A 72,089-nucleotide genomic window follows, 5' to 3' on the forward strand; every position below is an offset into this window, starting at 1 on the left:
CTCTCTTCTGTCTCATGGGTTAATGTTATTTAGTCCACCATGCATGCCGTTACCATTGTGTATTAATAACCTGAGTGTAGTTAGGATACATGTTTTATGCTCAAAAATGTTAAGTTCCCCATGAGGTTGCATGGGTTATAGACACATCTAGAGGTAATTTAGTCTGAGTTTGCCATAAGGCTTCCTGTGATGGTTAAAGCTAGGCCATGATTCTCAGTGGTTTGGAAAATATTATATAAATACCCTCTACTTTGTGATCTGATGTGAGCAGTCAATCAGTTGGATGGGGGGGGCTCCTTGTGGGTGTGGCCTACATCCAAAACATATGCATATTCCAGCAAAGCTTGCTCTCTCTGGACTCTGCATCCTACTCATCATCCTCTGATCAAGAGTTCCAGGAATGTGAGCCAGCACCTCCTATCTGACCTTCAGATTTTGAGATTCACAAGCTACTGCAGCCCTGTGAACCAGCAGCTTGCTGCCTAATCTGCAGATTTTGGGTTCGTCAGCTCCTGCAACCGTATGAGCCAGGAGAAACCTCCAGCCGGCTCCCTGACCCAAAGATTTGGGACTTGCTAGCCTCTAGAGTTGTGTGAGCCATTTCCTTGAAGAAAATCTCTTTCTATATATTTATACGAACACTTCACTGGTTTTGCTCCTCTAGAGAGCCATTTCCTTTCTCATTTCACACGTGGGGTTGATTCATGAGGAGATTTGAACATACCACGTTATGCCTCCTGCTTTATTCTTATTGAGAAACCCTTGTTCTTTTCCATTGTATTTAATAGCTTTCCACCCACAAAAAAAAAAAAAAAAAGGAATGATATGTATTTATATATAACACATTATGGTATGTCAGGCATGCATCTACTGTATTTTGTCCATTATAACCAGGGTTATAATGACACAGGGCTGACACAGTGCAAAAGGCAAGACGGAACGCAGGCAGTCCAGGGTCCCCTCTGTCCACACCTGTACCTCCTGCTTGCCACCACATGGAGATGCTGCTCACCATGGTCATGCTTGGCCTGAGTGCAGATGCCAGGCCTCAGAGGCAGCAGGGACTGCAGCAGCTCCTCCCCTGCCTTGGGATGGATGACAAGGCATCTCTGTACCAATGCCTCTGACTAGGATGGCTCCAGGGCTGGTCCCAGCACTTGCCACTCCACAGTTTCCCGGCCCTCTCCAGGGCACGCACACCACCCAGAGGCCTGGCCGATTTTCACACGAGATCTGAACACCCCTTGTCCTGGTCAGGGGGGCTTCCTGCCCACCTTGTGAGGTTCAGTGATTCCAGAGGGCCTGCACCTACGTTTCTTAGGATGATTCACTCACTTTCTGTAACACAAAGATGGTTCAAGGACTCCCCTTAAGTGATTCTGGCCAGAAAGGAGCCAAGGATTTGATCTCTGTGGAGACATTCTAGTTCTGGCAGAAGTGCCCTCAGCACCTTTCCCACCGTCCCAGGACCTCCTGGGTTGAGAAGACAAGGTGGCCCATTCCCAGCCTGGGAGCACAGGGGTTGCGGACAGCTCCCGGCGAGGCCACATTCCCACCTCTGAAAACAGCAACAGCAGACGGACAGACATGTGGACACTGCGCCCTGAGACAGGGAGAGGTCACACGTGTAACATATAGTCTAAAAGGGAGAGCTCCAGCAACCAATAGGGGCTACAAACTTCATCAGCACCACCATCGATGGACACAGAGAACATCTTCCTTCTGTTGCTGAAATCGGGCCATCGTAGAGCACCAGACATCAGGCATCCAGTTTGAGGAGGGGTCTTGGGGAAGCCACAAGGGCAAGTGGGCTTCCAGAAGACGTGGCACAGGCCAGAGGGTGCTGGAAAAGAGACAATTACCCCAAATGCCTTTGCAACCTGGGGCTTTTCCAAGAATTCAAGGGATGTCCTTGGCCTTTGTAATCCAGTGAGGGTGGATTCTGCCCAGTGCGGCCCATTGAGTCAATTGAGAGGCCCAGACCTTTGAGAAAGAGAAAGTGGACCTTATTGCACACCGGTCAAGCAAGGAGCTTGGAGACTAAGATTCAAATCAAGCTCACCAAAGCTGGGGATTCTAGGTCAGTTACAGGGTTTAGGATAGGGAATTTATGCTTAATTCACAAAGTTTCTGGGAATAAGCGGGCAATTTCGGGAGCTAATTAACATCCATGGGGTGCAGTGGGGGTGCATGTATGACGAGTGAAGTTTATCTAAGCACAGCTTTGCAGCTTATTGCTCCTGTCAGAATGGAGGGGGCGGGGGCAGTTGGTGAGTAGTGAAGCAGCCTTGAGCAAAGAAGCAGTAAGGCGACCTCGGGCTGTAACACGGAAATGCCTTCTCAGGAACTCAGAGAGCCTGGCTGTGATGGGGGGAGCTCGGGGGATAATTTAACCCTGTGGTTACCTTTCAGGAGTGGGGATAGTTTAAGCCTGTGCTTACACCTTGAACCACTTCCTGCTTGTCCTATTCTTCCTCCCTCTTCTTTTCCTTCCCCTTCTTCTTGGTAATTAAGCCTTTTTATTTTGAGTAATTGTAGGTTCATATTTTTTATGCAGTTCTAGGAAACAATATATAGAGATTCCGTGCACCCTTCACCCATTTTCCCCAATGATAACTTGCAAAAGTACAATAGAATATCATAGCCTGGGTACTGACGTTGTCACAGTCAAGCAGAGAAGGGCTCCATCACTGCAAGGATCCCTGTTGTTGCCCTTTTACAGGGGTGCTCACCTCTCTCCCTCACCCCAGGCAAGGACTAAGCCTTTAACTGTATATACTCTCTCTGGTCGTTTCGAGCTTGTTGTGTCAATGGGCTCACACAAGTACATAACCTGTGTCTTTTTTCCACTTATAATTCTCTGGAGATTCATGCAGGTTGTGCGTCCCATTTTATTGCTGAGTGGTTTCCATACACTTACATTCTGCTTGGGGGCGGGGTGGGCAGGGTTCAAAGCTCCCGGCGCCAGGGAGGGAGGGCAGCGTTCAAGGCTGTAGGCTCGGGGCGGGTCGAGGGCGCGGAGCCGGGCGAGGGCGCGGGGCGGGGCGGGGCGGGGCGCGGGGCGGGGCGGGGCGCGGGGCGTGGGGCGGGGCGGGGCGAGGGCGCGGGGCGGGGCGAGGGCGCGGGGCGGGGCGAGGGCGCGGGGCGGGGGCGAGGGCGAGGGCGAGGGCGCGGGGCGGCGGGTTGCGCAGCACCACCCCAGGAACGCGCAGCCTAGGGCGCTCCCGCCAGCGTGCGTCCAGGCTGTGCATTGACCCCTTGCGGCTCCCATTTTCACTTCCCGGCCGGCGGGTTCGCTTCCGTAGGGTGAGTTCTCCCCGCATCCGGGGGGAGGTTGGAGGGGACGGGGCTGGGCGCGGGGACTGAACGCACGGTCCCTGTGGTGCGTGCGGCACGGGACGTGGACCATTTGGAACATTCCGGTTCTTGGCTCTCTGCCCATCATCTGCCCCGACCCTGGGAAGTCGGGGCTGTAGTGTCCGCAGGTCACCAATGAGGAGACGGGGCAGCGCCGCGACATGGGTTGCCCGAGATCTTCTTGGGAATGGGGTGTCCCTGTCAGACCTGGGCGGACCCCCAGGGACTACGTCCTTCCTACACGTAGAACAGGCCGCCGTGGTTCAGACCAGTCTTCCTCAAGGTTTTGTGGCAATCTGTAACAAAACCTAAAAAATACCACCTCTAACCTTTAATCTCTCTGATATTAAATATTGATATTTCAGCTAAAGAAATCCAAGAAAGAGAAAACGTATTTAATAATTTGTGCTTCCACATACACCCGTTTCCGTCGAGTCGATTCTGACTTATAACCACCCCAAAGGACAGAGTAGAGCTGCCCCATAGGGTTTCCAGGGAGAGCCTGGTGGATTCGGACTACCGACCTTTTGGTGAGCAGCCGTGGCTCTTAACCTCTGCGCCACCGGGGTTTCCATATGCTTCCAGAAGTGCAATTTATAGTGTTTAAAAAATGGAAATCCCCTGCGTGTCCAGGAACAGGAAGGGAAAGGGCCCGCGGGCTTGCAAACAGCAGTGCATCCCGGGGAGCTATCCTGCCCTTAGAGCAATGAGCAGGGCGTCCCCTGGGAGGGGGCCTCAGCGCTGGAGGCTGAAAGGATGAACTAGCTATGCATCAGAAATATCAGCAGATTTGAGGTGGTAGATGTAGCTTAATAACTATGCGGTTTTTTTTTCTCCTATAACAGTGTCTAAGTGCCTTGTTTCTAGCAAAGGAGGAAAACTGTCAGCCTTGGAGAATGGCGCTAAGGGAGTCAGGACACCTGGGCTTGAGTCTTTTCTGATATTTTGGGTGTCTCACGTCCTGGACCTCAGTTTCTTACTCTGTGCAGCTAGAGGACTTGACCTAGATGGGTACTCCCCAACTGGAATGCCTCGTGCGGTCAGGCTGGTGATGTGGACATGTAAGCTGGGCTCGAGGGACCGTGGGGGCTGGGGGCGTGGGGAGGCTAAAGAATGCACGCCGTGCCTGAGGCATATGCACTGAAAGCATTTGGTCCAAACTAAGATGGTCTTGGGCCCTCACTTTAGGCCACAGGATAAGGTGCTCCCCAGTCTGCCCTGACACCAGTGCTCTTTTAAAGATAAACGGACCATGCCACTCCTCCTGAAGATGCCCCGATGGCTTTCTGGGAGGCTAGGATGAATCCCCTGCCCCTGACCTGCGAGCCCAGCTTAGTGGACCCCAGCTCCTCCCTGACTGCATCTCCCACCACCAAATTCCTTTTTTTAAAAAAATCACAGTCCAGCCATGCACTTGCTGTTTCTTGACCTCCCCAGGCCAGCTCCCACCTGAGGGCCCTCCCACTGCCTGGGCCTCTGTGCCCCCAGGTCTTTGGCCAGCTCCATATGGTCATTCACTTCCCTGCTCAGAGACACCTGGGGCAAGCCTACTACCATAGCAGTCCTAGCCCTGTGGTTTTATCCACCCACGCACTGTTTTCTTGATATTGCTCACCACCTTCCAAGATTCTGTGGTGGCTTTCATTGCCTGCTTGTTTATTGTTACAACCACGCTCCCCCAAGAGTATGGCGCTTCCCTCTTCTCTGTTACAGTCACTTCTGTCCTGTGCACTTGGTGCAGTACTAGCAGAAAGCTGCCAATCAGTAATTAGGAATTGAGTTTCTCTCACTACTAGTAATAGAGTCAACTCCACCAGGTGAAATAAAATGAGGGGCTTGATCTCATGTAAAAGAAATCTGGAGGCTGGCAATCCAGAATCATCTCACAGCTCTCAGAAGCCATCAGGAATCCAGGTGCCCACCATCCTTAGACCATAGCCTCTATCCTAGGACAACAAGATGTCTGGCTGGGCCTGGGTCACTGTTCCACACTCCATGGAAAAAGGAGAGTGGCAGGGGCCAGAACGGTACTCGCAGCTGAGCCCTGGTGAATGACTTCTGCTTACTCCTCATTGACCCCCCTATCTCAAGGGAAGCTGGGCACATTGACACCCTGAATGAATCAGGGTTCTGTTTATGTTGGGTAGCCAAGAGGTGGGTTGGCAGAGACTATGATCCAATCCCTAACTTCTCAGTCACTGTTGTTGTTAGGTGCCGTCGAGTCGGTTCCGACTCATAGCAGTCCTATGCACAATAGAACAAAACACTGCCCAGTCCTGAGCCATCCTCACAATCATTGTTATGCTTGAGCTCATTGTTGCAGCCACTGTGTCAATCCACCTCGTTGAGGGTCTTCCTCTTTTCTGCTGGCCCTCTATGCTGCCAAGCATGATGTCCTTCTCCAGGGACTGATCCCTCCTGACAACATGTCCAAAGTAGGTAAGACGCAGTCTCACCATCCTTGCTTCCAAGGAGCATTCTGGTTGTACTTCTTCTAAGACAGATTTGTTCATTCTTTTGGCAGTCCATGGTATATTCAATATTCTTCACCAATACCACAATTCAAAGACATTAATTCTTCTTTTGTCTTCCTTATTCATTGTCCAGCTTTCACATGCATATAATGCAATTGGAAACACCATGGCTTGGGTCAGGCGCACCTTAGTCTTCAATATGACATCTTTGCTCTTCAGCACTTCACAGAGGTCCTTTGCAGCAGATGTACCCAATGCAATGCATCTTTTGATTTCTTGACTGCTGCTTCCATGGCTGTTGATTGTGGATCCAAGTAAAATGAAATCCTTGACAACTTCAGTGTTTTCTCCGTTTATCATGATATTGCTCATTGGTCCAGTTGTGAGGATTTTTGTTTTCTTTATGTTGAGGTGCAATCCGTACTGAAGGCTGTGGTCTTTGATCTTCATTAGTAAGTGCTTCAAGTCCTCCTCACTTTCAGCAAGCAAGGTTGTGTCATCTGCATAACGCAGGTTGTTAATGAAGCTTCCTCCAATCCTGATGCCTCGTTCTTCTTCATATAGTCCAGCTTCTCAGATTATTTGCTCAGCATACAGATTCAATAGGTATGGTGAAAGAATACAACCCTGACACACACCTTTCCTGACTTTAAGCCAATCGGTATCCCCTCGTTCTGTCTGAACAGCTGCCTCTTGATCTATGTAAAGGTTCCTCATGAGCACAATTAAGTGTTCTGAAATTCCCATTCTTCGCAACGTTATCCGTAATTTGTTATGATCCACACAGTTCAATGCCTTTGCATAGTCAATACAACACAGGTAAACATCCTTCTGGTATTCTCTGCTTTCACCCAGGATCCATCTGACATCAGCAATGATATCCCTGGTTCCACGTCCTCTTCTGAAACCAGCCTGAATTTCTGGCAGCTGCCTGTCGATGTACTGCTGCAGCCGTTTTTGAATGATCTTCAGCGAAATTTTCCTTGTGTGTGATAATAATGATATTGTTCTATAATTTCCACATTCGGTTGGATCACCTTACTTGGGAATAGGCATAAATATGGATCTCTTCCAGTCAGTTGGCCAGGAAGCTGTCTTCCATATTTCTTAGCATAGACGAGTGAACATATCCAGCACTGCATCTGTTTGTTGAAATGTGTAAATTGATATTCCATCAATTCCTGGAGCCTTGTTTTTTGCCAGTGCCTTCAGAGAAGCTTGGACTTCTTCCTTCAGTACCATCGGTTCCTGATCATATGCTGTCTCTTGAAATGATTGAACATCGAGTTAATTCTTTTTGGTATAGTGACTCTGTGTATTCCTTTCATCTTCTTTTGATGTTCCCTTCATTGTTTAATACTTTCCCCATAGAATGCTTCACTGTTGCAACTCGAGGCTTGAATTTTTTCTTCACTTCTTTCAGCTTGAGAAACGCCGAGCGTCTTCTTCCCTTTTGGTTTTCCATCTCCAGCTCTTTGCACATGTCATTATAATACTTGACTTTCTCTTCCTGAGACGCCCTTTGAAATCTTCTGTTCAGTTCTTTTAGTTCATCAATTCTTCCTTTTGCTTTAGCTGCTCGACACTCAAGAGCAAGTTTCAGTCTCCTCTGATATCTATCTTGGTCTTTTCTTTCTTTCCTGTCTTTTCAGTGACCTCTTGCTTTCTTTACGGATGATGTCCTTGATGTCATTCCACAACTCATCTGATCTTCGGTCACTAGTGTTCAATGCGTCAATCTGTTCTTCAGATGGTCTCTAAATTCAGGTGGGATGTACTCAAGGTCATATTTTGGCTGTCATGGACTTGCTCTGATTTTCTTCAGTTTCAGATTGAATTTCCTTATGAGCAATTGATGGTCTGTTCCACAGTCGGCCCCTTGCCTTCTTCTGACTGATGATATTGAGCTTTGCTATCGTCTTTTTCCACCAGTGTAGTCAATTTGATTTCGGTATGTTCCATCTGGCGAGGTCCATGTGTATAGTCACCGTTTATATTGGTGAAAGAAGGTGTTTGCAATGAAGAAGTCATTGCTCTTGCAAAATTCTATCATTCGATCTCTGGCATTGTTTCTGTCACCAAGGCCATACTTTCCAGCTACTGATCCTTCTTCTTTATTTCCACCTTTCGCATTCTAATCACCAGTAATTATCAATGCATCTTGATTGCATGTTCGATCAATTTCAGACTGCAGCAGCTGAGAAAAATCTTTTACTTCTTCATCTTTGGCCCTAGTGTTTGGTGCGTAAATTTCAATAATAATCGTATTAACTGGTCTTCCTTGTAGGCGTATGGATATTATCCTATCACTGACAGCGTTGTACTTCATGATTCATCTTGAAACGTTCTTTTGGACAATGAATGCAACACCATTCCTCTTCAAGTTGTCATTCCCAGCATAGTAGACTATATGATTGTCCAATTCAAAATGGCTGATACCAGTCCATTTCAGCTCACTAATGCCTAGGATATTGATGTTTATGCGTTCCATTTCTTTTTTTTTTTTAATAATTTTTATTGAGCTTTAAGTGAATGTTTACAAATCAAGTCAGTCTGTCGCATATAAGCTTATATACACCTTACTGCCTACTCCCACTTACTCTCCCCCGATGAGTCAGCCCTTCCAGTCTCTCCTTTCGTGACAATTTTGCCAGTTTCTAACCCTCTCTACCCTCCAATCTCCCCTCCAGACAGGAGATGCCAACACAGTCTCAAGTGTCCACCTGATACTAGTAGCTCACTCTTCATTAGCATCTCTCTCCAACCCATTGTCCAGTCCCTTCCATGTCTGATGAGTTGTCTTCGGGAATGGTTCCTGTCCTGGGCCAACAGAAGGTTTGGGGACCATGACCGCCGGGATTCCTCTAGTCTCAGTTAGACCATTAAGTCTGGTCTTTTTATGAGAATTTGGGGTCTGCATGCCACTGATCTCCTGCTCCCTCGGGGGTTCTCTGTTGTGCTCCCTGTCAGGGCAGTCATTGGTTGTGGCCGGGCACCAACTAGTTCTTCTGGTCTCAGGATGATGTAAGTCTCTGGTTCATGTGGCCCTTTCTGTCTCTTGGACTCATAGTCATCGTGTGACCTTGGTGTTCTTCATTCTCCTTTGATCCAGGTGGGTTGAGACTAATTGATGCATCTTAGATGGCCGCTTGTTACCATTTAAGATCCCAGACGTCACATTTCAAAGTGGGATGCAGAATGTTTTCATAATAGAATTATTTTGCCAATTGACTTAGATGTCCCCTTAAGCCATAGTCCCCAACCCCCCGCCCTTGCTCTGCTGACCTTTGAGGCATTCAGTTTATCCCGGAAACTTCTTTGCTTTTGGTCCAGCCCAGTTGAGCTGACCTTCCGTGTATTGAGTATTCTCCTTCCCTTCACCTAAAGTAGTTCTTATATACTAACTAATCAGTAAATAACCCTCTCCCACCCTCCCTCCCTCCCCCCCTCGTAACCACAAAAGTATGTGTTCTTCTCAGTTTATACTATTTCTCAAGATCTTGTAATAGTGGTCTTATACAATATTTGTCCTTTTGCCTCTGACTAATTTCACTCAGTATAATGCCTTCCAGGTTCCTCCATGTTATGAAATGTTTCACAGATTCGTCACTGTTCTTTATCGATGCGTAGTATTCCATTGTGTGAATATACCACAATTTATTTAACCATTCATCCGTTGATGGGCACCTTGTTTGCTTCCAGCTTTTTGCTATTGTAAACAGAGCTGCAATAAACATGGGTATGCATATATCTGTTCGTGTAAAGGCTCTTATTTCTCTAGGGTATATTCAGAGGAGTGGGTTTTCTGGGTCGTATGGTAGTTCTATTTCTAACTTTGTAAGAAAATGCCAGATAGATTTCCAAAGTGGTTGTACCATTTTACATTGCCACCAGCAGTGTATAAGAGTTCCGATCTCTCCGCAGCCTCTCCAACATTTATTATTTTGTATTTTTTGGATTAATGCCAGCCTTGTTGGAGTGAGATGGAATCTCATCGTAGTTTTAATTTGCATTTCTCTAATGGCTAATGATCGAGAGCATTTTCTCATGTATCTGTGAGCTGCCTAAATATCTCCTTTAGTGAAGTGCATGTTCATATCCTTTGCCCACTTCTTGATTGGGTTGTTTGTCTTTTTATGGTTGAGTTTTAACAGAATCATATAGAGTTTAGAGATCAGGCGCTGGTCGGAGATGTCATAGCTGAAAATTCTTTCCCAATCTGTAGGTGGTCTTTTTACTCTTTGGGCGAAGTCTTTAGATGAGCATAGGTGTTTGATTTTTAGAAGCTCCCAGTTATCTGGTTTCTCTTCGTCATTTTTGGTAATGTTTTGTATTCTGTGTATGCCTTGCATTAGGGCTCCTAGGGTTGTCCCTATTTTTTCTTCCATGATCTTTATCGTTTTAGTCTTTATGTTTAGGTCTTTGATCCACTTGGAGTTAGTTTTTGTGCATGGTGTGAGGTATGGGTCCTGTTTCATTTTTTTGCAAATGGATATCCAGTTATGCCAGCACCATTTGTTAAAAAGGCTATCTTCTCCCCAATTAACTGACACTGGGCCTTTGTCAAATATCAGCTGCTCATATGTGGATGGATTTATATCTGGGTTCTCAATTCTGTTCCATTGGTCTATGTGTCTGTTGTTGTAGCAGTACCAGGCTGTTTTGACTACTGTGGCTGTACAATAGGTTCTAAAATCAGGTAGAGTGAGGCCTCCCACTTTCTTCTTCTTTTTCAGTAATGCTTTGCTTATCCGAGGCTTCTTTCCCTTCCATATGAAGTTGGTGATTTGTTTCTCCATCACATTAAAAAATGACATTGGAATTTGGGTCGGAAGTGCATTGTATGTATAGATGGCTTTTGGTAGAATAGACATTTTTACTATGTTAAGTCTTCCTATCCATGAGCAAGGTATGTTTTTCCATTTAAGTAGGTCCTTTTTAATTCTTGCACTAGTACTTTGTAGTTTTCTTTGTATAGGTCTTTTACATCTTTGGTAAGATTTATTCCTGAGTATTTTATCTTCTTGGGGGTTACTGTGAATGGTATTGATTTGGTGATTTCCTCTTCGATGTTCTTTTTGTTGGTGTAGAGGAATCCAAGTGATTTTTGTGTGTTTATCTTATAACCTGAGACTCTGCCAAACTCTTCTATTAGTTTCAGTAGTTTTCTGGAGGATCCTTAGGGTTTTCTGTGTATAAGATCATGTCATCTGCAAATAGAGATAATTTTACTTCTTCCTTGCCAATCCGGATGCCATTTATTTCTTTGTCTAGCCTAATTGCTCTGGCTAGGACCTCTAGCACAATGTTGAATAAGAGCAGTGATAAAGGGCATCCTTGTCTGGTTCCCATTCTCAAGGGAAATGCGTTCAGGCTGTCTCCATTTAGAGTGATGTTGGCCGTTGGCTTTGTATAGATGCCCTTTATTATGTTGAGGAATTTTCCTTCAATTCCTATTTTCCTGAGAGTTTTTATCATAAATGGGTGTTGGACTTTGTCAAATGCCTTTCCTGCATCAATTGATAAGATCATGTGGTTTTTGTCTTTTGTTTTATTTATATGGTGGATTACATTAATGGTTTTTCTAATATTAAACCAGCCTTGCATACCTGGTATAAATCCCACTTAGTCGTGGTGGATTATTTTTTTGATACGTTGTTGAATTCCATTTGCTAGAATTTTGTTGAGGATTTTTGCATCTGTGTTCATGAGGGATATAGGTCTGTAATTTTCCTTTTTTGTGATGTCTTTACCTGGTTTTGGTATCAGGGAAATGGTGGCTTCATAGAATGAGTTAGGTAGTATTCCGTCATTTTCTATGCTTTCAAATACCTTTAGTAGTAGTGGTGTTAACTCCTCTCTGAAAGTTTGGTAGAACTCTGCAGTGAAGCCGTCTGGGCCAGGGCTTTTTTTTGTTGGGAGTTTTTTGATTACCATTTCAATCTCTTTTTTTGTTATGGGTCTATTTAGTTGTTCTACTTCTGGTTGTGTTAGTTTAGGTAGGTAGTGTTTTTCTAGGAATTCCTCCATTTCTTCTAGGTTTGCAGATTTGTTAGAGTACAATTTTTCATAATAATCTGATATGATTCTTTTAAATACAGTTGGGTCTGTTGTGATGTGGCCCATCTCGTTTCTTATTCGGGTTATTTGTTTCCTATCCTGTATTTCTTTAGTCAGTCTGGCCAATGGTTTATCAATTTTGTCAATTTTTTCAAAGAACCAGCTTTTGGCTTTGTTAATTCTTTCAATTGTTTTTCTGTTCTCTAATTCATTTAGTTCAGCTCTAATTTTTATTATTTGTTTTCTTCTGGTGCCTGATGGATTCTTTTGTTGCTCACTTTCTTTTTGTTCAAATTGTAGGGACAATTCTCTGATTTTGGCTCTTTCTTCTTTACGTATGTGTGCATTTATCGATATAAATTGACCTCTGAGCACTGCTTTTGGTGTGTCCCAGAGGTTTTGATAGGAAGTGTTTTCATTCTTGTTGCATTCTATGAATTTCTTTATTCCCTCCTTAATGTCTTCTATAACCCAGTCTTTTTTGAGCAGGGTATTGTTCAGTTTCCAAGTATTTGATTTCTTTTCCCTAATTTTTCTGTTATTGTTTTCCACTTTTATGGCCTTATGGTCTGAGAAGATGCTTTGTAATGTTTCGATGTTTTGGACTCTGCGAAGGTTTGTTTTATGACCTAATATGTGGTCTATTGTAGAGGATGTTTCATGTGCACTAGAAGCAAAAGTATACTTTGCAGCATTGGGTGAAGTGTTCTGTATAAGTCAATGAGGTCAAGTTGGTAGATTGTAGCAATTAGGTCTTCCATGTCTCTATTGAGCTTCCTACTGGATGTCCTGTCCTTCTCCGAAAGTAGTGTGTTGAAGTCTCCTAGTATAATTGTGGAGGTGTCCATCTCACTATTCAGTTCTGTTAAAGTTTGTTTTATGTATCTTGCAGCCCTGTCATTGGGTGCATAAATATTTAATATGGTTATATCTTCCCGGTCAATTGTCCATTTAATCATTATGTAGTGTCCTTCTGTATCCTTTATGGTGGATTGAACTGTAAAGTCTATTTTGTCAGAAATTAATATTGCTACTCCTGCTCTTTTTTGCTTATTGTTTGCTTGATATATTTTTTCCATCCTTTGAGTTTTAGTTTCTTTGTGTCTCTAAGTCTAAGGTGTGTCTCTTGTAAGCAGCATATAGACGGATCGTGTTTCTTTGTCTGAGACTCTCTGTCTCTTTATTGGTGCATTTAGTCCATTTACGTTCAGCATAATTATAGATAAGTATGTGTTTAGTGCTGTCATTTTGATGCTTTTTTATGTGTGTTGTTGACAATTTCATTTTTCCACTTACTTTTTTGTGCTGAGACGTTTTTCTTTGTAAATTGTGTGTTCCTCATTTTCATAGTATTTGACTTTATGTTTGCTGAGTCATTATGTTTTTCTCGGTTTTTATTTTGAGTTATGGAGTTGTTATATCTCTTTGTGGTTACCTTAATATTTACCCCTATTTTTCTAAGTAAAAACCTAACTTGTATTGTCCTATATTGCCTTGTATCCCTCTCCATATGGCAGTTCTATGCCTCCTGTATTTAGTCCCTCTTTTTGATTATTGTGATCTTTTACATCATGACATCAATGTTTCCCTGTTTTAAGTGGTTTTTTTCTTTTTAAAATTAATCTTAGTTTGTCTTGTGATTTCCCTATTTGAGTTGATATCAGGATGTTCTATTCTGTGACCTTGTCTTGTGCTGGTATCTGATATTATTGGTTTTCTGACCAATTTCCTTTAGTATTTCTTGTAGCTTTGATTTGGTTTTTGCAAATTCTCTAAGCTTGTGTTTAGCTGTAAATGTTTTAATTTCGCCTTCATATTTGAGAGAGATTTTTGCTGGATATATGATCCTTGGCTGGCAGTTTTTCTCCCTCAGTGCTCTATATATGTCATCCCATTGCCTTCTTGACTGCATGGTTTTTGCTGAGTAGTCTAAACTTATTCTTATTGATTCTCTTTTGTAGGAGACCTTTCTTTTATCCCTGGCTGCTTTTAAAATTTTCTCTTTATCTTTGGTTTTGGCAAGTTTGATGATAATATGTCTTGGTGATTTTCTTTTTGGATCAATCTTAAATGGGGTTCGATGAGCATCTTGGATAGATATCCTTTCGTCTTTCATGATGTCAGGAAAGTTTTCTGCGAACAGATCTTCAACTATTCTCTCTTTGTTTTCTGTTATCCCTCCCTGTTCTGGGACTCCAATCACATGCTAGTTATTCTTCTTGATAGAGTCCCACATGATTCTTAGGGTTTCTTCATTTTTTTAAATTCTTTTATCTGATTTTTTTTCAGCTATATTGGTGTCAATTCCCTGGTCCTCCAGATCTCCCACCCTGCATTCCAATTGCTCGAGTCTGCTCCTCTGACTTCCTATTGAGTTGTCTAATTCTGTCATTTTATTGTTAATCTTTTGGATTTCTGAATGCTGTCTCTATGGATTCTTGCAACTTATTAATTTTTCCACTATGTTCTTGAATAATCTTTTTGAGTTCTTCAACTGCTTTATCAGAGTGTTCCTTGGCTTTTTCTGTAGATTGCCTTATTTCATTTCTGAGGTCATCCCTGATGTCTTGAAGCATTCTGTAAATTAGTTTTTTACATTCTGCATCTAGCAATTCCAGGATTGTATCTTCATTTGGGAAAGATTTTGATTCTTTAGTTTGGGGATTTGTACAAGCAATCATGGTCTGCTTCTTTATGTGGTTTGATATCGACTGCTGTCTCCGAGCCATCACTAAGATATTGTAGTGATTTATTCTATATTTGCTCACTGAGTCTTATTTTGTTTTGTTTTCTTTCAATATACATAGATGAGCTACTAGATTGCGCTGTCTTGATTGTTGTAGCCCTTGACTCACTTATGTCCTATTACCAGGTGGTCTGGGCTGTTACCAGATATATAAGCCTAAGAGTCCATTCACTATTCTTGAGTCGAATCTGCATTTGGGTCATCAAGTGTGTGGTGCAGACTGTCACCTATCCACCTAGAGAAGTAGTGGTGATAGTTGTGTGCACCAGATTCTAGTAGCAGCGGGGGGGGCAGGATGCTGACAGGCTTCCCCCAAGTGCCAGTGAGGTAGGTGTGTCTCTATTCCTAAAGCACTTTGGTGGGTGGGCTCTGCAGCTGAACCTTAGGCCCCCAGTGCAAGTACCTCTACAGATTGGTAGGTGTCACCTTCCTTAGACCCCTAAGGCAGGAGGCTAGGTGGCCTGGGGGGAGTTTCAGCCCCCAGTTCCCTGTTGTGGGTCACTGAGGGCTCTGTTGAATACGCAGAGATATCAGACCTGGGAAACTTTTCTTTCCAGTAATCCGCTAAAACGATTACAATCAGATCCCTATCAGAATTGCCTTTGCATTATAATAGCCACCTTGTTCCCTGTAGGGATGAAACCCCAAGACTGTGGGTCACATATGCTTGGCTGGAGCTGGCTCTGTGTTTTTGGTCCAATTATGGAAGGGTTTTTGGTCCCTGGGTTTTTTGTAGCTGGTTCTCTGAGGCCAGGAGAATGGGTTAGGAAAAGACCAAAAAAAAAGAAAAAACGCAGCGCACTTCACTCTCTGGCTCAGGAAATTCCGATGTTAATGAAGCCGCCTAGGAAGGGGAGGGGAGGGGAGGGTTCAGATAAATAGGAGAGAGTAGCACCCCGGAATATAGACAAAGTTACTTATCTAGCTTGGGATGATCGTTTTATCTGAGATTCCCAAGGGGCGTGTTGACTGTGTGCGCTGGCTGGGTAGGGATTGCCCCTGAGGGTCAGGCCCGCGTCTTGTGCTTGCGCTGTCTCAGAAGCTGTGGTTAGTTCCTCCGCACCCAGTCCAAAGCCCAGCGCCAAGGTTCCCCGGCTGGGACGCCGCACTTCCGGCTCCAAAACCAGTTGCTACCTCCCGGTGACTTCTCCTCCTGTCAGCCGCGTTGCTGCGCTGTCTGCGTGCACTGGCTGGGCTTCCCCCAAGGTCACTTCTGGGGGCTAGGGCTGCATCCCATGTTTACGCCGTCTCAGGATGCCGTGCTCAGCTCCCCTGCGCCCAGTCCAAAGTGCGGCGCCAAGGTTTCCTGCCTGGGACACTGGCTCCAGGCTCTGAAAACAGTCGCTGCTCTCCCGTGGTTGTTTGTTCTCAGTCTCTGTCACTCAGGTCAACACTTTAGATCTGTGTTTGATGGTCAGGGTTCGTAGATTGTCATGTACGTGATCGATTCACTTGTTTTTCCGAGTCTTTGTTGCAGGAGGGATCCGAGGTAGCTTCTACCTAGTCAGCCATCTTCCCATTTCATTTTTGATGATTTCCAATTTTCCTAGATTCATACTTTATACATCCCACGTTCCGATTATTAATGGATGTTTACAGGTGTTTCATCTCATTTTGAGTTGTGCCACATCAGTGAATGAAGGTCCCGAAAGCTTTACTCCATTCACGTCATTAAGGTCGACTGTGCTTTCAAGAGGCAGCTCTTCCCCAGTCATCTTTTGAGTGCCTTCCAACCTGGGGGGCTCATCTTCCAGCACTTTATCAGACAGTGTTCCACTGGTATTATAATGTTTTCACTGGCTAATGCTTTTCTGAAGTAGACTGCCAGGTCCTTCTTCCTAGTCTGTCTTAGTCTGGAAGCTCAGCTGAAACCTGTCCTCCATGGGAGACCCTGCTGATATCTGAATACCGGTGGCATAGCTTCCAGCATCATAGCAACATGCAAGCCCCCACAGTACGACAAACTGACAGACATTTATGGCCGGTCAGTAGTCAACTTAAATGAGTGGCAAGTGTTTAGTGTATTAGCCCCCTGTCTTAATTACGTAGTGCTGCTACAACAGAAATACCACAACTGGATGGCTTTAAGTAGGAGAAATTTATTCGCTCACAGTCTGGTGGCTAGAAGCCAAATTCTGGGCATCATCTCTAGGGGAAGGCTTTCTCTCTCTGTTGGCTCTGGAGGAAGGCCCTTGTCATCAATCGTACCCAGTCAAGGAGCTTCTCAGCGCAGGGACCCCAAGTCCGAAAGACGCGCTCTACTGCCAGTACTGCTTTCATGGTGGTAGGAGGTCCCCATGTCTCTCTGCTTACTTCTCTTTTATATCTCAAAAGAGATTGGCTCAAGACACAGTCCAATCCCGTAGATCGAGTCCTGCCTCATGAACATAACTGTCGCTATTCCATCTCATCAATATCATAGAGACAGGATTTGTAACAAATAGGAAAATCACACCAGAGTACAAAATGGTGGACAGCCATACAATACTGCAAATCATGGCCTAGCCAAATTGATGCACATATTTTGGGGGGACACAACTCAGTCCATGACTACCCCGTTCCAATCAGAGCTATTAGCTCCCTCTTGGCTTATGGCCACGTCCCACTCTCTAACTCCTAGGACTCCCTCAACTCAGCTCCAGTGACTATTTTCTACTCCTCTCTGTCCCCAGGGCACCTACCTTCTGGTCCAGACATTCCCCACCACCCCCTCACACAGCAATGCTCTATATATCTCAGCCCTGCTGCCCCTGGGGTATTTGGAGGTGTTGAACAGAACCCTGAAAGGTGCTGATCCAGGCCCTGCCGTAGATAAGCCTGATTTCTCTTTGTCTCTGTGTTCTTTTTGTTATCCTGTAAAGATGTACAGATAACATGGGAAAATCACCATGCAGACATAACATGTGTCACCACCTTACCACTGAGGAACGCTCATCCATTTTATCTGGTGGCGAGTGCAGGTACCTTGTGTCTCCCAGAATGAGGCAGTTGTTTCAGAGATGGCTGGACAAGGTGAGGCTATAGTCCTCCCTCCTGCATTTGAGGTCCCGTAGGGAGAACTAACATTCCTCTAGAGCCTTAATCTCAGCCATGCCATGAGGTGGGATTTTGTCCCTGACTTTGTGGATAAGGAGATGAAGGCCCAGAGAGGTAAAGTCATAATAACAGAGCTGGAATTTGACCAAGTGCCTCTGACTGGGAAGTCCCTGCTGTCTTCATTGGCCTAGGCTCCCAGTCAGGAACTTTTGAGACCTCTCGATGAGAACCAGATCTAAACCAGTTCCTGCATTTTCAGGTAAGGAAAAAGGCCCAACAACACCTAGTAGCATCACCTCAGCTCCATTAACCTGACTGAGGAGCCCAGGCTGCAGACTGTGACTGGGAGGTTCACTAATACCCCTGCTGTGTGATCATCTAGAGGGCAGAACTTGGGGAGAGGGAAGGAGGGCAAGGGTGAGGCTCCTACTTCCTATCTGTTGTCTCCTTTCCCAGCACGTCTCTCAGTGGCTGCTTTTACAGAAGGATCTGAGTCCTTTCAGAACGAAAAGTATTGGTTTTGACTCCTGCATGATTTCTCTTCTGCAGCCTACATTTCCAGAGGACCCCTTGCCTCTTTTGAGAAGCATTCTTCTGACATGTTTGCATGTCATCCAGGAGGCCATCATCCAGAAGCGGTGGTGAGGCCTGGAGGCAGCACGTCTGACCTTGCCACCTGGGTCTCCTCTTCTGCCAGTGTTTATTTTCTCTTCTAGATTGTTGGGCTCACCCAGGAGAGGGCTGCCTCTGAAAGCCACAGGCCTCCACACCGAATCCCTCTCTCCTCAGGATCAGCAGCAGACCCTCCTTTTTGCAGTATACTGCATAGAAAGCATCCATCTTTCTAGAAGATGGCAGGTAACTATTAGCTATGGGCGAGTTAAACTTTTTTTAATTAAAATTTAATTAGAAATTGAATACATTGCTTATTATAAAAAATTCAAACAGCATTGAGATTTTGCGTATAACATGGATCACTATCTGGAAATTATCTCCTTTGTAGTTTTATTCCCCATTTTGACCCTGCCAGAATTTAAGTTCCTTGAAAGTAGGGACCATGCCCACTTTGCTCCAGCCCCTAGAATCATGCCTGGGGCATAGTAGGTGCTCAGTTGAGGGAATGATCCCCAGGAGTAACCACAGTAAAAGATTTGGTATCATTCCATGTTTACTTTTGGCTCCACTCATGGTAAACACACACACACACACATACAATTCTGCAGTTTCTTTTTTTTTTTCATTCAGCAGTCTAACATGGAAACCCTTCCATTTCAGAGCATACGAATATACCTTGTTGTAAACATTATAGTGTTGATTAGGGTTTTTCAACCTGGGCGCTATTGTCTTTTTGGGTGGTGGATGCGCTCCTGTGCATTGTAGGATATCAAGCAGCATCCCTGGCCTCTACTCACTAGATTCCAGTAGCATCCCCAAAAAGTCTCCAGACATTGTCACATGTCCCCTGGGTGGCAAAATTGCCTCCATTTGAGAAGTACCAGTGTTGAGGTTTCATTTTCTCCATTCTCCTGTTAAACACTCATGTACCTGTCCCCATTGCCATCGAGTTGATTCTAACTTATAGCGATCCTATAGGGCAGAGTAGAACTGCCCCATAGGGTTTCTGAGGAGCGGCTGGTGGATTCAAACTGCTGACCTTTTGGTTAGCAGCCAAGCTCTTAACCACTACACCACCAGGGTTCCAAACACTCAGGTAGAGTTCCTTTATAACGAATGAGTCTGAGGAGTTAAAATAAAAATGTTAATCATCAATCTAACTCATGGAAGTCAACCTTTACACTCACCTGAGTGCTGTGAAACCATTTGCTTCATACTAGTATGTATTTCTCCTCAAGGGCCTACACTAACAAATTTAATCAAGACTTAACATTTTAGTCTTAGATGTACCATGGCAAATTTAAGCAAATCCCAAGCTGCGTCCAAAAGAAATAAGTACGTGATATAGAGTCTTTTGAAAGAGGAAAATCCAGTCTATTGATTAGTGATACAACCATACCTGTAAGACCTAATTCTTCTCGGAGTCCTTTATCATGAACGCATCACCAAAACCTGTAACGGAAGCCCTGCCTTCCCTAGGATGTCCAATTGGTGATAACTGTCATATTTATGTGGACCAAGAGGAGAAGCTAAGCTTGACAGAATAACTACAATTCCTTTTTTTTTTTTTTTTATCATACTTGAGATGAAGGTTTACAGAACAAACTAGTTTCTCATTAAACAGTTAGTACACATATTGTTTTATGACATTGGTTAACAACCCCACAACATGTCAACACTCTCCCTTCTTAACCTAAGGTTTACTATCAGCTTTCCTGTCCCCTTCTGCCCTCTAGTCCTTGCCCCAGGGCTGATATGTCCCATTAGTCTCGTTTTGTTTTATGGGCCTGTCCAATCTTTGACTGAAAGGTGAACCTCACGAGTGACTTCATTACTGAGCTGATAGGGTGGTGTCTGGGGGCCATACTCTCATGGTTTCTCCAGTCTCTGTCAGGCCAGCAAGTCTGATCTTTCTTTTTGAGTTAGAATTTTGTTCTACATTTTTCTCTAGCTCTGTCCAGGACCCTCTATTGTGATCCCTGTCAGAGCAGTCAGTGGTGGCAGCCTGGCACCATCTAGTTGTACTGGACTCAGCCTGGTGGAAAGTATGTTAGATGTGATCCATTAGTCCTTTGGACTAATCTTTCCCTTGTATTTTTAGTTTTCTTCATCGTTCCTTGCTTCCAAAGGGGTGAGACCAGTGGAGTATCCTAGATGGCCGCTTATAGGGTTTCAAGACCCTAGACGATACTTACCAAAATAGAATGTAGAGCATTTTCTTTCTAAACTCTGTTATGCCAGTTGAGCTATATGTTCCCCAAGACCACAGTCCCCACAACCCTCAGCCCAGCAGTTCAGTTCCTCAGGGAGTTTGGATGTATCTATAGAGCTTCCATGACCTTGTCTTGTAAAAGTTATGTTAGCTTTCCCAGTATTGTGTACTGTCTTACCCGTCCCCAAAGTTACCGCTTATCTATGGTCTATTTAGTGTTTTTCCATCCCCACACCTCCCCTCCCTCGTAACCACCAAAGATTGTTTCTTTTTCTGTGTAAACCTTTTCGTGAGTTTTTACAGTCATGGTCTCATACAATATTTGTCCTTTTGTGATTGACTTACTTCACTCAGCATAATGCCCTCCAGATTCATCCATGTTATGAGATTCTTCACAGATTCATTGTTTTTTATCGTTGCATAATACTTCGTTGTGTGTGGTACATCCATTCATCTGTTGATAGGTTGTTTCCATCTTTTTGCTGTTGTGAACAGTGCTGCAGTGAACATGAGTGTGCATTTGTCTATTGGTGTGACAGCTCTTATTTCTCTAGGATATATTCTTAGCAGTGGAATTGCTGGGTCATATTTTTTTTTTTATGGTGTTTCTATTTCTAACTTTCTAAGGAAGCACCATTTTGTTTTCCAAAATGGTTGTATCATTTTGCTTTCCCACCAGCAGTGCATAAGATTTCCAATCTCCCTGCCTGCAGCCTCTCCAACATTTGTTATTTCTTGTTTTTTTGATTTGTGCCAGTAATGCTGGGGGTGAGATGGTATGTCATCGTGGTTTTGATTTGCATTTCTCTGATAGCTAGTGATTTATGCCATTTCCTCATGTGTCTTTTGGCCACTTGAATGTCTTCTTTGGTGAATTGTTCATTTCTTGTGCCCATTTTTCATTTGGATTCTTTGTCTTTTCGTTGTAGAGGTGTTGGATGTTCTTGTAGATTTTAGAGATTTAGACCTTTGCCTGATTTGTAATAGTCAAAAATTTTCTCCCAGTCTGTAGGTTCTCCTTTTACTCTTTTGGTGAAGTCTTTTGATGAGCACAAGTGTTTAATTTTTAGAAGATCCCAGTTATCTAGCTTATCTTCTGGAGTTTCTGTGTTATTGGTTGTGGTTTGTATCCTGTTAAGGCCATGTATTAGGGTCTCTAGTGTTGATCCTATTTTTTCTTCTATGAACTTCATAGTTTTTGCCTTTATATTTAGGTCTTTGATACATTTTGAATTAGTTTTTGTTTATGGTGTGAATTATGGGTCCTGTTTCATTTTTTTGCAGATGGACATCCCGTTTTACCAGTAGCGTTTGTTAAAAAGACTGCCCTTTCCCCATTTGATGGTCTTTGAGCTCTTGTTGAAGATCAGGTGGCCGTAGGTGGATGGATTTACATCTGTGTTCTCAATTCTGTTCCATTGGTCAATGTCGTTGTACCAGTACCAGGCTGTTTTGACAACTGTAGCTGTGTAGTAGGTTCTGAGGTCAGGTAGTGTGAGTCCTCCTTCTTTATTCTTCTTCTATACTGCTTTACTTATCGGGGCTTCTTCTCTTTCCGTATAAAGTTAATGATAAATTTTTCTGGTTCTTTAAAGAATGTTGTTGGTATTTGCACCGTAATTGCATTGTATTTGTAAATCGCTTTTGGTAGAATTGTCATTTTCACAATGTTGAGTCTACCTGTCCATGAGCATGGTATGTTTTTCCATTTATGTAGATCTCTTTTGGTTTCTTGCAGTAGTGTTTTGTAGTTTTGTTTTTATAGGTGTTTTACATCCCTGGTTAGATTTATTCCTAAGTAGTTTGTTTTTTTAGGAGCTGTTATAAATGGTATTATTTTCCTGATTTCCTTTTCATCATTCTCTCTATTGGTGTATAGGAATCCAAGTGACGTTTGTATGTTTATTTTCTATCCTGCCATTGTGCTGAATCTTTCTATTAGTTCTGGTAGTTTTCTCATGGAGTTTTTTGGGTTTTCTATGTATATTCTGTCAGTAAATAGGTACAGTTTAACTTCTTCATTACCAATTTGGATGCCTTTTATTTCTTTTTCTTGCCTTACTGCTCGAGCTAGGACTTTCAGCACAGTGTTAAATAGGAATGGTGATAAATGGCATCCTTGTCTTGCTCCTGTTCTCAAGGGGAATGTTTTCAACCTCTCTCCTTCAAGTATGATGTTGGTCATTGGTTTTACATATGGTGTTGAGAAATTCCCCTTCTGTACCTATTTTATTGAGAGTTTTTATCAGGAACGGGTGTTGGACTTTGTCAAAAGCCATTTCTTTGTTGATTGAGATGATTATGTGATTCTTTTCTTTCCTTTTATTCATGTGGTGGGTTATATGGATTGCTTTTCCAATGTTGAAGCATCCTTGCATACCTGGTAGGAATCCTAGTTGGTCATGGTGTATTCTTTTTTTATATAATGCTGAATTCTATTGGCTAGAATTTTGTTGTGAATTTTTACATCTATATTCATGAGAGATATTGGTCTGTAGTTTTCTTTTTTTTGTGGTATATTTGCCCGGTTTTGGTATCAGGGTTATGCTGGCTTCATAGAATGAATATGGAAGTATGGCTCCCTTTTTTATGTTCTAAAATAGTTTGAGTAGTTTGAGTAGTCTTGGTGTAAGCTCTCCTCTGAATGTTTGGTAGAATTCTCCAGTGAAGCCATGTGGGCCAGGGCTTTTTTTGTTGTTGGGAGTTTTTTTTATTGCCTTTTCATTCTCTTCTCTTGTATGAGCGTGTTCAGATTTTCGACATCATTTTATGTTAGTTTGGGTAAGTAGTGTGTTCCTAGAAATTTGTCCATTTCCTCTAGGTTTTCAAATTTGTTGGAGTATAGTTTTTCATAATACTCTCTTGTGATTCTTTTTATTTCAGCAGGTCTGTTGTAATGTTCCCCGTTTCATTTCTTATTTGGGTTATTTGCATCCACTCCTGTTTTTCTTTTGTCAGTTTGGCCAGTGGTTTGTTGAATTTGTTAATCCTTTCAGAGAACCAAGTTTTGGTTTTGTTGATTCTGTTGTTTTTCTATTCTCTAATTTACTTCTGTTCTGGTCTTTATTATTTCCTTTCTTCTGTTGCCTATGGGCTTCTTTTGCTGTTCTCTTTCTATTTGTTCAAATTGTGGAGCTAAACCTTTGATTTTGTCCCTTTCTTCTTTTTTTGATATGTGCATCTGTTGCTATAAATTGACCTCTGAGGACTGCCTTTACTGTGTCCCAGAAGTTTTGGTGTGATGTGTTTTCATTCTCATTTGATTCTATGAATTTTTTTATTCCATCTCTGATTTCTTCTATTACCCAGTGGTTTTTAAGCAGGGTGTTATTCAGTTTCTATGTAATTGATTTTTTTTTTTTCGTTACTCTTCCTGTTGTTAATTTCTACTTTGGTGGCTTGTGGTCAGAGAAGATACTTTGTATTATTTCAGTGTTTTTGGATTTTATTGAGGGTTGCTCTGTGCCCTAAGATGTGATCTATTCTGGAGAACGTTCCATGTGCGTTGGAAAAGAATGTGTACTTTGCAGCTGTTTGTGGGAGTGTTCTGTATATGACTATGTGGTCAAACTGGCTGATTGTGGCCTTTTGCTCTTCTGCATCTTTGTTGAGTTTCTTTCTAGATGTTCTGTCCTTTACTGAGAATGGTGTTTGAAGCCTCCTGCTATTATTGTGGAATTGTCACTTTCTCTTTTAGGTGCTGGTTGAGTCCGTTGTATGTATTTTGGAGCCCTGTCATTAGGTGTGTAGATGTTTATTATGGTTAAGTGTTCATGATGGATCATCCCTTTAATCATTATGCACTACCCTTCTTTGCCGTTTATGGTGGATTTTGTTTTAAAGTCTATTTTATCTGAAATTAGTATCACCACTCTTGCTCTTTTTTGGAAGCTGCTTGCTTGATATATTTTTTCCATCCTTTGATTTTTAATAAATTTACGTCTTTGTTTCTAAGGTGTGTCTCTTGTAGACAACAGATTGATGCATCTTGCTTTTTATCCATTCTGTTGCTCGCTGTCCCTTTATGGGTGCAGTTAGGCCATTTACAGTCACCGTAATTATTGACAGGTGTGAGTTTATTGCTGTCATTTTGTAGTGCTTCTTTTGTGGTGCTGACGTTTTGTTTGTTCTTCTTACTCTCCTGTTCTGAATTCCTTTTGTCTGTGGATTTCTTTTGTTTTTGTAGATTTCGTTTTTATCGAGACTTTGTTTTTCTTCTTCATTTTGATGAGTAGGTTTGTTAACTTTCTTTGTGGTTACCTTGAAATTTACCCTTATCTTCGTAGATTTGAACCATTCTATTATTACTTGGTATCACCTTGCCTTCCTCTCCATTAGAAAGTTCTATACCTACACTTTTACGACTTTTTATTGTTCCGATGTTGTGGTCATTTACACATTAACCTCGCTGGTTCCCTGTTGTATTTCTTTTGGTTTTGCATAGTCCTCAAGAGCCCATTTCCTAGGTTGCTATCTGGCTGGTACAGTCTTGTGTCCTAGGTTCAGGCTGTGGTCTAATGTTGTTTGTTCCCAGACTGAAGGAGTCCCTTTAATAATTCTTGTAAGTTTGGTTTGGTTTTTATGTTGTTGTTGTTGTTAGGTGCTGTTGAGTCGGTTCCGACTCATAGCGACCCTGTGCACAACAGAACGAAACACTGCCCTGTCCTGAGCCATCCTCACAAGCATTGTTATGTTTGAGCTCATTGTTGCAGCCACTGTGTCAGTCCACCTCGTTGAGGGTCTTCCTCTTTTCTGCTGACCCTCTATGCTGCCAAGCATGATGTCCTTCTCCAGGGACTGATCCCTCCTGACAACATGTCCAAAGTAGGTAAGACGCAGTCTCACCATCTTTGCTTCCAAGGAGCATTCTGGTTGTACTTCTTCTAAGACAGATTTGTTCATTCTTTTGGCAGTCCATGGTATATTCAATATTCTTCACCAATACCACAATTCAAAGACATTAATTCTTCTTTTGTCTTCCTTATTCATTGTCCAGCTTTCACATGCCTATAATGCAATTGAAAACACCATGGCTTGGGTCAGGCGCACCTTAGTCTTCAATATGACATCTTTGCTCTTCAGCACTTCACAGAGGTCCTTTGCAGCAGATGTACCCAATGCAATGCATCTTTTGATTTCTTGACTGCTGCTTCCATGGCTGTTGATTGTGGATCCAAGTAAAATGAAATCCGTGACAACTTCAGTGTTTTCTCCGTTTATCATGATATTGCTCATTGGTCCAGTTGTGAGGATTTTTGTTTTCTTTATGTTGAGGTGCAATCCGTACTGAAGGCTGTGGTCTTTGATCTTCATTAGTAAGTGCTTCAAGTCCTCCTCACTTTCAGCAAGCAAGGTTGTGTCATCTGCATAACGCAGGTTGTTAATGAAGCTTCCTCCAATCCTGATGCCTCGTTCTTCTTCATATAGTCCAGCTTCTCAGATTATTTGCTCAGCATACAGATTCAATAGGTATGGTGAAAGAATACAACCCTGACACACACCTTTCCTGACTTTAAGCCAATCGGTATCCCCTCGTTCTGTCTGAACAGCTGCCTCTTGATCTTTGTAAAGGTTCCTCATGAGCACAATTAAGTGTTCTGGAATTCCCATTCTTCGCAACGTTATCCGTAATTTGTTATGATCCACACAGTTCAATGCCTTTGCATAGTCAATACAACACAGGTAAACATCCTTCTGGTATTCTCTGCTTTCACCCAGGATCCATCTGACATCAGCAATGATATCCCTGGTTCCACGTCCTCTTCTGAAACCAGCCTGAGTTTCTGGCAGTTCCCTGTCGATGTACTGCTGCAACTGCTTTTGAATGATCTTCAGCAGATTTTCCTTGTGTGTGATATTAATGATATTGTTCAATAATTTCCACATTCTGTTGAATCACCTTTCTTTGGAATGGGCACAAATTGGATCTCTTCCTGTTGGTTGGCCAGGTAACTGTCTTCCAAATTTCTCAGCTTAGGCAAATAAGCACCTCCAGCGCTGCATCTGTTTATTGAAATATCTTAATTGGTATTCCATCAATTCCTGGAGCTTTGTTTTTTGCCAACACCCTCAGTGCACCTTGGACTTCTTGCTTCAGTACCATCAGTTCTTAATCATATACTACCTCCTGAAATAGTTGACCATTGACCAATTCTTTTTAGTACAGTGACTGTGTATTCCTTCTATCTTCTTTTTATTCTTTCTCTGTCATTAAATATTTTCCCCATAGAGTCCTTCAGTATTGCAACTGGAGGCTTGAATTTTTTTCTTCAGTTCTTTCAGCTTGAGAAATACTGAGCATGTTCTTCCCTTTTGTTTTTCTCACACCAAATCTTTGCACATTTCATTACAATACTTTGTCTTTTCGAGACACCGTTTGAAATTTTCTGTTTAATCCATTTGCTTCATCATTTCTTCCATTTGCTTTCGCTACTCTACATTCAAGAGCAATTTTCAGAGTTTCTTCTGGCATTCATTTTGGTCTTTTCTTTCTTTCCTGTCTTTTTAATGATCTTTTTCTTTCCTCATATATGGTGTCCTTGATGTAATTCCAGAACTCATAAGGTCTTTGGTCATTAGTGTTCAGTGCGTCAAATCTGTTCTTGAGATGATCTCTAAATTCAGATGGGATGTACTCAAAGTCATATTTTGGTTTTTGTGGACTTGCTCTGATATTCATCAGCTTCAACTTGAACTTCCGTGTCATGATGATTAACATGGTGTGTCAACTTGGCTGGGCCATTATTCTCAGTGTTTTGGCAGTGGTGTAATGTGATCACTTCCGTGTTGAGATTTGATATGTGATCACCCACACGATAGGATCTGCTATGAGTAGCCAGTCAGTTGAAAGGGAGTTTCCTTGGGCGTGTGGCCTGCGTCTGAATAGAAGCAGACATTCTGGCAAGGCTCCAGAGCTTTTGCTCATTCTAGAACCTACAGCTGGCTCCTGTTTGTCTGGCCTCTGGTTCTTGGGACTTGAGCTAGCAGCTTACCTGTGGTCTTGCCTGCAAATCGTGAGGTTTGTCAATCTTCACAGCCTGTGAGCAAGATCCGTGCTCTCTGACCTGCAGATCTTGGGTTCATCAGCCCCTGAGGCTACGTGAATCAGGAGAAGCTGCTATTCTGATCCATGGACTTGGGACATTCCAGCCTCTACAACCGTGTGAGGCATTTCCTTGATACAAGTCTCTCTCTCTGTATATGTATTTATATGCTTTTTACTGATTTTGCTTATCTGGAGAACCTAGCCTAAGACACATATGATCAATTGATGATCTGTACCACAGTTGGCACCTGGCCTTGTTCTGACTGATGATACTGAGCTTCTCCATCATCTCTTTCAACAAATGTCATCAGTTTGATTCCTGTGTATTTCATCTGGTGAGGTCCATGTGTAGAGTCACCATTTATGTTGTTGAGTAAAGGTATTTGCAGTGAAGAAGTCATTGGTCTTCCAAAATTTTATCACGCAAATTCCAGTGTGGTTTCTATCACCAAGGCCATATTTTCCAACTACTGATCCTTCGTTTCCAGCTTTCACATTCCAATCACCAGTAATTATCAATGCGTTCTAATTGCATGTTCGATCAATTTCAGACTGCAGAAGTTGGTAAAAATCTTCAGTTTTTTCATCTTTAATGTTAGTGGTCGGTGCGTAAATTTGAATAATAGTCATATTAACTGGTCCTCCTTGTAGCCATATGGATATTATCCCATCACTGACAGTGTTGTCCTTCAGGATAGATCTTAAAATGTTCTTTTTGACAACAAATGTGACATTGTTCCTCTTCAAGTTCTCATTCCCAGCATAGTAGGCCATATGATTATCTGATTCACAATGGCCAATACCAGTCCATCTCAGCTCACTAATGCCTAGGATATAGATCTTATGCAATTCATTTCATTTTTGACAACTTTCAGTTTTCCTAGATTCGTACTTCATGCATTCTACATTCCAGTTATTAATGGATGTTTTCAGCTGTTTCTTCACATTTTGAGTCATGCTACCTCAGCAAATGAAGGTCCCAGAAACTTTCCTCTATTCATGTCATTAAGGTCAACTCTGCTTTAAAGAGGCAGCTCTTCCCCAGTCATATTTTGAGTGCCTTGCAACCTAAGGGGCTCATCTTCCAACACTATATCAGTCAGCGTTTCACTGCTTTTCATAAGGTTTTTACTGGTCAGTTTTTTCAGCAGTAGACTGCCAGGTCCTTCTTCCAGGTCTCCTTAGTCTGGAAGCTCCACCGAAACCTGCCCACTATGGGTGATGCTGTTGCTATTTGAAATACTGATGGCATAGCTTCCAGTATCACACCAAAATGCAAGCCCCTATAGTACGACAAACTGACAGACGAGTGATGATCCTCTTGATGGTATTCCATATATCTGTTAGTCTTTGTTTATTTCTTTTCACTCTTTTTTCAGTTTGCTCCTCAGGCTGAGCAATCTCAATGGCCCTGTCTTTGAATTTGCAGATCTTCTCTTCTGTCATTTCAGTTCTATTGCTGAGTCTTTCCAGGGAGTTGTTCATTTCTTTTACTTAAGCTTCATTTTTTCTACTTTTTTATTTTCTATTTATTTAAATTCTTTCTTTGCTCTTGTACAGGCATACCTCATTTTATTGCACTTCACAGGTTTTGCATTTTTTACAAATTGAAAGTTTGTGGCAACCCTGCATTGAACAAGTCCATTGGCTCCATTTTTCCAACAGCATGTGCTCACTTCATGTCTGTTTGTCATGTTTTGGCAATACTTGCAATATTTCAAAACTTTTTTCATTATTACTGTATCTGTTATGGCGATCTACAATCAGTCATCTTTGATGTTACTGTTGTAACTGTTTTGGGGCACCACAAACACCATAGCTGATATAGCGCCGGAAGATGAACTCCTCAGGTTGGAAGACACTCAAAAGATGACTAGGAAAGAGCTGGCTCCTCAAAGTAGAGTTGACCTTAATGACATGGATGGAGTCAAGCTTTCAGAACCTTCATTTGCTGATATGGCACGACTCGAAATGAGAGGAAACAACAGCAAACATCCAACAATAATTGGAACACGCAATGTATGAAGTATGAGTCTAGGAAAATTGGAAATTGTCCAAAAATGCAATGGGGTGCACAAACATTGATATCCTAGGCATTAGTGAGCTGAAATGGACTGGTATTGGCCATTTTGAATCAGACAATCATATAGTCTTCTATGCTGGGAATGACAGCTTGAAGAGGAATGGTGTTGCATTCATTGCCAAAAAGAACATTTTGAGAACTATCCTGAAGTACAACGCTGTCAGTGATAGAATAATATCAATATCGCTACAAGGAAGACCAGTTAAAATGACTATTATCCAAATTTAGCAACCACTAAGGCCAAAGATGAAGAAATCAAAGGTTTTTACCAGCTTCTGCAGCCTGAAATTGATCAAACATGCAGTCAGGATGCATTGACCATTGATGGTGATTGGAAAGTGAAAGTTGGAAACAAAGAAGGCTTGGTAGTTGGAAAATATGGCCTTTTTGATAGAAGTAATATTGGAGATCGCATGATAGAATTTGGCAAGACCAGTCACTTCTTCATTGCATTACCTTTTTTAACCAACATAAACGACGAGTATATACATGGACCTCACCAGATGTAATACACAGGAATCAAATTGACTACATCTGTGGAAAGAGGTGATGGAAAATCTCAATATCAATAGTCAGAACAAGACTGCAGTACAGACCATCAACTGCTCATATGCAAGTTCAAGATGAAACTGAAGAAAATTAGAACAAGTCCGTGAGAGCCGAAGTATAGCCTTGGGTAAATCGCACCTGAATTTAAAGACAATCTCAAGAATAGATTTGAAACATTGAACACTAATGACTGAAGACCAGGTGAGTTGTGGAGTGACACCAAGGACATCATACATGAAGAAAGCAAGAAGTCATTAAAAAGACAAGAAAAGAAAGGAAAAACCAAGATGGATGTCAGAAGAGAGTTTGAAACTTGCTCTCGAAAGTCTGGTAGCTAAAGCAAAAGAAAGAAATGATGAAGTAAAAGGGCTGAACAGAGGATTTCAAAGGGCAGCCCAAGAAGACAAAGTAAGGTATTAAGACATATGCAAAGACCTGGAGTTAGAAAACCAAAAGGGAAGAACACGCTAGGCTTTTGTCAAGCTGAAAGAACTGAAGAAAAATTCAAGCTTCGAATTGCAATACTGAAGGATTCTAAAATATTAAACAACATAGGAAGCAACAAAAGAAGATGGAAGGAGTACACAGAGTCACTGCACCAAAAGAATTGGTCAGTGTTCAACGATTTCAGGAGGTACCGTATGATCATAAATGGATGGAACTGAAGAAAGAAGTCCAAATTGCACTGAAGGCATTGGCAAAAAAAACAAAAAAAAAGCCTCCAGGAATTGATGGAATACCAGTTGAGATGTTTCAACAAATGGATGCAGTGCTAGACGTGGTCACTCATCTATGCCAAGAAATTTGGAAGACAGCTACCTAGCCATCAGACTGGAAGAGATCATATTTATGTCTATTCTAAAAAAAGGTGATCCAACAAAATGCAGAAATTATCAAACAATATCATTAATATCACACACAAGTAAAATTATCTGAAGATCATTCAAAAGAGGCTACAGCAGTACATCAGCTGGGAACTGCCAGATATTCAAGCTGGATTCAGAAGGGCACGTGGAATGATGTTAGATGGATCCTGGCTGAAAACAGAGAATACCAGAAATATGTTTACCTGTATTTTATTGACTATGCAGAGGCATTTGACTGTGTGGATCATAACAAATTTTGGAAAGCATTGTGAAGAATGGGAATTCCAGAACACTTAATTGTGCTTACGGGGAACCCATCCATAGACCAAGAGACAGTCGTTCGAACAGAACAAGGGGTTACTGCATGGTTTAAAGTCAGGAAAGGTGTTTGTCAGGGTTGTATTCTTTCACTAAAAAAACCCGTTGCCGTCGAGTCAATTCTGACTCATAGCAACCCTACAGGACAGAGTAGAATACCTATTCAATCTGTATGCTGAGCAAGTAATCTGAGAAGCTGGATTATATGAAGAGGAGCAGGGCATCAGGATTGGATGAAAACTCGTTAACAACTTGTGATACGGAGATGACACATCTTGCTTGCGGAAAGTGAGGAGGACTTGAAGCACTTACTATGAAGATTAAAGACCACAGCCTTCAATATAAAATGGACCTCGACATAAAGAAAACAAAAACCCTCACTACTTCATGATAAATAGAGAAAATATTGAAGTTGTCAAGGATTTTATTTTACTTGGATCCACAATCAATACCCATGGAAGCAGCTGTCAAGAAATCAAATGACACATTATGTTGGACACAATAACAACCCTATAAGGGCCTCTAAGTGTTCAGGTGAAAGGAAGAGTCACATGCCTCTCACTTTAAATCAAAAGCTAGAAATGATTAAGCTTAGTGAGGAAGGCATATTAAAAGCTGAGAGAGGCCAAAAACTAGGCCTTTTGCACCATACAGTTAGCCAAGTTGTGAGTGCCTAGGAAAAGTCCTTGAAGGAACCTAAAAGTGCTACCCCAGTGAACACACGAATGATAAGAAAGCGAAACAGCCTTTTTGGTGATATGGAGAAAGTTTTCGTGGTCTGGATGGAAGATCAAACCATCCACAACATTCCCTTAAGCCAAAGCCTAATCCAGAGCAAGACCGGAACTCTCTTCAATTCAATGAAGGCTGAGAGAGGTGAGGAAGCAGTAGAAGAAAAGTTTGAAGCTAGCAGGTTTATTTTATGAGATTTAATGAAAGAAACTTGTCTCTGTAGCGTAAAAGTGCAAGGTGAAGCAGCAAGTGCTGAAGTAGAAGCTGCAGCAAGTTATCTGGAAAATCTAACTAAGATAACTGATGAAGGTGGCCACACTGAACAACAAATTTCAGTGTGGATGCAACAGCCTTATATTGCAAGAAGATGCCATCTAGGACTTTCATAGCTAGAGAGAAGACAATGGCTGGCTTCACAGCTTCAAAGGACAGGCTAACTCTGTTGTTAGGTGCTAATGCAGCTGGCAACTTTAAGTTAAAGCCAATGTTCGTTTACCATTTTGAAAATCCTAGGGCTCTTAAGAATTATACTAAATCTACTCTGTTGTTCTCTACAAATGGAACAATAAAGGCTGGATGGCGCACATCTGCTTTTAACAAGGCTTACTGAATACTTTAAGCCCACCATTCAGACCTACTGTTCAGAAAAAAAAATTCCTGTTTGTGCCCTATAAATGGAACAATAAAGCCTGGATAACAGCTCATCTGTTTATAACATGGTTTTTGAATACTTTTAAGCCCACTGTTCAGACCTGCTGCTCAGAAAAAAAGGTTCCTTTCAAAATCGACTCGATGGCACTGGGTGTTTTTTCAAAATATTACTGCTCTTTGACAATGCACCAGGCCACCCAAGAGCTCTGTTGGAGCTGTGCAAGGAAGTTAATGTTGTTTTCATTCCTACTAACAGAACATCCATTCTGCAGCCAAGTCTTAGCATTTAAGAAATATATGTCATAAGGCCATAGCTGCCATAGATAGTGATTCCTCTGTTGTTTCAGGACAAAGTAAATTAAAAACTTTCTGGAAAGAATTCACCATTCTAGATGCCATTAAGAACATTTCATGAGAGGCGGTCAAAATATCAACATTAATGGGAGTTTGGAAAAAGTTGAGTCCAACCATCATGGATGCCTTTGAGGGGGTTTCAAACTTTAGTGGAGGAGGTAACTGAAGATGTGGTGGAAGTAGCAAGAGAACTAGAATTAGAAGTGGAGCCTGACGATGTAACTAAATTGTTGCAATCTCATGATAAAATTTGAACCAATGAGAAGTTGCTTCTTATGAATGAGCAAAGAAAGTGATTTCTAGAGATGGAATCTCTTCCTGATGCAGATGCTGTGAAATGTGTGAATTGTTGAAATGACAAAAAAGGACTTAGAATATTATATAAATTTAGTTGATAAAGGAGCAGCAGGGTTTGAGAGGATGAACTCCGGTTTCGAATGAAGTTCTACTGTGAGTAAAATGCTATCAAACAGCGTCATATACTACAAAGAAATTTTTCACGAAATGAAGAGTCAGTTGATGCAGCAAACTTCATTGATGTCTTATTTTAAGAAAGTGCCACAGCCACCTCAGCCTTTAGCAACCATCATCCTGATGAGTCACAGCCGTCAATATTGACTCAAGAGCACCACACCAGCAAAAAGATTATGACTCACTAAAGGCTCAGATGATGCTTAGCATCTTTTAGCAATAAATCATTGTTTAATTAAAGTATATACATTGTTTTTTTAGACATTGCGATGGTTAAGGTTGTGTGTCAACTTGGCTGGGTCCGGATTCTCAGTGGTTTGATAGTCATATGATCATGTGATCACTTCCATGATGAGATTTGATATTATGTGATCACCTCCATGATGGGATCTGCTGGTAGTAGCCAGTTGGTTGAAGGGGAGTTTCCTTGGGCATGTGGCCTACATTGAATATAAGTGGATATTCTGGCAAGGCTTGTGGGCTTTTGCTCATTCTGGATCCATCAGCTGGCTCCTGTTTGTCTGACCTCCAGTTCTTGGAAGTCCTGCTGGCAGCTTGCCTGCGGTCTTGCCTGAGAATCTTTGGGATTTGTTGATCTTCACAGCCTGTGAGCAAGAGCCCTGCTCTCTGACCGGCCAATCTTGGGTTTGCCAGCCCCTGGGGCTCTGTGCATTAGAAGCCTCTATCCTGGCCCTCGGACTTGTAACGTTGCAGCCTCTACAGCCGCATCAACCATTTCCTTTATATAATCTAATCTCTCTCTTTGTATATATTTATACACTTTACGAGTTTTGCTTCTCTAGAAAACCCAGCCTAAAACACACATAATATTGCACCCTTAATAGACTACAGCATATTGTAAACATAATTCTTATATGCACTGGGAAACCAAAAATTCATTTGACTGGCTTTATTGTGATATTCCCTTTATCATGGTGGTCTGGAACCTAGCCTGCAACATCTCCAAGGTATGCCTTTATCGTTTTCTGATTTCCTTTAGATCTTTTTCTATGTTTTCCTTTACCTCTTTAATTACAGCTAATACTGATGCTTTGAAGTCTTTTTTGTGTAATTCCATTATCTGTCCTTCCTCAGGGACAATCTCTGTCCTCTTATTTTGGTCATTTGAATCAGCCATCCTTTTTTTCTCTTCATGTGCTTTGTGATTTTTGTGTTGTCTTTGGAACATTAAGTTTTATTTTTTCCTACTTTGCTGAATCAGATTAGAATCTTCCCCTTCTCTACAGATTGCTCTTCTTCTTCTTTATTGTTGTTATTATTATTTTATACTACTGAAGGTTGTAGTTCCTTGTTCCTAACCTGGACTTTGTGTCTAGTGCACTTGTTGCTGTTGCTTCCCTATTGGTCTCCTTGCTCTGGAGCACCAGCTTTTAGTGTTTTGCCTCTTGTTTCCCTAGGTGGGGATACTGGCCTAGCTACTATAGCACTGAACTCTGTGGCTTATAGTACTGGTTATGGTTTTCTTCCCTCCACATTACTCTGGTATCTGATTACTCTGGTGTCAGACTCCCCCCACCCTAAGAGATACCAGGTGTGCCCCTACAGTACCCGCTCCCCCTGACATTGGAGTTACCACGTGTCTCTAGTTACTCACCACAGACCTCCCTCCATGTGAGGTCCAGCCAAACAACTCTAATACAAGGTCCCATCCAGGAGCTGCAGCTGACACAGATGCGTAGGAATATAGGCTTCAGTACACCAGCCTCAGGGTCCCATCTTGGCAACGGCGGATTCACCCCATGTTCTCAGTGTTTATGCTCACCACCAGTCCATACTGTGCTCACCTCCTTGCTTCTTCCTGGGATTCACAAGAACTCCTGCCTGAGTAGTACTTGCCTAGCTGCACTGTCCCAAGTCTGATTGCTCAGGTGTCTCAGCCCACACTGCATCAGCTTCACCTCTCGCTGTCAGGGTTGATTGTTCATGTACTGTGGCCTACATTGTGCTTTGTGTGAGCTGTCAGGTGACTGCCAGGTGTTTCCCAGGCTTTTCTCTGCTGTGTCAGAATGGATAAGGCTGGAGGCTCTCCAGACATTATGCCCAGGAGATACGCTAATGGCTTCAGAGCCGCCAGCTGGCTGGGCAGTTTCCCACCAAGGCTGGGTGGTTCCTGGTAGATGATTTAGCTGATAGGTGGTTCCTGCTCAGGCTGATGGATGGATCCAGGGCCTCCCTCCTTTACGCATGAACGGGGAAGGGTACAGGCCGCTCAACTCATTTGCCCTGGAAATCCACCTATGGCCTCAGATCCAAAGCCACTGTATTTTAGTGTCAGCAGTCTAGGCTGTGCAGACAGGAATGGTGTGGTGCTTCCCACCGTGTTTGCCCTGCAGATCTGTTCCTGGTATTGGAGCCTGAGTCCAAGAAGACCCTCTTCCTGCGTCTGAGAAATGTGCTCTCAATGGCAGTCTGCTGAGTTCTCAGCACCCCTTTCTCCAGTCGGGTCTAGATTTTTAACTCTCTCTGGGTTCAACATGTCTATTTGTATTTTTCCTAGGGCTGCCTGCTCAGTTTTTCTGGCCCTTGGCCTGGGTATTCATAAATTCCAGTTCACAGTGTTTTCCCTTTATTACACTTTCCCAGGACACGGGAGCTCAAGCCCGTGGTGCTACACCCTCTCCGTGCTTGCTCTGGCTTTCCTGTCGCTGGCCTGGATACTCCTACAGTACCATCCGCACCACTTCCTCTGGGTAGCACCTTCCTGGGGTTCCTGGGACTCAAGTCTGTGTTGCACCCATGCACCTTTATCTCCCAGGTCTGCCACGTCCCAGTACGTGCCGTGTCCACCTTGTAGCTCCATCCCAGGGCTGTTTACTCAGAATCCTTGTCCCAATCTATGTTCTCTGTTCTGCTCCTGCCAAGCCTCCCTGTTTGGAGATCCATCTGTAGTCAATGCAAGATGGCCACGCTCAGCTGGGTGGCAGGTAAGGTGGCGGGTGATGGCCTGCAAACCTTCACTTTCCCACCGTCTGTATTCTTTTTCTTGATACAGTGCTCATTTTGGTTCTTCAGCCCTACAGCTGATGTCCAGAGTTATGAGACCATCGGTTGCATGGATTTTTACTTCTTTTCTTTTAGCAGTCTTGTGGAAGGATGTGACGGTTTCACTATCTTGCCCTCGTCTCAAGGATTTAGTTGTTTATTCTTCAGGAGTCATAATTTGACCCATTTTATTTTTGTATATTAGAAAACTCAGGTAATGATGACCTGAGATATAACTGGATTTTTAAAACGCTCATTATTTTTAAATCGTCATCCAATATAAAAAAAAAAAAAAAAATTTTTTTTTTTTTTTAAAGGTTGGTATTTCTTAGCTTCAGCTTCTGTAATGGATTAGAATGTTGGATTATTGCCTTAGTCTCCATTGAATTTTGGCAAAGAAATTGCTGTTAAAGAGAAATGTTTCCTTCTAATTTAGGTAAGAAGGTGTTGATCGTCTATGCGCACCAAGAGCCCACATCTTTAAATGGATCCCTGAAGAAAGTGGCAGAGGATGAGCTGAGCAGGCAGGGCTGCACGGTCACTGTGTCTGATTTATACTCGATGAACTTTGAGCCAAGGGCCACGAGGAAAGATATCACTGGTGAGTCACGGGATACTCTGTTTATTTTTAACTTTGTTTTTTTTTTTAATTAAAAAATGCTTTGAAAAAGCTAATATTTGCACATGATACAAAATTCCCCGGCTAAGAGTCTACAATGCAAGTCTTTTTCCCACCCCTATCCTCAGGCCATGTTTCCCTGCCCCAATGCTAATCGGTGTTAACGGTTTGTATGTCTCTTTTCTCACAGACCACCTCTGCTACACAAGCAGTTATGAGTGCGTTCTCCATTTCCTGTGTTTATACAAAACTGGTAGTATTTCGCATATTGTTTTCACATTGCTTTCTTTTTTACTGTTGCAAAGTATTCCATTGTATGGAGATATCATTTAAGTAGTCCCTACTAAAGTGCATTTTAGATTGTTTCTGATTTTTTGCTGCAGTAAATAATCATGGCCATATGACCTTTCCTATATATGTAAGTAAATCTAGAAGTAGAATTGCTGGTCAAAGGGAATATGCATTTTTAATTTTCATAGATATAAAATTGCTTTCCATAAATGTACCAGCTTACACTCCCACCAGCACTGTTTGAAAGTGCCTATTTCCTCACACCATCACCAACAATGTTTTCAGTTTTTTTGGTGATTGATAATAGTCTAACAGGTGAAAAAATGGCCTCCCAGTAGTGTTATAGTTTGCCCTTCTCTCATTATAAGTGAAGTTTAGTATCTTTACATGTATTTAAGAAGCATTTACATTTTCTTTCCTGTGAGTGATCTCTTCATATCCCTTGCTCATTTCCTATTAGATTATTGGTCTTTTTTCTCATTGATTTTTAATTGCTGTTTATAGTATTTGATAGGTTCTACTTTTTACATTTAAATATTTAAATGTAAAATATTTAAATATTTTATCTATTTCAAATTTATTTTGGTGTATAAAGTAAGACATGGATCCAGTTTTTTTTTAGATACCTACCCAGTTGTCTCATCACCATTTATTGAATAATCCAGCTAAGTGTGCCTGATTTAAAGTGCTACCTTCACTGTATACTAAATTCTCACGTGTTTGATTCTGTTCTATACTTTCTATTCTGTTTTGTCTATCTAATCATGAACCAGTACCACACGGTGACGTAGGCATCCAGTGCTGCCATAACAGAAATACCACAAGTGGATGGCTTTAACAAAGAGAAATTTATTCTCTCACAGTCTAGTTGGCTACAAGTCCAAATTCATGGCATCAGATCCAGGGGAAGGCTTTCTTTGTCAGCTCTGGAGGAGGGTCCCTGTCATCAATTTTCCCTTGGCCTAGGAGCTTCTCCACACAGGAACCTCAGGTCCAAAGGACATGCTTTTCTCCTGGCACTGCTTTCTTGGTGGTATGAGGTCCCCATGTCTTCTCTGCTCGCTTCTCTCTTTTATATCTCAAGAGATTGGCTTCAGATACTGTCTAATCTTATCATCAACATAACTGTCGCTAATCCATCTTATTATATCATAGTGATAGGATTTACAACACACAGGGAAATCACATCAGATGATAAAATGGTCGACAATCATACATACTGGGAATGATGACCTAGCCAAGTTGAGAGATATTTTGGGGGTACCCAATTCAATCCATGACACATGGTTTTAACTATTTTGGCAAATAGTGTCATTTAATGTCTTATAGAGTTAGTTCACCCTCAGTTCTCTTAATTTCTATTTTTGCTTTACTTTTCCATAAAACGTTTTGACTGTGCTTTCCAGATTAAAAAAGAAATCTGTTGGTATATTTATTGAGGTCATATTAAATTTGTAGATGAACTGGGAGGAATTGACCTTTTTGATGCGGATCCTTTCTATCCGAGAGAATGGTGTGACTTTTCATTTGCTCAAGTCTTCTTATACCATCCTGTGCTGCTCAAGTAGCACTAATTACATGGCAAGGATCAGCATGAATCCAATTACCATCTGGAAATGGAACCAGGCTTGCTTTCTCACATCTCCGTGATTCTCATTGCCAGCCACTTTCATGGCACTCCTCTCTCTGACTGTAACCCATAATTAGGTCAGACTTTATCCCCAGCCACCCTGAGCCAGGTCAAAACATCACTGGCCACATGGGGCCAGGTCATCAGGTACCAGTATAGGCCTAGGAATCTACACAACAACTTCCTGTATTTCAGACCACGCAGCTTCCCACTACCTCACACCGCCTAGCCCCTTGGGGCTAGGTCAATAGGTTATAAGGATTCTGTCCTTCAGATCACCTGCTAAATAGGCAGATGCCAGCCTATGCTGGTTCTCACTGCCTTTTGTGGGTCCGTTAATTCCCAGAACAGCTCACAAAATTTATGGAGACTATTTATCACCTATACTTACAGTTACCCATTTACTATAACCAGAAAGGATACAAGCAAAGAGACACATCAGGCGAAGTTGGGAAGAGGTCCTGTATGAGACTTCCTTTGCCCCCAGGGACATGCCACTGTCTCCCATGCATGTACGTTCCTGCCAGTTTAGGAAGCCAATCTGCTTCTATGTTCAGGGCCTCTTACCACAATGTTGTGCATTATTGCATCCTCACTGCATAGTCATGATTGGTGCCTCATTGCATATGCATCATCGATTGAACTAATATATATATTTATATATGACAGATTGAATCATGCCTCCCTCTCTTCCTGAAGTTATTTGCCACTACATTTGCACATGTTTAAGTCTTGCCTGGCCACTTTAGAAAAACAAAGACACCTTGATTGCTAAGGAATTCCTAGGGGTATTTTCAGGGACCGGAGACAGTGGCCAAATTGAGTTTTTGTCCCACATACCCCCAAGATTATTTTGAAATTTTCTTCATTCAGATCATGTGTAATTCTTATCAACTAGTTTTTTCTGTATTTGAAGAGGATTAATTTCTCTTTGTGTTTGCCTGTGTGTGGTGTGGATTTGTGTGTGTGTGTGTGTGTGTGTGTATCCAGCCACTTCAGTAATTTTCTTACCATCTGTAATAGTTTTCAGCTGATTCTCTGGGTCTTTCCAGATAAACAGTCAAATTATCTGCAAATAATGATCATTTCACTCCTCTTCTCCAGGATTTAACATTGCTAATTTCCTTCCATCATGTAATTGTGTTAACTAGATCTCAAAGTATAAAATTCGTGGTGATCACAGTATGCTCCTCTTTTTTTGTTTCTCATGGGAATGCACTTCATTCCTTTGAAATAAATCAATCGAGCATTTTCTCTTACAAGAGAGCAAGGACTTGGAAAACGGAGAATAACAGGAGCCACTGGTTTTTGAGTGTGTAACACAAGCTTCTTGTAAAAACTGTTTTAAAATATAGGTGAATATAGGGTAAAAAGTAAAAACTCCTACTCCACACACCAAAGGCAGATAAGGTTAACTTTTCAGTGTGGATCATTTTAGATCTTATTCTACGTATTAATAAAAGTACACATTCGTGAATAGTTTGGAAGTTTGGAAACGCTGTAGCTATAGATGTAAATGGGTCATTGTTGTGGGATCTTCTTTATTCTCTTACCTATATATGTCTTAGCATTCCACAGTCTCTTAAATGATGACGTATCATCCTATAACTTATTTGCCAGTTCACATGTTGATGTATATTTCTGTTGTTTCTAACTTATTTCAAACCAAGTGTCAGTCTTTCTTTCATGACTTCTAGATTTCCTGTCTTGCTTAGGAAGGCCTCCCCCGTGCTTATGAAAACATTCTCCTGAATTTTCCTGTAATTCTTGGATGCCTTTACTTTTATATTTACTTTAGTCTAATTGGCCCATGCACATTTTAGTAACTATGTTTACTGTTGTTAGTTGCTATCCAGTCAGCTGTGGCTCGTGGCAACCTTTTGTATGTTAAGAATGAAACAGAATTTCTGTAAAATTAAAGAAATAGTTTTATTCAGATTCAAAGATTTGCAAATTGGGAAGCACCAAAATGAAAGTTCAAAATGGCATTCTGAAGAGGGAGCATAAGCATATGTCATTTTATAGTCAGTTTTGTGGAATTCTGTACAGAGTTGGGAAGAGTACAGGGGTACATTTGATTGGTTGACATTCAACATGCTCTTGTAAGACCCATTTATCAAGAATTTCTACTGGCTTAGCCATAGTTTCCTGCGTTCCAGAGCTGGTTCCTTCGGTTTCCTGTACCATTCTTGTTGGGCCACCTCAGAATGTTGCAGAACATGTTATCTTGGACAAAGTGTGATCATGGGTCACATACTTTAAAAAGCAGAAGCAGGGGCCTAGGACCAAACAGAGTCTGATTCAGACCTGTGTCAGCCATTTTAGTTATATCGAGTGCTTTAGTTTTAGAGTGCTCTTTCACACTTCCCCCTCCTGATTATGAATCTCTATAAAGATTCCTTATCACCATTGTAAGAGTGTTTTTCTTCTACATGGACTTCTCATTGGATTGATTTTTTTTATAAGTTGGATCTTTCATCAGCCTTTTCCCCGTGCCATAGCTCACTCTGCTTCTGTGATCCTCCTGTTGGGCATGTGTGGAGCAAGGCTACATTTAAAGGAACAACTTAGCATCCAAAAACTTAACTCAAGGTGTGAGGTCAGTCTCCTCTAAGAACTTAGTTTCTTCAAGATACATAACCTTCTGCATAGCAAGGGAAACTACAGTTTGGTGCAACAAGAACTAGATGGGCATTTCATACATTTAATTAGAACTACAATCCAGTGTATTCTTTCATTATAGGAGTGGGCATCTAAAGGAACTCCTAATAGACCCAACATGCATTGACCCATCATGTTCCAGCTATTTAAGCAGGTTAATGCCCAGGCATGAGGTTTATCACTTGGGTTTGGTTCCTTTATTGTGAGATAATTTGATCCTCCACGCAAATATACATACTCATGAGGAGGACAGATCACGTTACTTCTGGTATAATTGTATGGGAGAGGAATGGTTTCATTGACTTGCTGAAGCCAATTTTTTGTTAAAGAATTGTTATAAGTGGGCAATTGTACCATCTTTAGTGGGTTCCAGAATCTAATACACAGAGGGGACGAGTTGCTTAAATCTGTTTGATTTCCTTTTAGGCAGCCTGGTAGTTTCATTACCATACCTAAAAAACAATGAAGTTGGTCTGTGCCACTTTTGAGTGTTGAGAGTCAGTTGTATGAGGGGATGCTTCCTGGAAAAAAAAAAAAAAGTAAGGAGTGATTTTGTGGAACTTTTCTGTGTTTTGGCTTCTGTACAGCAGGTGGGTTACAGCAAGATAAGGCTTGCAAGGATGTTTACTCTTTCCTTTGTGTTACTGGGAAGGTACAGTTACCAGCATTCAGAAATATTCAAGTAAATGAGTTATTTTGGGGGTGAGAACAGTTTGTGATACACTTCCTGGGTGATGGGACTGATATGTACCATGTGTGTGATGTGCTTCATGGAACTTGGGACTGATATGGCCTGTGTGCATTAGTCACCTCCTTGATAACATCTTTTGTAAACTGTCATCCCGTGTTTTTTAAAGTTTCACTAAAAATCTGATAACAATTTTATGCAGCAAGTGCAATGTTTCTGTAGTATTTCATGTGTATTTTTGGAAAGCTGAGTAATATTTTATGGCTCAAGTGTAACCAGAAACTATGATGCACTTCCTGGGTCATGGGACCAATATGTACCACATTTGTGATGTACTTTATAGAACATGGAACCAATGTGACCTGCTTGCAATTGGCACCCCATTTTTCCAAATAATAAAAAAATACCAACAGTGATTCAGCATACATTCCATTAGTGAAAAAACATGGCATCACCAAAAAATTCCTCAAAAATAATAATAAAGGGTTAAGTGATACAGATCATCCACACCAGATTGGTAAGCCTGAGTTAAAAGGCAGAATTTCTCTTTTTAAAAAAAAGAAAAAAAAAAAAAATTCAGGGTCATCAATGAGTTTTGGAAACTCGTTAGCTATTGCTCTTAATTCGGCTTTAGACCAGGGAGGTAAAGTAATTACAGGGGGTTCTCTTGCCCTTCAACTGGTTTAACCTTAAAGGTCATCTGAGACACCACGGTAAGTTTAGGGTCAAGAGGCAGATCATCATTTGCAAACAGCATTTCCGACAGACCACGATCCTTTCCAGGATATGGAGAGAGAGTAGGGTACAAAGATAGAGAAGCAGAGGGGTCAGAAGGAGTGGACTCATCAGCTGTCTTGTATGTTTCGTCGTTAAAAGACTTATTAATCTTGGTTAATTTGGGTACTGTGTCTGGTAAAGAAGCTAATTTTAGAAGCTTCTAAATACCAATCAAAATAAGCATTCTAAACCTTTTGTTTAGTTCTATGGTTTTCTAATTTAGATCTCAAGTATATCAATTTTCCCAATTCAAAGAACCCAAAAGGGGCCTCCGGTCAGAGAAACTGCCTTTGGTCAGGGCATGCCAGAGTTCTAAATACAAACATGACTGCAACCCATAAGTCTCGGACATGTAGCAGGAGATCTGTTAGGGAAATTTGCAAGTTTAGTACCCATGACCAAGAAAAAGGCAGAGACAAAATCTGCATAATAAGGCTGAGCTGCAGTGTAACAAGACAAAGCCCGAGATCCAAGAGGGCTCACCAAATGGCCTCCAAGGCTCTTTGCAGAGACAGGGAGCCTAAAATGGCATGGTGGGATCCTTCACCCATGTCCAACAAGGGCTTCAAGGCCATAGGTTGGTCGTTTCAGTCCCGCTCCTGACACCAAGTAATTCTTAAAAATGAAACAGAATTTTTGAAAAATTAAAGAAGAGTTTTATTTAGATTCAAAGATTTGCAGACTGGAAATCACCAAAATGAAAGTTGAAAATGACATTCTGAAGAGGGAGCATAAGTGTTCGTCTTTTATACTCAGTTTTGCAGAACTTTATACAGAGTTGGAAAGGGTACGTGGGAACATTTGATTGGTTGACATTCAGCATGTTCTCGTAAGACTTATTTATTAAGAATTTCTACTGGCCAGCGTACTCAACCTTAGCCAGAGTTTACTGCATTCCAGAGCTGGTTTCTTCTATTTCCTGCACCATTTTGCTTGGGCCACCTCAGAATGTTGCAGAACAAGTTAGCCCCCTGGGGCTAGGTCACAAGCTAGAAGGATTCTGTCCTTCTTCAGTGACTGCCTGTGCAGTCTTTCTCTGTCATTCAGGCACCCAAAGCTGGTTTCTCACAAGTTAGGATTCTGTCCTTAACAACTAACTGCCTGCACAGCTCTCCTGTGAATTAGCCACCCCAAGTTAAGTCAGAATTTCATTGCCTCTTGTGGGTTCATTAATTACTACAGCTCACAAAATTCACCAAGACTGTTACCTATACATACAGTTACCCATTTATTATCCAGAAAGGATACAAGCAAAGAGAAACATTAGACAAGGTCTGGAAGGGTTCCCAGTATGGCATCACCATTGTCCCAAGGGATGTGCCACTCAATCCCATTTATGGATGTTCTCACCAATTCAGGAGTCCCCAAAGAGGAAGTTTGAAGGCCCGGGGTCCCTTAGTCATTGGGACCTCAATGTATATGCATGACTGGGGCCATAATGCAGTTATGATTGATCCAATCAATGAATATGCATGACTGCATCATGCCCCACACCCTTCCTGAAGTTAGTTCTCCAGATAGAGCCCTACGTTTCTGGCTGTTTTGGAAAACAAAAACCACTTAATTGCTCAGGCTCTCTTCAGAAACCACAGACAAAGGCCAAAACAGGATCTGTGTCCCATACAGGTACCCACTGAAATTGTTGAATGTTAACCAATTTATTTTTGGTACACTGATTCTGTGTATTCCTTCCATCTTCTTTTGATACTTCTTGAGTCATTCAATATTTTCCCAGGTTGTTGTTGTTGTTAGCTGCCATCAAGTCTGTTCCAACTAATAGCGACCCTATGTACAACAGAATGAAGCACTGCCAGGTCCTGCTCCATTCTCGCTATTGTTATGCTTGAGCCCATTGTTGCAACCAACATGTCAGTCCATCTCTTTGACAGTGTTCTGCTTTTTCACTGACCCTCTACTTTACCAAGCATTGGGTCCTTCTCCAGTAACTGATCCTTCCTAATAACATGTCCAAAGTATGTGAGACGTAGTCTCGCCATCCTTGCTTCTAAGGATGGTTGCACTTCTTCCAAGACAGATTTGTTCATTCTTTTAGCAATCCATGGTATATTCAATATTGAAAAATTTCCCCATAGAATCCTTCAATATTGCACTTGAGGCTTGAATTTTTTCTTCAGTTCTTTTAGCTGGAGAAATGCTGAGCGTGTTCTTCCTTTTTGGTTTTCTAACTCCAGGTCTTTACACATTTCATTGTAATACTTTGTCTTCTCAATCTGTCCTTTGAAGTGTTGTGTTCATGTCTTTTACTTCATCATTTATTCCATTTGCTTTAGCTACTTCCAGTTAAGAGCACATTTAAGAGTCTCTTCTGACATCCATTTTGGTCTTTTCCTTCTTTCCTGTCTTTTTAATGACCACTTTCTTCATGTATGATGTCCTTGATGTCATTCCACAATTCTTCTGGTCTCTGGTCATTAGTGTTCCAGTGTGTGAAATCTGTTATTGAGATGGTCTCTAAATTCAGGTGGGATGTAGTCAAGGTTGTACTTCGGCTGTCATGAACTCCCTTTGATATTCTTCAGCTTCAACTTGGACTTGCATATGAGCAATTCACAATCTGTTCTGCAATCAGCTCCTGGCTTTATCTTGACTGATGATACTGAGCTTCTCCATTGTCTCTTTCCACGGATGTAGTCAGTTTGATTCCAGTGTAATCCACTTGACAAGATCTACATATATAGTCATCAATTGTGTTGTTGAAAAAAGGCATTTCCAGTGAATAAGTCATGGTCTTGCAGAATTCTACCATCAATCTCTCAGCTGTATTTTACAACTGCTGATTCTTCTTTGTTTCCAACTTTCGCATTCCAGTCACCGGTAATTATCAAATCTACATCTGTTATATATTAAAAGAAAAAAAAACAAACCCGTTGCTATGGAGTTGATTCTGACTCATAGCAACCCTGTAGGACAAAGTAGAACTGCCCCATAGGGTTTCCAAGGAGTAACTGGTGGATTGGAAGTGCTGACCTTTTGGCTAGCCCCTGAACTCTTAACCACTATGCCACCAGGGTTTCCTAAACCAAACCCATTGCTATCGAGTGGATTCCGACTCATACTGACCCTCTAGGACAGAGTAGAACTGCTCCCATAGGATTTCCAAGTTGCTGCTGGTGGATTCAAACTGCCAACTTTTGGTTAGCAGCTATAACTCTTAACCACTGCTGTAGGTTCCAGTAATGTGGGAAACCAAAATCCTGTTTGATAACCTACTGGTGAAACAAAGCCTCTTACATTAGTTGATTACCCTCTTAGGGTTTCATTGAAAGACAGGACCTCACACATAGAGGGCAGTCTGTGTACTTTTTGAATGAAAATCAAATGCAAATAGATTAAAAGAAGAAGCCCAGAACCCTAAATTGTTAGTTATTGATTTGTTGAAAGGCTGCTGGCCCAGTCCTTATTCTGGCCTCTCTCTGGCTGAAGTGTGATGTGGTCATTCAGAGCTTGACTATGGGGTATTCCATCTCTCTGTCACCTCTGCCACATAGGACCCACAAGGCATGAAACAAGTCTCTTAGCTTTACTGGGTCTTGTTTTCTGCTTTGTTGATGGGGATGACCCCTATCTCACTGGTGGTTATAAAGATCACAACGTGCTGTGTGGAGAGCACCTGGCGTAGCTCCCACCAGGCAGGAAGTACTCAGTGAACGGTACCAACCGAGCCAGTTGCCGTCAAGTGGAATCTGACACATGGCAGCACCACATGTGTCAGACTTAAACCACTCCATAGGGTTTTCAGTGGCTGAATTTTTGGAAGTAGATCTCCAGGCTTTTTTCCTGAGATGCCTCTGGATGGACTTGAACCACCAGCCTTTCAGTTAGCAGCTGAGCTTGTTAACTGTTCACATCACCCAGAGACTCCAAATGAATCAGTAAGCTGTTCATAATACTAATCAGAGCACTTTGATGGGTAATTTCAGTCGACAAAATTTGAATTAAAAGGACAAATCATAATAATTTCTCTCTCTCTGTTAGTTGCTGGAGGTTGTGCTATAGATTTGGCCCTTAGCACCTCTCCTCCCCGTCCCCACTGCTACTGCCTGATTCCACCCTCACCACCCGCTACCCCGCTGGGCCACAGGAGCCACAGCAGGCTCTCTGCCCCAGACTGGTCCCTGAATCACTGCTGCTTCAGCGAGCCTTCCCAACCCAGATCTGAGCTCTTACTTATTTTTCCTGTTTAAGACCCTCACATGGCTGCCTACTGGGTGCAGGAAAAGTATAGACACCTTGGCAGGCTTGCCTTCACAGCAGCCCTCGTACCACTTTGCTGGGCGCCGCAGGCATGCTCCCTTCCTGGTACCTGGTGGTTGGACCCTCCCTGTCTTTGCCCGAATGCCCCTGCTTTTCCCTCCAGCACTCCAGGCAGCCTAGGAAACTCCTGCCCAGGGTTCAGGACCTGGCTTGCAAAGCTCTTCCTGGGTTCACTTCCTTTCCCACCCATGAGAGCTGGTCACAGCCTCCTCTAGGCCCGTTGGACTCCTTCCACCCTCCAGAATTACACACAGCTCTGCATTTTCCTTGTTGGGTGCGAGTCTTGTCTGGCCACAGCATTAGAACGAGCAAGTGGATAACCATTCTGTACGTTAATCATTTGATTGTTTATTTAATCCTCCCACTGGACTTTCCCTCAACCCCTCGAAAGTAAGAACAGTGTCTTTCTCTCTCCTATTTCCACAACCCCGGGACCCTGCATCTGACAGGGCTCAAAGAATGCCCCTTGAGGGGCTTTCTGGGGCCAGGTAGCATATGGCTTTTGTGGGGGTTTGCCGTGGTTGCTCACTGGGGTGAGACCATGTGGCTTGTTCCTCCCCAGGTGCGTGTTCTAACCCCGAGTTCTTCAGCTATGGGGTGGAAGCCTATGAAGCCTACAAGAAGAGGTCTCTAGCCAGAGATATAATTGACGAGCAGAAAAAGGTTCAGGAAGCTGATCTAGTGATATTTCAGGTTTGTGCCCCCTCTGATCTGCATATTGAATGAGTCAACCTATGTACAAACTCATTCCAAATAATGAATTTCTGCTTCTCATAGTGGTGCGAAGCTTCAGCATATTTGCATACATGTCTGTGTTGAGCTGGGTAAGGAGATCCATATAGCCAATATCTGCCATTTGAAATGCTGACCTCCAAGTTCATATTCATGAAGGACTTCCCTCTAGCCCAATGGCCCACAAAATGTCTCTGTCATGAGATCCTGTTGCTTTCCCTCCCCTCCAGCCCTCACCCCAGGCGGGCAGGGGCTGCTCAGAACCAGATTTGTCTCCACAGTATTTGTCCAGGCAGTTTGGGCCAAAGCAACTGCTGCCTTGAGATTTCCTCATCCCTGGGAGGGTGCCTTCTGTTTCCTTCTTCTCCCTGGTTCCTCACCTCCCCTGCCCTGTTCCTGGTATTCATTCACAAATTGTCCAGGGAGGTGATGCCACCCCAGAAAGGACCTGCCCCACCAAACTGCCACTGCAGCTCTAATTCATCCAGGCCACTGGATGCCATAGCTGTGCAGGCGCGAAGTTGTGTGTGTGAGCGTAAGCCTGGGGCAACGCAGACACACGTACTTTCGTGGAATCATTGGACTGACAGAAATCCAAGTCAAACTAGGAAAAGGGGGATTTGATCACAGTATCTGCTTCTCCCTGTGTCCTGCCCCAGTTCCCACTGTACTGGTTCAGCGTGCCGGCCATCCTGAAGGGCTGGATGGACAGGGTGCTGTGCCAAGGGTTCGCCTTTGACATCCCTGGATTCTATGACTCTGGTTTCCTCAAGGTATGTGCTCTGGGACCGGGACTGCTGTGGGCCAGTGTGTGTATGTGCAGGTGTGTGTGTGTGTGTGTGTGCAGGTGTGCATGTGCATGTGTGTGAGTGTACAGTATGTGTCAATGTGTGTGTTTGTGATCAAGTGTTGGTGGGTGTGCCTTTTTGTGTGTTCATGTATGCATGTTTGTGCGTGTGTGAGTGTATGGTATGTGTCAGAGTGTGTGAGAGTTTGTGATAGAGTTGGTGTGTGTGGGTGTGTATGTGCGTGTGCCTGCGTGCGTATGAGTGGTATGTTTCAGAGTGGGTGTGTTTGTGATCGAGGGTTGGTGTGTATGGGTGGGTTGCATGCGCATGTGTGTGAGTGCACATGTACCTATGTGTGTGTGTGTGAGTGTATGGTATGTTTCAGAGTGTGTGTGAGTTTGTGATTGAGAGTTGGTGTGTGTGGGTGTGTACGTGTGGGGGGTGCTCATCGGGTTATGTTTCTAGTTTGTTTTCTAGCATTCCTGCTTGCACACTAGTGTGTGCAGAACCCCACAATCCAGGCACAGGTGGGGAGCGTGTAGTTTCTGCAGACATGGAGCCTTCACTCTAGTGGGGGACACAGACATGCCCACACTAACTCTGTTCTCCAAGAGGGGTAGGAGACAGGTGTCGGACAGGTTGAGGTGGCCTCACGGGGATAAGGCTTTGGCTCCAGATAGGGAGTTGTACCTCGTGACCAAGAGTGAAGTCCAGGCTTCATGCAATCTTTTCTCTGGGCTTCAGACTCCTACTTGGTAGAAATAGGTGATGGGATTTCCACCCTGTAGGGTTAGGGCTGCAGGGACCCTGGGAGACGCTCCATTAATGGGAGCTATGGGTTTCTCACTGAAATAAGTCCTTACCAGTAAATGATTGTTTTAATTCAAAAGGCCTCAGAGAATAAGTACATATAAGGAAAGATTGAGCACCCCAGGTCCCTCTTAGACTGTGAGGTGGCCCCAAGGACCAGGCTTTACTCAGTCTTGATGGCAGCCCCGTGGAGTCAGTGCCTTGTCCCCCCATTTCATAGATGGCTCCCAAGACACCTGGTTCCTGCCAGAAGCCGAGCACATTCACATTTCCTTGGCTTACTGCCCCTGGCCACTTGGGTGCCTTCTGTTAGGACGTAGTTGTTACCTGTAGTCGGCCTGCCAGAGATGGGATGTTACATTTGTATCTGTCCCTGGAGAACTGACCCCAGATGTTCTCTCCTGTCATCGTAAGCCCTCTGACCAGTATACGTACTACACACACTGTCCTTCCCCCTCCAGGGTAAGTTGGGGCTCCTCTCGCTAACCACCGGGAGTACTGCCGAGATGTACACAAAAGCTGGAGTCAGCGGAGATTTCCGGTACTTCCTGTGGCCCCTACAGGTAAGCCCACCACAGTTGACTCCATGGTAGAGGACCCTAATACTCCTGCACACGTAGCTCCCCCATCTGTAAAAGTGAGACTTTTGTAAGCCTGAGACACCGTTTTGACCCCACCTGAGTTGGAATGCATTCCATGGCAAAGGGTTTACGTATAGAAAATAATACATTTGCTTTTTTAATGACAAGCTTGGCCCATAGAGAAAAATGCATTATAATCATAGTCTTTGGCGGCCCCACCTCCTGGGCCTGACTTCTGCTCTGTGGCAGCTCCACAGTCCTGGGACAGCAGCGTGCATGTGTGTGTGGCCCTGCGGGGATACCTGGGATGTGGCTCAGGGCCCGAGGCAGTGCACCCACAGCCTTAGTGAGGCTGCGCTGCCCTTACCCCAGGCACATGCAGCAGGACCTGCATTTCTGAAGGCCTCTCTCTGGATCTCTGTCAAGAGCTGCTTTCTAGGCACCCAGAGGCCGTGCCTTCCCCTTCTCCACTCCCCTCCAGGTCTGGGGAACTGGGGACTACCCTACCCGACAACACTGGCCCTCTTCCCAAACCTGCACTCCCAGGTGGGTACTGTATGGCTGGTGTGCACCCCGAGGCCCTGAGGAGATAGGGGAAGCACTGGACAAAGCTTGTCCTCATGAGCAGCACCTCTTGGTGAGACAGAGCAGGGGTAGGAAAGAAGGGTGCAGGCTCCAGGCCAGGGCCTCGCCTGCCTCTCCCCAGACTCCGAGGAGCCAAGGAGCCCAAGGCAAAGCTGGTCTCCAGGTCACTGTGCAGGGATATTTGCCGAGGACATCACATATTGAACCGTTGGTATGCCTGCCATGGGGCCCACAGCTGAGGGGGCAGGACCCACGAAGGTATGGGCTTTATAGGAAGGAACACAAACGAGAGGAGTGTGGTATTTCTAGGGAAAAAGTGGTCTTTGAAAGGAGAATTGACAGTGATTCCAGTTAGTGGTGCTCTGCTAAAGAAAATGATACCTTCTAAGCCTAGGTGACCTTCCTTAGCCACAGGCCAACTAGTCTTACCTGTCGTTAGGCACACTTCAGTTTTTCCAGTTTTATAGAAAGCTTTCTATTTTTTCCAGTTTTCAAACGCACATGGTGTAGGAAAAAAAAATGAGACAATCCAAAATAGAAAAATAGAAAATCTGTCCCTTTAGTCCCACCCTCAGAAATAATCGCTTAGCAGCTATGAGTATTTTCTTTCAGCCCATATCTATTCCTAAATACATTATATATAAATATATAGAGAGAGAGAGATAAAATTTTTTTAACAGTTATTTTGTTTTTACATAAGAGACATACTACACTTACTGCTAAAAAAATGTGTTGTTTCCATTTAACAATACATCTTCAGCATTTGCTGGTGGCACATTACGTATAGCCACCCCATTCTAGAATAATCCGTGTTAACAATGTACCATACTTTGCCTGATCAATCAAAGCTGTAAAGTTTAATGTTCAAATCAGCAGCAAAAGTTTTAGGCTCATCTCAGTTGTAATAATGGCATCTGGAATCCCAGCTGCCCACCGTTCTTCCCCTCACTTGGAAAGCCCAGTGTCCGAAGGTTGTAGGGAAGTTCAGTTGTGTGCAGTTATCTAGTAGCTTTAAAGTTGTTGTATTATGTTTTGAAGGTTTGTTTCATTCCGGTCTGTCCTTCAGTCATCTGACACTTAGTGGGCTTAGTTTCTAATCAGCTGTTTTCTCTCTTTGTGGCTTTAGCATGGTACATTACACTTCTGTGGATTTAAAGTCCTGGCCCCTCAAATCAGTTTTGCTCCTGAGTATGCATCAGAAGAAGAAAGGAAGGGAATGGTGGCATCCTGGGCCCAGAGGCTGAAGACCATCTGGACAGAGGAGCCCATCAACTGCACACCGCCTTGGTACTTTGGGCAGTGACAGTTTGTGCCTTTGGCACAACACAGGAGCAACACACGGGTGACCCAAGCACGTGCAAGGGGAAAATGGTGCTGTAACAAAATAAAATTGTAACAGAGTTACTGGATGTATTTAAAGATGTGCATGGATGAGTGTCTCTAGGATTTTATACAGCCAGATCAAATATTTTAATGATCGGCTTCTTTTATTGAATTCTGTGCTGACTGATACCATTACTCACAGGCTTCCTTGTCTCTAATGTCTGTCTAATACCTTTCCACTTCCCTATTTTCACAGATAATTTTATTTTCATGTAGCTCTCATAGCATGGAGCTAGATTTGTTAGTTTTTTAACTCAAGAGTTTTTTTTTTTTTTTTTAAATAGGAAAGTTTAATCTACTCTTCACTACTGTTTTTGTGCTATCTTTGGACTTATTTCTCCCATAGTTCTTTTTTGCTTGCATTAAGACTATGAAGTTTTAATTGAAGAGCCAATTAACATACATTTAAAGTGATTAAGTACTGGTTACAATCAACATTTCCAGACAATAGTCAGGTGGCATCTCATCACTATGCACATGTCTCTGTACCACTACTAGTAATTACCCTGAAGGTGAGGCAGTTGGAGATCCAGGAGTCTCCCTAAAAAGCAACTCTAAGGGATTAAATGTCATCATCGTCACTGCTTAGATCAAAGATGCTGCCTGTGGACAAGGATCCTTCTACCTTAGCATTCCCGACACAAATCCACAGTCCTCATCAGACTCTTCAAGCAACTTCTCTCTGAAAACCTCATCAACCAGCTTGTCGTTGGAATTGTCATATTTGAACAACTTTTCATCTGCATCTTTTCCATCTTCTCTTTTATCTTCATCATCTTTCTCCTCCTCTTCATCAGCATCTTCAAACCCTTTCTCATTTGCATTTTATTTGTCCTCTTTTCCATCTCACTAACCATCAAATACTTTTCCAGTTGTGTTTTCGTCTTCTTTCTTTTCATCTCATTTTTTCCAAACTCTCTCAAAACCTTCCTCTTCAAACGCTTTTTCAGAGCCATTGTCTTCCAATTCTTTTTCACCACCATTTTCTTCAGATTCTTTTTGGAGCCATTTTCACACCATTTGTCACAGCAGTCTTCAGATGTCCTTTCCCAGACATCTTTTTCAGGCCACCTTCATCTTCAGACTCCTTGTCGTGCTCATCTTCTCCAGACATTCGTCCAGGGCCATTCTCTTCATAATCTTTTTTAGAGGCTGTTCTTTTAGAATCTCTTCTGAGGCCATTCTCTTCAGGCTCTTTTTCAGGATTGACTTCTTGAAGATGCTTTTTCAGAAGGTGTTTTATTCTTTACCTCTTCAGTTACATGAAGCAGTACATTGCCATTTTTGCATAAGTGATTTGAGTTGGAATTAAGTCAATTGTAATGAAAGCAAGGCTAATTAACCAAGCATGGTTACTGTCTACATGGAAATATGGTACAATCCAGTGAAAACAAATTACTTTTGGACTTCAGTTGGAATAATATAAAAACATAACAAAACAACAGAACAAAAATGCCCTGTCCTACATCATCCTCACGATCTCCAGCATGTTTGAGTCCATTGTTGTGGCTGTTGTGCCGGACGATCGCACAGAGGGTCTCCCTCACCCTTGCTGGCCCTCTACATCACTAAACATGATATCCTCCTCCAGTTATTGATCCCTCCAAACAATGTCGAAAGGAGGCAAAATGGGACAGTGTTCTGTTGTGATCCATAAGGTTTACGTTGGCTAATTTTCCAAATTAGATTGCCAGGCCTTTCTCCCTCCTCGCCTTAGTGTGGAAACTGCACTGAAACCTGTCCGCCATGGGTGAACCTGCTGGTGTCTGAAATGATGGAGGCATAGCTTCCAGCATCACAGCAACACACAAGCCACTACAGACAGATTGACAGACCAGCAGTGGAAAAACATACATAGAGGTATATAAAAAACTGAGCCAAATTTACAGCAGTATGAACAATCAAATTATTTTTCTGAAAAAAAAAAATTGGTTAACTTTGTGTGTCAAAGAAACAAAAAAGAGGTGGAAAAGGTGAAGAACAAAAACCTGACACCGTAGAGATCAAAGGTAGGCAGCAGAGTATGACATGGAGTCCTGAGTTCTGTCCCAGTCCTGCCAGTAACTAACTGAGGGGCTCTGAACAGTTTATCAGCCTCCTATACGGTTACTTATAGAATCTCTATGAGTTGGAATTGACTCGACAGCAACAGGTTTTATTGTTTTGCTTTGGGGGGTCTTATTATCCCCATCTATGAAATAAGTGGAGTCTGGCCTTAACCCATGATATGGATTGAATTGTGTCCCCCCAAAATACATGTTCTAAATTCTAACCCCAATACCTGGGGATGTAGTTCTATTTGGGGATAGGGTTTTTTATTATGTTAACGAGGCCATATCAGTATAGGGTGTGTCTTAAGCCAATTATTTTTCAGATATAAAAGGACGAGATTAGGCACAGAAGCAAGCCTAAAGGTGACTCCTCCACACCCAGGAGTAGCACCTGACACAGACCTGACCAGTCAAGTGCTCCATGAGCCAGCACACAGCCCAAGCCAAAGCCAATGAGATGAAGCTCAGAGATTGATTGATTCCTGGGAAAGAGAAGCCTTTTCTTGGCTCTGGGCTAGATGCCAAATGGAGATCTGCAAGGAGCGCTGAGAAGAAATCTGAGTTGAAGACTTTCCCCCAGAGTGAACAGTGAGAGCCATTCCCTGAAGCTGGCGCCCCGAATTTGGACTTGGAGCCTCCTAAGCTGTGAGAATATAACTTTTTGTTTAAGCCACCCACTTGTGGCATTTCTGTAATTGCAGCTCTAAGGAACTAAGACACCTCACGTGCAAGACTCCAGTAGGCTTCTTGGCCATGCTCTGCACTCGCCATCCTGCCACTCTGTGATCTTTCCCCTCATGACTCAGGCACACCTTGAAATACTGTTGGAATCCCAGTAGTCCTGGTGCTGGTTGTGATCCAGGCTGTGTCCACTGGTAAGTGTAATTTCTATCTGCCTCTCACTGCTTCTTTATGTACAGTGGGATTGATGTGCTGAAATGTAAATTCATCCAGTTGGTTATTAAAACATACTGTGGATAAAGCTGCTCGGAAATCATGTCATGTGTCATTTGAACTCCTGAATCACTAATGGAAGTCTTGGACTTTGTGCTGATATCTGCAAGAATATGCTGGCAGTATAAACCAGATTGAAAGAATACAACCCTGACGCACACTCTCCTGACTTTAAACCAATCAGTATCCCCTTGTTCTGTCCGAACAACTGCCTCTTGATCTATGTAAAGGTTCCTCATGAGCACAATTAAGTGTTCTGGAATTCCCATTCTTCGCAGTGTTATCCATAGTTTGTTATGATCCACACAGTCAAATGCCTTTGCACTGTCAATAAAACACAGGTAAACATCCTTCTGGTATTCTCTGCTTTCAGCCAGGATCCATCTGACATCAGCAATGATATCCCTGGTTCCATGTCCTCTTCTGAAACCGGCCTGAATTTCTGGCAGTTCCCTGTCGGTATACTGCTGCAGCCATTTTTGAATGATCTTCAGCAAAGTTTTGATTGCGTGTGATATTAATGATATTGTTCTATAATTTCGACATTCAGTTGGATCACCTTTCTTGGGAATAGGCATAAATAGGGATCTCTTCCAGTCAATCGGACAGGAAGCTGTCTTCCATATTTCTTGGCATTGATGAGTGAGCACCTCCAGCGCTGCATCTGTTTGTTGAAACATCTCAATTGATATTCCATCCATACCTGGAGCCTCGTTTTTCACCAATGCCTTCAGAGCAGCTTGGACTTCTTCCTTCAGTACCGTCGGTTCCTGATCATATGCCATCTCTTGAAATGGTTGAATATTGACTAATTCCTTTTACATACTTTGGACATGTTGTCAGGAGGGATCAGTCCCTGGAGAAGGACATCATGCTTGGCAGAGTACAGGGTCAGCGGAAAAGAGGAAGACCCTCAACAAGATGGATTGACACAGTGGCTGCAACAATGAGCTCAAGCATAACAACGATTGTAAGGATGGCGCAGGACCGGGCAGTGTTTCGTTCTGTTGTGCATAGGGTCGCTGAGTTGGAACCAACTCGACGCCACCTAACAACAACAACAATAAGCCAGAACCAAAGCCCTTGCCCTTGCATCAATTATGACTCACAGCGACCCTATGGGGCAGAGTAGAACTGCCCCATAGGGTTTCCAAGGAGCAGCTGGTGGATTCCAAAGCTGACCGAACTGCTGACCTTTTGGTTAGCAGCTGAACACTTAACCGCTATGCCACCAGGGCTCCATGCTGGCAGTATAAGAAGGCTTTATTATTGTGTCCAGATGACTAAACTGAGGCTTAGAAAGTTGAAGAAATTTGACCAGGGCCCCACAGCTACAAGTGGCAGAGCTGAGGCTCATCCAAGGCTTGTGCTCTGAACCATTCTGCCATCTTCCTTCTCATTGGAAGTTAAAGACACTTTCAGGAGAAACTGGGGCAACACTGAGCAAAGGCCACTTTTAAAAAACAATCCTCAAAAACCCTAAGTGGGAGTTCACAGTGAGAAAATGAGAAATTTGAGCTGGGGCCCCAGGCTCAACTAGGCCCTAAGGTTTTGTGGCTCAGAGATTGTTTTGCAAAGTGTCTGGTTGAGGGTGAAAACCTCTCTGAGACTTTCATTTCCTGTTCTGTTACAGAGAAGATATTCTGAAAGCCCTTGGACAGCAAAACTTCTAGATGCCAGATAAATGACAACAAACACTTCTAAATGCATTGCTGAGATAATAAGAAACTAAGGGAAATGTCTAGGAATATTCCCACTTTGTCCCACAACAACTAAACCCAATCTAGTTGCTGACAGCAGAATAGTAAGCAAATGTAAAACCTTAGGCTGCCTTGGGGTGAAATGCCGATACCAATAACCTAGCAAAAGAGAGAGAGAGACCAGACCATGGATCTGTACACGGCAGGCAGCTGGGTTGAGACTCCATAACAGAAAATAACCACGTATAAAATTATAGCATCTTAGTCATCTAGTGCTGCTATAACAGAAATACCACAAGTGGATGGCTTTAAAAACGAAATTTATTCTCTCACAGTGTAGGAGGCTAGAAGTCCGAATTCAGGGTGCCAGCTCCAGTGGAAGGCTTTCTGTCTCTGTCAGCTCTGGGGGAAAGTCCTTGTCATCAATCTTCTCTGGTTGAGGAGCTTCCAGTGCAGGAACCCCGGGTCCAAAGGATGCGCTATTCTTCTGGCTCTTGTTTCTTCGTGGTGTGAGGTCCCCCTTTCTCTCTGCCTACTTCTCTCTTTTATATCTCAAAAGAGATTGCCTTAAGACACAACCTAATCTTGTAGATTGAGTCCTACCTCATTAACGTCATAGAGGTAGGATTTACAACACAGGAATATCATATCAGATGAAAAAATGGTGGACAGTCACACAATACTGGCAATGATGGACTAGCCAAGTTGACAGATATTTAGGGGGACACAATTCAATCCATGACAGTTAGGTTAAAAAGTAGACTAGTCACAAATAAAGAGAGAATTCATGAACTGGAAAATAGATCTGAAAAAATGAGGGATAAAATGGAATGGATGAAGATAGGCTAAGAGACGTGGAGAATAGAATTTCCAGAATGAGAAAATGGAGCACACCATATCTCAAAAAAGAAAATACCTGGGAAATTCTCAGAATTTATGAAAGGTATAGTACTAAGGCTTAATAGGTACCACATATCTCAAGCAAGATAAATCAAAGAGAATTCATACCCAGACACAGCATGGTAAAACTTCCCAAGGCAAAAGAAAAATGAAAACAGGCAGAGCACCTATAAAAGAACAATTTAACTGACAACAGCTTTCTCAGTCACAACAATGGAAACCAGAACACAGTGAGATAGTATCATCAATGTGTTGCAAAAAAGATAACTATAAATCTAGACCTCTCTTTCAATTATTAGAATAAAATAAAGATATTTGACATAAAAAAATTTTTAAAGTTTTCTATAAACAGACATTACTAAAGGACTTCCTAAACCTTGTATTTCTTGAAGAAGGGTAGTGATTACAAGAGAAAGTCTAAAATGCAAGAAGAAATTGAGATCAGGGCAAATGGTAAACATGGGTAAATCTAAACAATTACTTTATAAAACAATAAAAATACAGTCTAATTCATAGAGCTAGGATTTATAACACAGGAAAATCAAGTCAGATGATAAAATGGTGGACATTCACGCAATACTGGGAATCATGGACTAGCCAAGTTGACAGATATTTTGGGGGGGAACAATTCAATCCATGACAGTTACGTTAAAAAGTAGAGGAGTCACAAATAAGAGAGAATTAGTGAACTGAAAAATAGATCTGAAAAAATGAAGAATAAAATGGAAATAATGGGAGGCGGAGCCAAATGGCCGAATAGACAGACACTTCCAACGAGCCCTATTTACAATAAAGACCCGAAAAAACAAATGAAACCAGTATATTTGTGACAAGCTGGGAGCCCTGAGCATCAAAGGTAAGCTTAGACAACGAGCTGAGGGGCAGGGGGAGGAAGAGACCGGTTCAGAAGTGCAGAGCACTTACTGGCCCTGAATCGCAGGGAGCCCTCAGGAACCATTCCTGGAGCAGCCGCGGCAGCAGGCTGGTACTAGCATTCAGGTGCAGTTTCCTCAGGGAGCAGCAGCCAGCTACACAGCCTACTCGCACCTCCGGAAACTGAGGAGAAAGGTGCTCCCGGCAAAGCTAAGTACTTGCGTATATTTTACAGCGCCCCCCGCCCCCCAACTCCAAGCCAGCTTCAGCGGCTGAATCCCTAGGCCTGAGATGGACCGTGGTGAGCACCTAGAGCCATCCTCTCAGCCTTGGGGAAGGAAAAAATTTGCAACTGGGGGGAAAAGATAATTTGCTAGCTCCATTAACCGGAGAGCTCAGGACAGAAGCGGCTCCTATCCAGGAATAAACCGTCCGTGGACCTTGAGCACCTTTCCCTTCTGCATGGACCTGTGTGGGCCTATTTTGGGAGAATAGGCCCTTGTTGGCAAACACTAACCATTTCAGCTGTGCAGTGGAGAGGTGGGTGTTTGTCGTCTGACATTGTTTTGCCTATTAAACAAGGTCCTCACCTACCCATATCAGGGACCTATGGACTGGTAGCTCCACTCAGGTCACCCAGCCACCCGCCACAGGGGTCCAAAGACAACTGCTACCTCCCAGTCCTTACAGCCAAAAACTTTCGGTGCCCATGGTCCCCTGCAGAACCCACCCACCAGCACGCTCTAGGGAACAGAGATGCGTTTTCCTCAGAGACAGTTGGGGGTCGGTTCTCAGCCCCCTGTCCTGTTCAGAGCATGACCCCCTGCTGCAATCAGATACGGGTATATACGCGAATCACCCCTGCCCCTCTAAGACTGTAGGACAGAGTCTGTACCACACACTTGAAGATCAGCTACCTGGAAACCTGAGCTGAATTCATACAAGAAAACTGAATGGACTCCTAGACTGATATACCTGATAACAGCTGTATCCAGCTGGGGACAGGACACCAGAGCTCCAAAGGTGAAAATAATCAAGTTAGCTCACTCAAGAAACCCATAGGGGTATACCAAAACAAAACAAAGCAAGCAGCTACAACACAGTAAGCAAGCGTAAACTAAATAAAATAACTTACAGATGGCTCAGAGACAACTGTCAATATCAAGTCACATAAAGAAACAGACCATGATCACCTCAACAGGCTCTCAAAACAAAGAATCCAGGGAGCTTCTAGATGAAAGTGCATTCCTGGAATTACCAGAGGCAGAATAAAAAAGTTTAATATACAGAACCCTTCAAGACATCAGGAAGGAAATGAGGCAATAGGGCAGAACTAGCCAAGGAACGCACAGATAAAGCAACTGAAGAAATTAGAAAGATTATTCAGGAACATAATGAAAAGTTTAATAAACTGGAAAAATCCATAGACAGACAGCAATCAGAAATTCAGAAGATTAACAATAAAATTACAGAAGTAGACAACTCAATAGAAAGTCAGAGGAGCAGAATTGAGCAAGTAGAAGCTGGAATTTTTGAAGATAAATCGCTTGTCACTAATATATTTGAAGAAAAATCAGATAAAGAAATTAAATAAAATGAAGAAACCTTAAGAATCATGTGGGTCTCTATCAAGAGAAATAACATACCAGTGATTGGAGTACCAGAAGAGGGAGGGATAACAGAAAATGCAGAGAAAATTGTTGAGGATTTGTTGGCAGAAGACTTCCCTGATATTGTGAAAGATGAGAACATATCTATCCAAGATGCTCATCGAAGTCCACATAAGGTAGATCTTAAAAGAAAGTCACCAAGACATATTATAATGAAGCTTGCCAAAACCAAAGATAGGGAGACAATTATAAGAGCAGCAAGGGATAAAAGAAAAGTCACCTACAAGGGAGAGGCAATAAGAATAAGCTCGGATTACTCGGCAGAAACCATGCAGGAAAGACGGCAATGGGATGACATATTTAAAAATTGAAGGAAAAGAATGGCCTGCCAAGAATCATATATCCATCACAACTGTCTCTTAAATATGAAGGTGAAATTAAGACATTTCCAGATAATCACAAGTTGAAGGAATTCGTAAAAACAAAACCAAAACTAAAAGAAATACTAAAGAAAATTCTTTGGTTAGAAAATCAATAATATCAGGTATCAACCCAAGACTAGGACACTGGGCAGAGCAACCAGAAGTCAACCCAGACAGGGAAATCCAAAAAAACAAAGCAAAATTATTTTTTTTTTAAAAAGCCTGAAACAGGGTAACAGCGATGTTATTACATAAAAGAAGACAACATTAAAATAATAAAGAGGGACTAAGAAATGTAATCATACACCTTCCATATGGAGAGGAAGATATGGTGATACAAAGAAAGGAAAGTTAGTTTTAAATTAAGAAAAATAGGGGTAAATATTAAGGTAACCACAAAGGAGACAAACTATCCTAGTCATCAAAATAAAATACAAGGGAGAAATACAGAATCAGCAGAAGCAAAATCAACAACAAATATGAGGAAATGACAATATATAAAGAAAATCTACTCAGCACATAAAATCAAGTGGGAAAAAGAAACTGTCAACACACAAAAAAAGGCGTTAAAACGATAGCACTAAATTCATACCTATCCATAATTACCCTGAATATAAATGGACTAAACACACCAATAAAGAGACAGAGAGTGGCAGAATGGATTAAACAACAAGATCCATCTGTATGCTGCCTACAAGAGAAACACCTTAGACTTAGAGACACAAACAAACTAAAACTCAAAGGATGGAAAAAATATATCAAGCAAACAACAATCAAAAAAGAGCAGGAGTGGCAATATTAATTTCTGACAAAACAGACTTTAAAGTTAAATCCATGAGAAAGGATAAGGAAGGACACTATATAATGATTAAAGGGACAATACACCAAGAAGATATAACCATATTAAATATTTATGCACCCAATGACAGGGCTCCACCATCGAAAAGTGAGATAGACAACTCCACAATAATAGTAGGAGACTTCAACACACCACTTTCAGTGAAGGACAGGACATCCAGGAAGAAGCTCAATAAAGACACTGAAGATCTAAATGCCACAATCAACCAACTTGACCTCGTAGACATGTAAAGGACATGCCACCCAACAGCAACCAAGTATACTTTCTGTTCTAGTGCACATGGAACATTCTCTAGAATAGACCACATATTAGGTCATAAAACAAACCTTAGTAGAACCCAAAACATTGAAATATTACAAAGCATCTTCTCTGACCATAAGGCCATAAAAGTGGAAATCAATAACAGGAAAAGAAATCAAACACTTGGAAACTGAACAACACCCTGCTCAAAAAAGAGTGGATTACAGAAGACATTAAGGATGGAATAAAGAAATTCGTAGAATCCAATGAGAATGAAAACACTTCCTATCAGAACCTTTGGGACACAGTAAAAGCGGTGCTCAGAGGCCAACATATATCTATAAATGCACACGTCCAAAAAGAAGAAAGGGCCAAAATCAAAGAATTATCCCTACAACTTGAACAAATAGAAACAAAGCAACAAAAGAAACCCACAGGCACCAGAAGAAAACAAATAACAAAAAGTAGAGCTGAACTAAATAGAAAACAGAAAAACAATTCAAAGAATTAACAAGACCAAAAGCTGTTTTTTTGAAAAAATCAACAAAATTGATAAACCGCTGGCCAAACTGACAAAAGAAATACAGGAGAGGAAGCAAGTAACCCGACTAAGAAATGAGATGGGCGATATTACAACAGACCCAACTGAAATTAAAAGAATCATATCAGATTACTTTAAAAAACTATACTCAAAAAAATGCGAAAACCTAGAAGAAATGGATGAATTCCTAGAAACACTACCTGCCTAAACTAACACAAAGGCAGGTAGAACAACTAAATAGACCCATAACAAAAGAAGAGATTGAAAACGTAATCAAAAAACTCCCAACAAAAAAAAGCCCTGGTCCGGATGCCTTCACTGCAGAGTTCTACCAAAGTTTCAGAGAAGAGTTAACACCACTATTTCTAAAGGTATGTCAGAGCAAAGAAAAGGACAGAATACTACCAAACTCATTCTATGAAGCCACCATATCCCTGATACCAAAACCAGGTAAAGACACCAGTCAAAAAGAAAATTATAGGCCTATATCCATCCTGAACTTAGAAGCAAAAATCCTCAACAAAATTCTAGCCAATAGAATTCAACAACATATAAAAAAAAAAATTCGGAAGGGCTGACTCATCAAGGGCAGAGCAAGTGGGAGTATGGAGTAAGGGGTACATAAACTTACATGTGACAGACTGACTTGATTTGTAAACATTCACTTGAAGCTCAATAAAAACAAAAAAAATAATAATTCACTACAACCAAGTAGGATTCATGCCAGGTATGCAGGGGTGGTTCAACGGGACAAAAACAATTAATGTAATCCATCATATAAATAAAACAAAGACAAGAACCACATGATCTTATCAACTGATGCAGAAAAGGCATTTGACAAAGTTCAACACCCATTCATGATAAAAACTCTCAGCAAAATAGGAATTGAAGGAAAATTCCTCAACATAATAAAGGACATTTATACAAAGCTAACAGCCAACGTCACCCTAAATGGAGTGAGCCTGAAAGCATTCCCATTGAGATGGGGAACCACACAAGGATGCCCTTTATCACCAGTCCTATTCAACATTGTGCTGGAAGTCCTAGCCAGAGCAATTAGACTAGATAAAGAAATAAAGGGTGTCCAGATTGGCAAGAGAGAAGTCAAAGTATCTCTATTTGCAGATAACATGATCTTATACACAGAAAACCCTAAGGAATCTGCAAGAAAACTACTGAAACTGATAGAAGAGTTCAGCAGAGTATAGGGATACAAGATAAACATACAAAAATCACTTGGATTCCTCTACACCAACAAAAAGAACATCGAAGAGGAAATCACCAAATCAATGCCATTTACAGTATCCCCCAAGAAGATAAAATACTTAGGAATAAATCTTACCAGACATGTAAAAGACTTATACAAAGAAAACTACAGTACACTTCTGCAAGAAACTAAAAGAGACTTACATAAGTGGAAGAACATACCTTGCTCATGGATAGGAAGACTTAACATTATAAAAATGTCTATTCTACCAAAAGCGATCTATACATTTAATGCAATTCTGATCCACGTCAAAATGACATTCCTTAATGAGATGGAGAAAAAATCACCAACTTCATATGGAAGGGAAAGAGGCCCCAGAAAAATAAGGCATTACTGCAAAAAAAAAAAAAAAAAGTGGGAGGCCCTACTTTACCTGATTTTGGAACCTATTATACTGCCACAATAGTCAAAACAGTCTGGTACTGGTACAACAACAGATACATGGACCAATGAAACAGAATTGAGAATCCAGACATAAATCCATCCGCATATGAGCAGTTGATATTTGGCAAAGGCCCCAAAACAGTTAAATGGGGGAAAAGACAGTCTTTTTAACAAATGGTGCTGGCATAACTGGATATCCATCTGCAAGAAAAATGAAACAAGACCCATACCTCACTCCATGCACAAAAACTAACTCAAAATGGGTCAAAAACTTAAATATAAAATCTAAAATGATAAAGATCATGGAAAAAAAAATTGGGACAATGTTAGGAGCCCTAATACATGGCATAAACATTATACAAAACAAAAAGAATGTAGAAGAAAAACTAGGTAACTGGGAGCTTCTAAAAATCAAGCACCTATGTTCATCCAAAGACTTCACCAAAAGAGTAAAAAGACTACCTACAGACTGGGGAAAAATTTTTAGCTATGACATTTCTGATCAGCGCCTGATCTCTAAAATCTACATGATACTGCAAAAACTCAACTGCAAAAAGACAACGCAATTAAAAAATGGGCAAAAGATATGAATAGACACTTCACTAAAGAAGACATTCAGGTAGCTAACAGATATATGAGGAAATGTTCATGATCATTAGCCATTAGAGAAATGCAGATCAAAACTAAAATGAGATTTCATCTCACTCCAACAAGGCTGGCATTAATCCAAAAAAACACAAAATAATAAATGTTGGAGAGGCTGTGGAGAGATTGGAACACTTCTACACTGCTGGTGAGGATATAAAATGATACAGCCACTTTGGAAATCAATATGGCGCTTCCTTAAAAAGCTAGAAATAGAACTACCATACGATCCAGCAATCCCACTCCTTGGAATATATCCTAGAGAAATAAGAGCCTTTACACGAACAGATATATGTACACCCATGCTTATTGCAGCACTGTTTACAATAGCAAAAAGATGGAAGCAACCAAGGTGCCCATCAACAGATGAATGGATAAATAAATTATGGCATATTCACACAATGGAATACTATGCATCGATAAAGAACAGTGAGGAATCTCTGAAACATTTCATAACATGGAGGAACCTAGAAGGCACTATGCTGAGTGAAATAAGTTGCAGAAGGACAAATATTGTATAATACTACTATTATAAGAACGTGAGAAATAGTTTAAACTGAGAAGAAAACATTCTTTTGTAGTTACGAGATGAGGGAGGGAGGGGAGGTGGGAGAAGCATTCACTAATTAGATAGTAGATAAGAACTACTTTCGGTGAAGGGAAAGACAGCACACAATACAGGGGAGATCAGCACAATTGGACTAAACCAAAAGCAGAGAAGTTTCCTGAATAAACTGAATGCTTCGAAGGCCAGCATAGCAGGGGCAGGGGTCTGGGGACCATGGTTTCAGGAGACATCTAAATCAATTGGCATAATAAAACCTATTAAGAAAACATTCTGCATCCCACTTTGAAGAGTGGCATCTGGGGATTAAACGCTAGCATGCAGCCGTCTAAGATGTATCAGTTGGTCACAACCCACCTGAAGAACATCAAGGACACAAGGTGATTACGAGCTCAAGAAACAGAAAGAGCCACATGAACCAGAGACTACATCATCCTGAGACCAGAAGAACTAGATGGTGCCCAACTACAACCGATTACTGCTCTGACAGGGAACAAAACAGAGAACCCCTGCGGGAGCAGGATAGCAGTGGGATGCAGACCCCAATTCTCATAAGTCCAGACTTAATGGTCTGACTGAGACTGGAAGGACCCCGATGTTCATGGCCCCCAGAGCTTCTGTTGGCCCAGGACAGGGACCATTCCTGAAGCCAACTCTTCAGACATGGATTGGACTGGACAATGGGTTGGAGACAGATGCTGGTTAGGAGTGAGCTTTTTGGATCAGGTGGACACTTGAGACTATGTTGGCATCTCCTGCCTGGAGGGGAGATGAGGGGGTGGAGGGGGTTAGAAACTGGTGAAATGGACCCGAAAAGAGAGAGTGGAGGGAGAGAGCAGACTGTCTCATTGGGGGAGAGTAATTGGGATGTGTAGCAAGATGTATATGGGTTTTTGCATGAAAGACTAACTTGATTTGTAAACTTTCACTTAAAGCACAATAAAAATTATTTAAAAAAAAATGGAAAGGATGAAGATAGGCCAAGAGGCATGGAGAATAGAGTAAAAAGACTTATGACATTTTAAATTGAGTTTCCAGAATGAGAAAACGGAGCACACCATATCTCAAAAAAGAAAATACCTGGGAAATTCTCAGAATTTATGAAAGACATTAGTACTGAAGCTTAATAGGTACCACATATCTCAAGCAAGATAAATCAAAGAAAATCCATTCCCAGGCACAGCATGGTAAAACTTCCTGAGGCAAAAGAAAAATGAAAACAGGCAGACCACCTATAAAAGAACAATTTAACTGACAACAGCTTTCTCAGTCACAACAAAGAAACCGGAACACAGTGAGATAGTATCATCAATGTGTTGCAAAAAAGATAACTATAAATCTAGACCTCTCTTTCAATTATTAGAATAAAATAGATATTCGACAAAATTTTTTTTAATGTTTTCTGTAAACAGACATTACTATAGGACTTCCTAAACCTTGTATTTCTTGAAGAAGGGTAGTGATTACAGGAGAAAGTCTAAAGTGCAAGAAGAAATTGAGATCAGGGAAAATAGTAAACATGGGTATATCTAAACAATTACTTTATTACACAATAATAATAGAGTCTAATTCATAGGGTTTAAAAACAACCAAAACGCTGGACAAAATTAACATGTAAATTAGAAAGTGTAATCTGAATTAAAATAGTAAGAACTCTTTTTTTTCCCCAAGGAGAAGGATAAAGTGAATGATTACCTTCACATTACTAAATGAAATATGTGCATTTGAGTTTCTAAGGTAAGTTTTAATATAACAGAAATTGAGTGTATAACTACCAAATTAATTAGTGGAGGGGAAAATGCAGTCATCCAAGAGAAAATAAGAATACAGGAAAAAAAGAAACAGTGAAAACAATAAATACAAGGCACACAGTATGATGGTGAAGAAAATTTTAATATATCTGTATTCACAAAAATATAATGGACAAAAATGCTAGTTAAAAGAGAGTCAAATGAGATTTTACAATAGTTAAATTCAGATTCTTGATGTTTACAGGAGATATGTCTAAAGCATAAAAATACAAGAAGGTTAAAAGGATGGAAAAAGATTGTCTTTGATATCTAGTGCTGTTACAACAGTAATACCACAACCGGATGCTTTAACAAAGAGAAATTTGTTTTCCCACAGTTTGGGAGGCTAGAATCCAAGTTCAGGGCAATGGCTGTAGGGGAAGGCTTTCTCTCTCTGTTGGATCTGGAAGAAGGTCCTTGTGTTCCTTAGAGATCTCCACGTGGCTTGGCTTCTATCTTCCCTCACTCCTATTTCCTCCTTTTACATCTTGTAAGAGATTGGCTCAAAACACACCCTACACTAATCCTGCCTCAATAACATATCAGACAAGTCATTCCCAAATAGGATTATAACCACAGGCAGACAGGTTAGGATTTACAGCACGTATTTTGGGGGGATACAATTCAACCCACAGCAAAGATATACCATGCAAATTCTATCTTAAAAAGGTAGAATGCAGACTTCTGGCCAACATGGTGCATAGACAGAAGCACCACACTGTCTGTCCACAGCAAAAACTCAAAAAACTAAGCAAAACAGAGACAAACATCAGTCCTGGAACCCAAAGTGTCAAACGAAGAGATAAAGAACTCTGCCAAGCACTGAATGGAATAAGAAACTGGCAGAGAACAGAGAGTGAGGAGACATGTGCAGAGGTCCCCTGTCACCTACCTCAGTGCGGATCTGCCATCTTGGACTCTTGTAGGAGTCCATGCCACTTGGATTTTCTCCAGCCCATCAGAGATTGGTGAACAGGGAGTATAGGAAAGCAGTTTCACTAAGTTCCCAGCAGGGGACAGAGCACCTGGTAACCAGCAATATGTGCTTTCCTAAGCCCTATCCTTCTCCCTCCCACTCCCCCCTGGCCTCCTTTGCTTCCCTTGCCTCAGTCTCTTGGCCTGGAGGCAACTGCTTTGGCCCCAGGCCCCTTGGATTCACCCCACTCACACTGAGTACTTTTGCTGTTGCTTTTCCCCCTTCTTTCTGGCTTCTTCTGTGCCTCCCACCACCTTGTGCTCTGTTCTCTCCAACACCTAGCTTCTGTAGCGACACTGAACTGGGGAACCACTCCCCTGGCCTGTGACACCACACTGGTGGGATCCCTGAAGCTTTTTTTTTTTTTTTTTTTGCACTGTTTTGCTTTGTTTATTTGTCCTCTTTTTCTTTTCGATGCTTGGGGACCCCTTCTAGCAAGGCTACACTGTACAGCTTGGGAACCACTACCCCAATCTGCACAGCCATGTACGTGGGATCGTTGCAGCCATTTCTTTCTTTTTTTTCCCTCTATTTTTTCCTTTCTGTATTTCTTCATTTCTCAGTCCTCGTCTCTCTATACTTACCTTCTTCTCCTGTCTCCTGAATACCTGGCACTGTGTGATATCTACACCCCCTCTAGCCAGGCAATATTGTGCAGCCTGGGAGCCACATTCCCTAGTTTTTGCAGCCTCACCAGTGGGATCCCTGTGGGCTTTTCTTTTTTTTTTTTTTTTCCAAATTTTTATCTAGTTATTTCTTTTTCTTTTTCCCTGCTTTTTGTTTTTCTCCATTTCTCAGTTTCTCATCACTCCAAAGGCAAGCTTCCTTAGCACTCTTTTTTCTTTCTTTCTTTCTTTGTTTTTGGCTCCTGTTTCTCTCTCGACTCTCCCCTCTTCCCCATACCTGTATTAGCTCCACACATCACAACCTCCACCCTTATTCGTACCTACCTGCACTGTACGCTGAACATCACACCCCCCAGCTACATCACACCACCTACCTGAACCTGCCGGCACTGATTCCCCTACCACCTTGTCGGCCCTAGTACATGCCACAAACAAATCATCCGAGCCCCTCCCCTTCAGCTGGACCTGCCCTGCTGCACCATAGCTGAGTGACTGGCCCTGCCCATTGGACAAGGAGGTAGAAAGTATCGTGACCACACACAAGTAAACAGCAAAGAATGCACAGGCCACCTGCTCAGACATAACCAAATAAAACAAAAAAGCAGGATGAAACAAACAGATCTACAATCAATAAACGAAGAAAATAACTACTGAATGTCCCGAAGACAGCAGACAATATCAAAACATATAACAAAAAAGGACAGGATGGTTCCAGTAGACATCCCAAATAAAAAACACCAGATGACTTTCTAGTAGAAGAAAAGGCACTAGAAGTATCTGACACAGAATTCGAATCTCTAATATTCAGAGCTATCCAAGAGTTGAAGCAAAAAGCAGACAAAAATGAGGAAAAAATAGACAAATTCATGGAAAATCCAGACAAAAAAAAATGGAACAATTCAGTTAAGTAATACAAAAACAAAATGCCAAAATAAATTCACAACTAGAAATCATACAAATAACAATTAGAAATCCAAAAGATAAATAACAAGATTTCAGAAATGGACAGTGTCAAAGAAGGGCTGAGGAGCAGCTTTGAAATGATGGAAGAAAGGGTCAGCAAAATTGAAGACAAACACTTCGCTACAACTGTGTTTGAGGTAAAATGAGTAAAAGAAAGAAGAAAAATGAAGAAACCTTAAGAATTATGTGGGATAGAATCAAAAGCAAGAATTTATGAATGACCAGAGTTCCAGAACCGGGGGAGAATACAGAAAACACAGAGAGAATCATTGAAGAATTCCTGACAGAAAACTTCCCAGATATCAATGAACCCCATATATGATTAAAAAAATATATATGATAGACCCAAAAATAAAATCACCAAGGCATATCACAATCACACTCGCTAAAACCATAGACAAAGAAAAAATCCTGCAAGTAGCTTAAGAAAAATAAAAAGTCACATACAGAGGAGAAAAAATAAGACTAAGCTCTGATTATTCAGCAGAAATCATGCAGACATACATAAAACCTTGAAAGAGAAAAGTAGCCTACAAAACTCAGATATGATGGTGAAATTAGGACATTTCCAGATAAACAGAAATTAAGGAAATATGACAAAACGAAACCTAACTTACAAGAATTATTAAAGGGAGTCCTTCAGTCTGAGAATAAACAACATCAGACCACAGCCTGAACTTAGGACACAGACAGATACCAACCTAGGAAATGAACTTTAAAGGACTATCCAAAACCAAAAGATTTACAACAGGGAACCAGAGAGGTTAATCTGTAAATAACCACGATGTCAGAACATTAAAAGGAACTAAACAGTGTAGGGTATAGAACTTTGTAATGGAGAGGAAGGCAAGGTGATACCAAGTAATAATAGACTGGTTCAAACCTAGGAAGATAAGGATAAATTTCAAGGTAACCACAAAGAAGTTAAGTCCACAAAATAAAGAAGAAAAGCATAAAGTCTCAATAAAAACAAAAGAATCCCACAAACAGAAGGAATTCAGCACAGGAGAGAAGGGTAACAAACAAAATATCAACACCACAAAAAAAAAAAAAAAATTACAAAAGGACAGCAATAAATTCACACCTATCAGTAATTACACTGAATGTAAATGGCCTAAATGCACCCATAAAGAGACAGCGAGCAACAGAATGGATTAAAAAAACAGGATCCATCAATATGCTGTCTACAAGAGACACACCTTAGAAACAAGGATATAAATTTATTAAAAATCAAAGGATGGAAAAAAAAATATCAAGCAAATAACTACCAAAAAAGCACAGGAGTGGCATACTAATCTCAGATAAAATAGACTTTAAAACAAAATCCAACATAAAAGGCAAAGAAGGGCACTATATAATGATAAAAGGGACAATCCATCATGAAGACTTAACCATAATAAACGTCTACGCACCCAATGACAAGGCTCTAAAATACATAAGACAAACTCTAACAGCACTGAAAAGAGAAACTGGCTGTTCTACAATAATAGTAGGAGACTTCAACACACCACTCTTGGTAAAGGACAGACCACCTAGAAAGAAATTCAGCAAAGATGCAGAAGAGCTAGAGGGCACAATCAGCCAACCTGACCTCACAGACATATATAGAAAACTCTACCCAGCAGCTGCAAAGTGCACATTCTTTTTCAAGGCACAGCAAACATTCTCCAGAATAGACCACATCTTAGGCCACAGAGCAACCCTCAACAAAATCCAAAACATTGAGATAATATAAAGTATCTTCTCTGATCACAATGCCATCGAATTAGAAACTAACAAGAGAAAGGAAAAAAATTACATGGAACTGAACAACACCTTGCTTAAAAACCATTGGTAGTAGAAGAAATAAGAAATGGAATAAGAAAATTCCTAGAATCAAATGAGAATGAAAACACTTCATACCAAAACCTTTGGAACACAGTAAAGGCAGCGCTTAGAAGGTCAATTTATAGCAATAGATGCATGTATCAAAAAAGAAGAAAGGGACAAAACGAAAATACTAGCTACACAACTTGAACAAATAGAAAAAGAACAGCAAAAGAAGTCCAGAGCCACCAGAAGAAAGGAAATAATAAAGATCTGAGCAGAAAAAAATGAAATAGAGCATAGAAAAACAATAGAAAGAATCAACAAAACCAAAAGTTGCTTTTTCGAAAGGATCAATAAAATTGACAAACCACTGGCCAAATTGACAAAAGAAAAACACAAGAGGACACAAATAACCCAAACAAGAAAGGAATTGGGGACTTTACACAACAGACCCAACTGAAATAAAAAGGATCATAACAGGGTATTATGAAAAACTATATTCCAACAAACTTGAAAACGTGC

General features: G+C 41.9%; 1 protein-coding gene across 4 annotated transcripts; it reads left to right on the plus strand.

Moving 5' to 3' along the window:
• The first annotated feature begins 3,162 nt into the window (after positions 1-3,162).
• On the plus strand, positions 3,163-52,499 carry NQO2 (N-ribosyldihydronicotinamide:quinone reductase 2). 4 transcript variants are annotated; one of them, XM_049882535.1, is made up of 8 exons: positions 3,163-3,306; positions 4,203-4,418; positions 18,390-18,531; positions 37,009-37,173; positions 48,076-48,206; positions 48,905-49,018; positions 50,305-50,406; positions 52,136-52,499. In XM_049882535.1, the coding sequence occupies exons 3-8, from the start codon at positions 18,525-18,527 to the stop codon at positions 52,310-52,312; spliced, it is 696 nt and encodes a 231-aa protein (XP_049738492.1). In that variant the 5' UTR covers positions 3,163-3,306; positions 4,203-4,418; positions 18,390-18,524; the 3' UTR covers positions 52,313-52,499. The 4 variants fall into 4 exon arrangements, with proteins under 4 accessions (XP_049738492.1, XP_049738483.1, XP_049738510.1 ...); XM_049882526.1 differs by lacking the exon at positions 4,203-4,418; XM_049882544.1 differs by lacking the exons at positions 3,163-3,306; positions 4,203-4,418 and adding an exon at positions 15,521-17,597.
• The last annotated feature ends 19,590 nt before the right edge of the window (positions 52,500-72,089 follow it).

Source organism: Elephas maximus, chromosome 1 (genome assembly GCF_024166365.1).
Source record: "Elephas maximus indicus isolate mEleMax1 chromosome 1, mEleMax1 primary haplotype, whole genome shotgun sequence".
In the NCBI taxonomy this organism is placed as follows: domain Eukaryota; kingdom Metazoa; phylum Chordata; class Mammalia; order Proboscidea; family Elephantidae; genus Elephas; species Elephas maximus.

What these genes read in the sequence shown, in the direction of transcription:
- NQO2 (XM_049882535.1), top strand. An exon ending in CTGATCTAGTGATATTTCAG is followed by an intron (nt 48,207 to 48,904) that starts GTTTGTGCCCCC and finishes GTCCTGCCCCAG; the next exon opens with TTCCCACTGTACTGGTTCAG. An exon ending in ACTTCCTGTGGCCCCTACAG is followed by an intron (nt 50,407 to 52,135) that starts GTAAGCCCACCA and finishes TTGTGGCTTTAG; the next exon opens with CATGGTACATTACACTTCTG.